The following is a 72,089-nucleotide window of genomic DNA, read 5'->3' as shown; positions in this document are numbered from 1 at the left end:
TCATTTGTATTTCTGTGGTATCGGTTGTTACTTCACCTCTTTCATTTCTGATTTTTGTTTATTTGGGTCTTCTCTCTTTGCTTCTTGGTGAGCCTGGTGTTTTTACATTTTGCCTATTGAGTATCATGTTGGTTGTGGGTTTGTCATATATAGCCTTTTATGTTGAAGTATGTTCCCTCTAGTTCCATTTTGCTATGAGTTTTTATCATAAATAAGTGCTGGATTTTTCAAATGCTTTTTCTGCATCTATTGATATGATCATTTGACTTTTATCCTTTATTTTGTTTATGTGTTGTATCGTGTTTATTGGTTTGCAAATATTGTACCAACCTTGTATCCGCAGAATAAATTTCACTTGATCATGGCATATGATCTTTTTAATGTATTGCTTGGTCCAGTTAGCTAATATTTTGATGAGAAAATAAGCATCTATGTCCATTAGAGATATTGGCTTGTAATTTTCTTTCTTTGTAGTGTCTTTATCTGGTTTTGGAATTAAGATTATGCTGGCCTTGTAAAATGAGCTTAGGAATCTTTCCTCCTCTTAAATTTTTTGGAATAGGTTGAGAAAGATGAGTGTTAGTTCTTCTTTAAATATTTGGTAAAATTGACCTGTGAAGCCATCCAATCCAGTACTTTTGTTTGTTGGGAGGTTTTGTAATTTTTCTTTTGTTTCAATTTCATTAGTTGTAATTGGTCTATTCCAATTTTTCTGATTCTTCCTGATTCAGTCTCTAGGAATTATCCATTTCATCCAGATTGTCAAATATGTTGGCATATAGTTATTCACAATATTTTCTTATAATCCTTTGTATTCCATGGAGTCAGTTACTACTTCTCCTCTTTCATTTCTGATTTTATTTATTTGGGTCCTTTATTTATTTGAGACCTGATGAGTCTGGTTAAAGGTTTATTAATCTTGTTTATTTGTTCAAAGAAGCAGCTCTTGGCTTCATTAAGCTTTTGCATTTTTTTTAGACTCTATTGCATTTACTTCTGCTCTGACCTTTATTATTTCCTTCCTTCTACTTACTCTGGGATTTGTTTATTGTTCTTTTTCTAGTTCTTTTAGATGTAGGGTTAAATTGTTTACTTGAGTTTTGCTTTTTGTTTTTTTGCTTCTTGATGTAGGCCTGCAATACTATGAATTTCTCTGTCAGGACTGTTTTTGCTGTGCCCTATAACTTTGGATTTGTTGTGTGTTCATTTTCACTTGTTTCAAGGTATCTTTTGATTTCATTCTTGATCTCAATGTTAACCCGTTCATTGTTTAATAACATGTTATATAGCTTCCATGTCCTTTTGTGCTTTTCAGGTTTTTTTCTTCTGATTGATTTCTAGTTTCATACCATTATGGTCAGAGAAGATGCTTTATTTGATTTCAATCTTCTTAAATTTATTGAGACTTCTTTTGTGTCCTAACATGTGGTCTATCCTAGAAAATGTCTCATATGCACTGTATATTCTTTTGCTTTGGGATAAAATGCTCTAAAGAATCAATTGAATCCATCTGATATAGTACGTCATTTAAGGCCACTGTTTCCTTGATTTTCTGTCTGGAAGATCTGTCTGTTGATGTCAATGGGGTGTTAACATTCCCTGTTCTGACTATATTACTGTCAATCTCTCCCTTTATGTCTATCAAGATTTGCTTTGTATATTCAGTTGTTCCTATCTTGGGTGTATAAATGTTTGCAAGGGTTATATCCTATTCTTTGATTGGTCCCTTTCACATTATGTAATGTCCTTCTTTGTCTCTTGTTATGGCTTTTCTTTTGAAGTTTCTTTTGTCTAATATAAGTATTGCTACCCCAGCTTCTTTTTAAATTTCCATTTGCATGAAATATCTTTTTCCATCTTTTTACTTTCAGGCTATGTATGTCTTTTGTTCTGAGGTAGGTCTCTTGTAGACAACATATATATGGTTCTTGTTTTCTTATCCATTCAGCTATCCTATGTCTTTTTATTGGTACACTTAAGGCATTTACATTTAAAGTGATTATCAATAAGTGCATATTTACTGCCATTTTATTCTTCATAACTATGTTTCTCTTTTTTTTTAACCCCTTTCCTTCTCTTAAAGATGACCCTTTAACATTTTTTTAAAAAATAATGGTTTGTTAGTGATGAACTCTTACCTTTTTCTTGTCTGGAGAACTCTTTAGTTCTCTTTAAATTTTAAATAATAGGCTTACTGGGGAGAGTGGTCTTAATTGTATGTCCTTGCTTTTCATGACTTTGAATATTTTTTGCCAATCCCTTCTGGCCCAAAATGCTGCTATTTAAAAATCAGCTGACAGTCTTATGGGAGCTCCCTTACTAACTTTCTTTCTCTTGATGCTTTTAAGATTCTCTCTTTGTCTTTAACCTTTACCATTTAGATTATAATGTGTCTTGGTGTGGGCCTCTTTGGGTTTATCTTGTTTGGGACTCTCTGTGCTTCCTGGACTTGTGTGTCTTTTTATTTCACCAGGTTAGGAAAGTTTTTTAATCATTCCTTCTGATACTGCTATGATAGGTATGCCATAATGCTTCATGTTGTCCCAAAGATCCCTTAAACCAAGCATGTCAAACTCAAAGGCTAACACATGCCAAATAAACAAGGTTAAAGTTTATGTGGGCTGCATAAAAACAAAAGCTTCAATTTTCATAGAATTGTAGGTTTATTTCAATAGAGACATGCAGAATACAAAGGGCTGAAATAAATGAATAATCATTAACATAAAATAATAGAACATTTTAATAAAAATTAATATTTTTTCTTGAACATTAACTTACCAGACACTGAATAACTGTACAAATTAATAAGCATAACACAAATAAACCTACTTTTCTTGTTCTCCAAAAGTGAAATATTTCCTGTTGTGCACACCAAACAAGTCAGTACAAGACTAAAGACATGGCAATCAGCTGCTAAAATATTCTTTGCTAGTATTAGTGGAGAGAAATGGTGTGCCTGCACATAAGGCACATAAGGGAAATGAATGCAACACAATTATAGTAATCAGTCATTAGCAAGCATTGTAGTTCATTATTAATCACTAGAGGCCCAGTGCATGGATTCATGCACTGGTGGGGTCCCTTGGCCTGGCCTGCAGGGATAGGGCCAAAACCGGCTCAGTGTACAGATTTGTGCACCGGTGGGGTCCCTCAGCCTCGCTGTGGGGATTGGGCTGAAATTGGCTCTCTGACATCCTCCAAGGGGTCCCAGATTGCAAGAGGGTACAGGTCAGGCTGAGGGACCCCACTGGTGCACAATCGGGGCCCGGGAGGGACTGTGGGAGGGCTCCAGGGCATATCCTGCCCATCTCGCCCAGTCCCGATCAGCCAGACCCCAACAGCAAGCTAAACTACTGGTCAGAGCATCTGCCCCATGGTGGTCAGTGTGCATCATAGCAACTGGTCAAATGGTCAAATGAACAGTCAGATACTTAGCAGATTAGGCTTTTATTATATAGGAAGATATGTATAACAAGATATTGTAAAAATTAAGTTACGAAATTTTATTAAAACTTTTCTTACATACTGTTATATTGTCTGGGCTGCAAAAATATTTGTTGTGGGCCATGTGCAGCCCACAGGCCATGAGTTTGACATGCTTGCCTCCTCATTTTTTTGTTTCTTTTTTTGGGGGGGTTCTGATTGGGTGTTTTCTGCTACCTTATCTTCCAAATTGCTGATTTGATCCTCTGCTTCATCCAATCTACTGTATATTCCTTCTAGTGTATTCTTCATTTAAGATATTATATTCTTTACTTCTAATTGTTTTTTTATGGTTTCTATGGTTTTTATGCTTGCTATCTCCTTGTTGCAGTTCTAAGTTCCTTGAGCATCCTTATAACTATTTTTTTAAACTCTATATCTGGTAAATTGTTTGCCCCCATTTCATTTAGTTCTTTTTTCTGGAGATACCTCCTGTTCTTTCATTTGTGACATATTTGTTTGTCTCCCCATTTTGGCTGTTTCTTTGTGTTTGTTTCTATGTATTAGGTATTAAGTCTCACAGTCTTGGTAGAGTGGACTTATGTAGTAGGTGTCCTGTGGGACCCAGTGGCACAGTCTCCTTGATCACCTGAGCTATGTGCTCCTTAGGTGGATTATGGGGGCCCTTTTGTTGTAAATGAGACTTGATTTCTATTGGCCCATTCATGCATGATTTCCACCCTTAGGCTAGATGACTGTGAGAATCGATCTCAGCCACATTGTATGACCTGATGTGTAGGTGCTAATTATACTAAGGGGAACTCACCTCAATAGGGTCTGGTGCCTGCCACTATCCCCTTTTAGATATCCTGCTTGTGAAGATAATGGGATTTTGCTCTGATGTTGTCTGATGGCTGTGTTGGTTCTGGGGCCTCTGGAGAAGGACTCTGGGTGCAGGCCAGTGTCAGACTCTGCCTGTAACTGAACTTGGATAACCTGTTTGGAGTTACAGAGTGATTCACAGTTTGTGGCTGCCTCTGCTGGGCCTAGATATGCATTGAAAGGAACAAGCTGTGCACCAAGGTCAGCTTCCATAAGCACTGAGTCCAGGGGAAGGTCATCAAAAGGCCCAAGGCACCCTCTGCCTGCCTCTGCCTGCCTCTGCCTGCCTCTGCCTGCCTCTGCCTGCCAGCTGCCTGTGAAACTCAGTCACTGAAACAGCCTCTGGTGGTACTCAAGTTAAATGAGGAAGGTTGTCAGTAAGTCACCAGGTAGAGGTTAGAAGTGTTCACTAGATTGATACAGGCTCAATCTTAGTTCCAGTGTTGGGTCTGAGGCCACTCAGCAGAAGTTCCAGAGTATACCAAGTCTAGCTGACACCCACCAGTTACCCTACATACCTTTGTGGTGAGGTGGGATCTCATGAAGCTGTCAGGGTGAGGCCAGCAGAGTGTATTAGGCCTCAACAGACCAAGATTTGGCCACATGAAGGGAAAGCTCTGCACCAGTTGAGCATGTGAGGCAAAAATGGCCCCCATACTAGAGCCACACAACTCAAACTTTCCCAGATTTTCCTGGGGGCCTGAGTTCAGCATGGTGGGGTCATCACAGTTGGGAGGGTGGGGCAAGTGGATCTCCTATGAGGGAAAGTGCCAGTCAAGCTAGGGGGAAGGAGGGAGAAGTGGCCCCTGACCCAGAGCCACACAACTCACTGACACCTCTACATCGGCCTGGGCCTCTACACCTCTGCCCAGATACTTGACTCCTCAGCAGGGTGTGGGCTACTCAAGGTGAGTCAAAAGGGAGACCAGAGGGTGGGGCTATTGCATTCCCCCAGGCTTATGTGGTAAAGAGGGGAGTGCTCCACCCAGGAAAGATGGTGTCTGTGGTATGGGAGAGGAGCTAAACACAGAGATCCTGGTGGCTGTCCCTTCAGCTCCCCAGAGCCACAGATCCCAATCTCTCCTCACATGCATCTAGTCTGCTCTGCCCTCCCTCCATTGGAACCCAGGGTAAATGGCTGCAAATGAGATTTTGTGCATTGGCCATTTAAGAGGGCCCCTGTGTCTCTAGCAAACTCCTATCTTTCCTTGGCAGACAGAATCCCAACTGATTTTTGCAGCTCTGGTGCTCTGAGCTGTGGAGCCCAGTGTGGGGCTAGACCCCACATTCTTTTGAAAATGAGATATCCCTCTGGAATCTCAGTTCCCATCTGTGGGGAGTGGGGCCAACACTTTTTGCATCTCCACCTTTCCTGCCAGTCTCAATATGGCTTCTTCTATAAGTCTTCAGTTATAGGCATCTGTTTAGCTAGGCTTCTTTGGTTATTCTGGTTGATTGCCCTACATTTTAGTTGTAATTCCAATTTGGTCCTGGGAGGAGGTAAGTGTAGCAGTCACCTACTCTGCCACCATTTTAGATTCTCCTAAAGGTGTCTAATTGACCGAATTTTAGTGGGACCTAATATTATTTAAAGACCCTCACCAAAGTACTTGATAAAGTTTACTAGATTAAGATTTTAAATTAAATTAAAAGCCAGCAGAACTAGACTTTGTTATTTCTAACTTTATTAAATTGAATATTAATTTATGTAATCAGAGTAAAATTGAATTAGCTTTTTCTCTATGCAAAAATCACCTTTAGGGTACCGAATGTTCATTATTAACATCATCTTCTTGTCACTAAAGAGGACCTAGGCTTGCAGCATTTTTCACTTATTAGTATTAGAATAAATCCTTTCAGGTCTACAAAGAGAAGAGCGGGGGAACTCCATTCTAGGGCTTTAAGAGTGAGTCACTGTCTTGTTAGAATCAGTGTTTTAAGACTAGACTGGGGTCATAGAGGTCACTTGATCCAGTCTATAGAGGAAGAAACAAACTGAGATCCAAGGAAGTTGACTTATTCAACATACTCTGTAAACTGGGAGGGGAGCCAGAATTCAATAGAGGTCTCACGACTTCCAACCCAGCATTCTTCCAAATATTAATGAATATTTATTAAGTACTTACTATAAACCAGGCACTGTATGTAGACTCCGAGGATTCAGCAGTGATGAGGACAAAATCCTGGGGATTGGGCCTAAACCAGCAGTCAGACATCCCTCTCACAATCCGGGATTGCTGGCTCCTAACTGCTCACCTGCCTGCCTACCTGATCACCCCTAACTGCCCCCACTGCCAGCCTGATCACCCTTAACCACCTCTGCCTGCCAGCCTGGTTGCCCCCAACTGCCCCCCTCTGCCAGCCTGGTCGCCCCTAATGCCCCCCCCCCCCCCGCTGGCCTGGTTGCCCCTTACTGCCCCCCCTGCTGGTTGCCCCTAACTCCCCCCCCTTGCTGGCCTGGTCGCCCCCAACTGCCCCCCTGCTGACCTGGTTACCCCCAACTGTCCCCCTGCCAGCCTGGTCACCCTTCACTGCCCCTGCCATCCTGGTCACCCCCAACTGCCCCCCCCCACCAGCCTGGTCACCCTTCACTGCCCCCCCTGATGGCCTGGTCACCCCCAACTGCCCCCTTGCTGGTCTGGTCACCACAATGGCCCCCCCACCAGCCTGGTCACTCCCAACTGCCCCCCTGCTGACCTGGTCACCCCCAACTGCCCCCCTCTGCCAGCCTGGTCGCCCCTAATGCCGCCCCCCACTGGCCAGGTTGCCCCTTACTGCCCCCCCCCTGCTGGCCTGGTTGCCCCTAACTCCCCCCCCGCTGGCCTGGTTGCCCCTTACTGCCCCCCCTGCTGGTTGCCCCTAACTCCCCCCCTTGCTGGCCTGGTCGCCCCCAACTGCCCCCCTGCTGACCTGGTCACCCCCAACTGCCCCCCTGCCAGCCTGGTCACCCCCAACTGCCCCCCTCTGCCAGCCTGGTCGCCCCTAATGCCCCCCCCACACTGGCCTGGTTGCCCCTTACTGCCCCCCCCCCCCGCTGGCCTGGTTGCCCCTAACTCCCCCCCTTGCTGGCCTGGTTGTCCCAACTGCCCCCCCCGCCAGTCTGGTCACCGTTCACTGCCCCCCCGATGGCCTGGTCACCCCCAACTGCCCCCTTGCTGGCCTGGTCACCACAATGGCCCCCCCACCAGCCTGGTCACCCCCAACTGCCCCCCTGCCAGCCTGGTCACCCCCAACTGTCCCCCTCTGCCAGCCTGGTCGCCCCTAATGCCCCCCCCCCGCTGGCCTGGTTGCCCCTTACTGCCCCCCCTGCTGGCCTGGTTGCCCCTAACTCCCCCCCTTGCTGGCCTGGTTGTCCCAACTGCCCCCCCCCCCACCAGCCTGGTCACCCTTCACTGCCCCCCCGATGGCCTGGTCACCCCCAACTGCCTCCTTGCTGGCCTGGTCACCACAATGGCCCCCCCACCAGCCTGGTCATCCCCAACTGCCCCCCTACTGACCTGGTCACCCCCAACTGCCCCCCTGCCAGCCTGGTAACCCCCTACTGGCCCCCATGCTGGCCTGGTTGCCCCCCTGCTGGCCTGGTTGCCCCCAACTGCCCCCCCCCGCCAGCCTGGTTGCCCCCAACTGTCCCCCCTGCCAGCCTGGTCACCCCACGCAGCCTGCTGTTCAGTCATTTTGTCGTCTCTCACTAACCCACCTGCCAGCCTGGTTGCCCCAGCCCCACACAGCCTGCTGTTTGGTCATTACTGTTACTGTGATGGTGTCCCGGACAATTTGCATATTCCTCTATTATTGGTATAGACGGCAAGTACAAAGAGCCTGGGCAGAGAAGAGTTTGGAAGGTAGCATGGGTAAACACTGGAACTTGAAGGCAAAGCAACGTTATTTGGATTTTATCCTGAGTGTATTATGGGGTCACTGGAGGATGTTGAACAAAGAGTGACAATTGAATTCACCTTTTTAAAGGATCATTCCAGCTACTTTGAAGACAGTGTTCTGTAGGGATGTAAGAGTAGGGACAGGAAAGCCAGTGGGAAGCTGTTGCAGACCTCTGGACAGTGAGTATGATGGTGACTTAAACAAGGGTAGTAACATAAGAAGATAGAAAGAAATAGACTCTTAATATGTCTTAGAGGTAGAATCTACAGAATCTATGTTGCCATTATTTTTCTGTACTAAGAGTTATTTTTTTGTTTCTCTTTGATGTCTACATTATTGCAAGTGACAAGGCAGTAATGATGATTGATCAAAATTTGGAATCCTACATTTTAAAATATCAGAAGACATAAGTTTTTGGTGAATTTCAAATGAATAGATTCCCCAGCACCAGACGTGGCCTACCTCAAATCCTCTCCTCATTCATGGACTCCTTGAATGCTGGTAGTGCTTGATAGCTATATTTTATGTTCTATTTGCTCGAGAGACAGATAGATAAAGCAGAAAAGGCATTAGGGAGGTACAGACCTGGGTCTAAATCTTAGCACCATCACTTACCAGCTCTCTGTAATCTTGAGCAATCTTTCTGACTTCTTTAAACCTTTGTTTTATTGTCTACAAAATGTACAGAGTGTTATGAATAAATTTTAAATATTAAAATAGCTTGCACGGTGCCTGATTATGCTTATACTAAGTATTCAAAAAAAGAACCTGCTCCTCTTAACTTGTTCTCTGTGTCCTCTTTCACTTTACTGGTAAGAGTATTATACCAGAACAAGGTGAACTTCAGCCTTTTGGACTTACAAGTGAGTATATAACATAAAGGTACATTTTATGGAGCCTTGGAGGATTTTAGTAATACTATAAATATCTTCTGCTAGGTTCACTAGTATTTAAAGTAGATGGCACTTGTCATAGACTGGCTTGAAACTGTGACTTTAAGTTGGCCTCCTGAGGCTTTGTGAAATTGCCTACAGTCCCTAATGTTAAGTGTTTTCTTAATTAAAACTCTCATTCTGAGAAAAATAATCTAGGATGGAGAAAGCCAGAGTGGGTCCCCTGACTGTTGAAATTATTTAGAGCATAAAACAAGGGCCTCAAGATCAAGGACTATTTAACCAAGCTTAGTAGAGGTATTTTCAGACTCTCATGCAAATCAAAACCACTAGATTAAATATAATTCTGGGCATAGCATTCAGGCAGGTCAGTTCAGCCAATTCAGGCCTCTTTTCCCTACTGAATACCTATAATTTGTCATATGTACTTAAATGTTCTTTTTTTGGCATCTTCAACTCTGTAATTACTGGGAGAATAAGTCATATGATAATGTGTTAGCTCTGTCCACAAATATCACCACCTTGAGTTTTCAAGGTCTTTCATCAGACCCTGGCCTTTTTTAATTTTATCTTTGTTATATTAAAGGTCAAGTGCATTTACTTCTTATGGACACCAACAGCCCTGACAGGTGAGTAGTTAATTTTTAATTGTATGTCCATTAGTCTTTCCTTGTAGATCACAGTTCTGTGTCCCTTTGGAAATTCACAAATCCTTTAAGAATTTTGCAAACATGATTACTAGCTATATTCAACACCACCCAAGCATATACCATGTAATAGGGTGTACCATGACATCCATTTTAGTTCAACATCATAGCACTAAATCAGTTGTAGGAAATGAGCAGAGTAATTACAGTATCACACAGCTCATTATCACTTGAGTTCCAATATTTTATGGATCTCATCAAATTAATCAGTCTATATTGATCATTACCTTTTAAGATGGCATTAGTAAAATACACCTCAAAAACATTCTTGTGCAGTGATTCTACTGTTCTGGTGGTTCTTATATATACTTTGTGCTGCTTAACTAATATTAATTACTAGTTATGTACTAGTTAATTAATAATAATTACTAATAACTATTATTTACATGGTATTGACTATATGCTGGGCAGTGTTTTTAAGAAATATATATATATATATGGGACTATCAGGCTGGCAGGCAGAGTGGTTAGGAACCAGCAGTCCCAGATTGTGAGGGGGATGTCCAACTGCGGGGATCAGGCCTAAACCAGCAGTTGGACATCCCCCGAGGGGTCCCAGATTGGAGAGGGTACAGGCTGGGCTGAGTGACACCCCCATCTCCCTCCCTCTGCCCCCCCGCCACCAGTGCACAAATTTCATGCACTGGGCCTCTAGTGTGTGTGTGTGTGTGTGTGTGTGTGTGTGTGTACTCATTTAATCCTCTAAGGAAAGTACTGTTATTATCCTATTTTATAGATGAAGAATTGAGGAACAGAAGTTAAATAAGTTTTCCAAGGCTACCAGTTAAGAGTGAAACTTATTTAACTTATTAAACTTTGCATAGTTCATGGGACTAAAGGTTGATGTGCTTATATGATGTGGCCCAGGCTCTCTCTGGATATTGAAAATTAATCAGTCTAGCTCCCTAAATTAAGCTTTTCACCCCTACACCAGGGTTTGTCAACTCTAACACTATTGACATTTTGTACAGGATAATACTTTACTATGAGGGGTGTCCTGTGCATTGTAGGATGTTTAGCAATAACCATGACCTCACCCACTAAGTATCAATAGCACCCTCCCAACCCTAAGTTGTGACAATCAAAATATCTTCAGACACTGCTAAATGCTCCCTGGGTGGGAGGGCAAAATTGGCCCCCACCACTTATCCACTAAGAATCACTGCCTTACTCTATGCTGTTATTACACAAATGATGAGTAAGTTTACAGTTATAGAAGAAAAGTTAAGAGACTTATCCCTGAACTTCAAGGATTAATATCATCATTAAACAAATGGGTCCTCACCCAAATAGAATTTATATTGTCCCTAATTCCTATGTGCTTTCCTTGTTCCTCCTTTTTTTTCTCTCTCTCTTCCTAAGTTGGAAAATTACTCATCTAAGGCCCACAGCTCACTGAGCTGATGATTTCATTCTTTCCTTCAAGTCTGTGAGTGAGGCATTAAAAGAAGTGTGCAGCTTTTGGGGCAGTAACGGAAGCTGATCTTGGAAAAACACCACAGTACCTCAAAATCCTTTCATGATCTTGGAGGTATGAGGAGAGGCAAGCACAAACAGAACTTCTTTCCTTTTCAGAAAGGAAAGTTTCTTTCCTTTTTGGACCCACCACAGGCTTCTGCTGCCTTATTCCCAAAACAGTGAGTTAAAAAATGCTCTATGGTTCATGGGACTAAAGGTTTAAGTGCTTACATGGTGTGGCTCAGGCTCTCTCTGGACGTTATCTGCGGGACCACATTGAGAACTTGCCACTTGTTCATAGCTCCTTGATATTCCCTGGGACCAAGTAAGTTGGGTTGAAAATAAGAAAGACTCTTTCTGTTTTTCAAATCTCCATAACCAAGAGGATGCCTTTGGTAATCTTAGAAACTGCTGCCAGAGTGAACATGTCTCGTGGCTAATGTCTGGTGAGTGGGTAGGAGACTGCACCTGATCAATAAACAATGGTGGAGTTGTTTTCCTGGTGTGCGTTTTCCATGGACCTGACCCAAACAAATCACACCACACACAAACCACCAGCCAATGTGATATTTTTAAGAAATCCGACTACACTCAACTGGAATAAAAACATTCAACCGTGTGTCATCAGGCTTATGAAAGCTCTTACACTGTTAGAATTTTTCCTTGAGGTAATGGTTTTGTTCAGTACTGATGCAATAAGCATGCACTGAGTATCTGCCATGTGCTGGAACTATCATGTTTCTTCTCCCCCAAGTCACAACTTTTCTGGCAGCTACTACAGTAAAAAATTTATGGGAATTAGAAATAAAGAGATCATGGGTTCCATTGTACCTCCTGCTAACAATAAAGTTGTGACCTTCTGTGAGCTACTTAACTTCACTAAGAATCAAATTTCTCAACCTTAAAATGAGGAGGTTGAATTGTTAGATAAACTATAAGGTCTCCTACAACTATATAGTTCTATGATTTTTTAAATTGATTTTTAGCAAACTTTAGTGAGCTCTGAGTACATGCCCTGCACTAAAGTTCTAATACTTTACATGTCTTATCACCTAAATTTCACAACAACTCTGTAAGGTAGTTCCATGATCTCCCTGTTAAGGCTGAGGAGTAATTCTCTAATACAGTTCAATGAACTGCTTCACTAAGAGCAAGTGTACCCTTCTGCTGGATGAAGAATCACATTAGACAATGACCAGCATAAGGCCAACTCACTGACCTCTGTCAGCACCTATCACAGGCTCTGGCACAAATGGGAAATCAATGAATACCAACCAAATATGTAAATAAAAGAATAAACTTTAGTATCATTCTATCAAGTGTATCAGTAAAGATGAGAAGCTATAATTTGCAAGTTTAGAAGCCACTCAAAAACTCATACCTGAGTTTCAAAACAATTGAGGATTTTGTTGTCACATGAGTTTTTGGTCACGATTACCCTATACCTGCTTTTTAAAGATAAATGTATTCACCTGGTAAAAGAACTTTAAAAATAGTCAAGGAGTATATTTTTGAGAGACTATCTTTAACTGAAATCTTATTTTGATATTTTTCATAGAAAAGATAAACATTTTTGTGGCTATTTCATAAATGATGCTTTTTTCAGATGAAATAAAAATGCTTGCTGATAATTTTGGCAAACATCAAAAAGGAAAAGGTGTTCTAGATGAGGAGAAAAATCAAGTTAATGTAATGGCTTATTTAAGTTCAAATGAAATTCTGCTCTGCCCTTTTAGTATTCCTAAATATTGTATAAAAATAAAATTATAAAAATAAAACTAAAAAGATCAAGTGATAACTCAAAAATCAATCATTTGTTGTTGTTCTTAATTTTCTCCTGTTATTTTCATTTGTGATTCATAACATAAATGAAATGTTTTAGGGTCTATGCCAGCCGTGGGCAAACTATGGCCCGCGGGCCGGATCCGGCTGTTCTATCCAGTTCTCTTGCTCTCCCCTCTGCTCCTTTACTTTGAATTTATATTAGTTCATACAAACACTCCATCCATGCTTTTGTTCCAGCCCTCCGGTCCAGTTTAAGAACCCATTGTGGCCCTCGAGTCAAAAAGTTTGCCCACCCCTGGTCTATGCCAAGGTCAAAATTAACCACTGCAGAATGAGTATTCAAAAATAGTGGGAAGAATAATGAAATGAGTAATATCCAGACCTTATATCTAAAAATACATCTCAAATTAAGTTATTATATACAATTATATATCATGATCAACCTGAAGTGATTTTGTATTGACAGTTCTTTTAAACATTATGTACCTATAAAAATAGGTCTGCTGCATTTAAAAATGTGTATTTCTGATCTATAACTTTTTATGCAGACATACACCCATAAGACACTTATGTATCATTTAGAGGAGTGACTAAGATACTCACAGATTTTTTCATGGCTAAGCTTTCAGTTCCTTTAGTTTTGATAACCATGGATTCTATAACCTAATGATCAAAGACATAAAGGAAAATGAGATTCAGAGTTGAACAAGTTAGCCTTTGGAAAAAAATTCTCTATCTACTATATTCTTCCACAGAATGCTTAAGCTTTATTTGGTTGACTCTCCAAAGATTCAATCCTTAATAAAACATTTTTCCATAGCCAAAATTAATGCTTACATATTTTAAAACCCTAAACAATGTTTCCCACACAGAAAATATTCACTAAAGGATTTGGGTTTCATTTAAGGAAGCTATGAAAAGTAGCCATTTTCTACTTGTCCATTTGTTAATTATCTAATCTTCAACAAATATTCATTGGCTTCTTTCTATAGACCAGAGACTAGATGTTGTAGGCATAGCGATGAATAAGACACCCACAGTCCCTAGTCTGGAGACAATAAAAAAGATAAATAAGAACAGATCCAACTACATTATCAGTGATAAATACTATGTATGACATGAGCAGGGCACCTTATCCAATCTCCTGGGCTCTAAGAAAGCTTCCCAGAGGGAATGACATCTTTGCTGAAATCTAAAGGACCAGTAGAAGGAATTCAGAAAAATTGGGGGAGTCAGCAGTAGGAGAGACCCAGGTAGAGAAGCTGTTTTAGGTAGAGAAGAAACAAAATTGTCACAGGGAGCATGACACATTCCAGAAACTATGAGAGGCTGTTACTGTAGGACAAGAAGGTGCTTGCTCCTTTACTGTATCCTATTTACAACCACTTTTAATGTAGGATAGTTGGGATAACTTCTGTGAACTTACACCATATTTGAACAAAATTTTTTCTTAGCTCTCAAATTTGGTGATACGCTGTTTCCTTTTACCTTTGTTTACCTCATGCCGTGTTCTCCTTCACCCAGTGACCACTGCAGTCTGGGTCCTTCACAATCTCAGCTGCCTTCTGACTACATCATTCTCAACGTTGTAAGAACAATGAGACTGGACATGAGGGCTGGTGCTGGCACACTGGTGCTTGAAGTCCAGACCCCAGCTGCCTGCATTTCTCTGGCCCACAGAATTAATTCCACTCTTCCCCAATTAAGGAAGAAAAAGATTACAAGATTAGTTTTGTGATGCCATTTCCAGCCTACCATATACAGTAAGAGGAAGCAACTAAATGTGACTTCTAGACAATTTTTCAGAATTCAGGCCACTCTCCCTGCTAGTATGTCTACCTAGAGAGGGAGGAGGGGTTTCAACTCTGTTAAGTCAGATCAAGGAGTATGTGATTATAGCTGAAAGCTACAGAGATTAATATCCCTATTAGCCACAGTGTGGGAATAAGGCTCAGAACCGTTGCCCAACTTAGAAAGCCATCACCATGAGGACTCTGCAAGTCTAGCTTCCATGGGGAGCACAGTGTCCTTGAAATAAAGAGAGTCAAACAGCTTTAGGAAACACTCCCAACTGTGTCCACAGTAGCTTTGATTTTATCTGGAAAAAGAAAAAAGAAAAGAAACACATCACAGAATCTTCTTTCTTCAAGAGTCAGTTGCTCCAAGATGTTTTCCCAACTGTATGCAATATTAAATCACAGAGATTTCCTGGACATCAGAAGAAAAACAAATGCTATTTCAAACCATTGCTTTCTTAAGGAAGGTGGGTAGACCTGCTAAAGGAAAATTCAAGGTCTCCACAGATCTTTGAGCTCATAAATGGGTAATAAGTATTTTTATATAGGTGAATAATTTGAGCTTGGGGTTTATAAAAGAGGGCTTTTAGTAGAGTTTGGAGGGAGTTGATTTGTGTGTACAATTGAGAGAGAATTTTGAATTCCTAGGAATTATGCTTTGGGAGGCAGAACTGACTAGAAGTTGAGACAAAGTCTCCAGCTTCGGGAAACCATTAGAGCTGGAGACATGCTTTCACCCAGTCTTTTGGGTTCCTGTCTCTCTTTTAAGGGAAGTCTGTTGGCCTTGGAGAGGATAAGAGACATAAACCTGGGGCCAACAACCCCACATCCCATTAGTGCCAAATGGTTCTAGTTGGTACAGCACAGAGCCACAGCTAACGGGGAGTTAGGAAGGGCCAGGGTGGAAAGTGAGAGAAAGGAAGGGAAAAGAGGAGCTAATAAAATGGTGAGTGAGGCTGTATAGTTGGTGAAACAGAGGGGAAAACCAATGCAATGAGGCAGGATGGCCCAAAAACCTTTGGGAATGGAGTGCCACTATTCCATTTAAACCTCTCCTCAAAACTTCAGTGAAATCTGCTGCCTATAAAGAGCTATGAGTTAACGGCTGTTCCTGTGAAAACTGAGGAAAGAGAATTCCATGTCTGTGTTCATGGGGAATGAAACAAGAAAAAAACACACACACAAAAAAAACACATAACAAGCAGAACCTAGGAGCCAGAGATGAGGTTATGAGACATAAGCCCTCCAGAAATTGGCATAATCCTACTTCACAAATCAGACTTTTCTCAGTTCTAGAATGAGATATGGAGAAGGTAATATTAACTAGATTTTAGGAACGGGTGAGCTAACTGTCATTCAGGTGATATAATGACTCTGCTGAGGTCTATGTCATGTGATTTAAAGGATACAACAAGAACATCCTAACCAAAACTTTTAATAACTCCCCATGGCCTATGCCAGAGCATGAAGTCAACACCATTCTTATTCTTTTAGGCCCAAGTATTACAATCCTCTGTTAAAATTTAACAGTAGTCTCTCACCAATTAGGATGGCTACTAATAACAACAACACCCAGAAAGTGATGTGTTGATGGAGGTGTGGAGAACTTGGAACCTTTTTACACTGTCGGTGGGATTATAAAATGGTGCAACTACTGTTTAAAACAATATGTCAGTTCCTCAAAAAATTAAAAATACAACTATAATGTGATTCAGCCATTTTATTTTTGGGTATATATTCAAAACAACTGAAAGCAGGGTCTGAAAAAAATATCCACACAGCCATATTTACAGCAGCAATAGTCATCATAATAGCCACCAGTAGAAGCAGCCCAAGTGTCCATCAATGGATGAATGGATAAACAAAATTTGCTATACAGTATACATACTAGTATAGTGAAATACTACACAGCCTTAAAAAAGGAAATCCTGTCATGTGCTACCACATGGATGAATGAACCCTGAGCCTGTCACATAAGGACAAAAACGGTATGATTCCATTTACATGAAGTATCTAAAGTCGTCAAATTCACAGACACAGAAAATAGAACAGTGGTTACCAGAGGCTGGGAGGAGAGAGAAGTGGGGAGTTGTTTAATGGATACAGAGTTTCGATTCTGGGAGGTGAACAAGTTGTGGAAATCTGTTTCACAGCAATGTGAATATACTCAGCAGTACTGGACTGTAAAATGGTTGGGTTGGTAAATTTTATATGTGGTTGTTTTTTTTTTACTACAATTTAAAACAATGTATAACAGGTCATTTAAAACCACCCTCATTTATACTTTATCAGATTAACTTCACTCCCTGAAGGACAGCTATGTTAGTTTTGATAAAGAAGGAAGAGTGACCTACAGGACGTGGGGCGATGAAGAGAGGCAGCTTGGGGAACCACGTTGTCTGGGCATCCGGGGAGGGCACAGGCGCTACCGGCTCAGGTGGGAGTGGAAGGGGCGTCTGGGAGGCTGAGGCAGGATGCCAGAAAGCAGAGGGGCAACAACAGGCATGAGCAAGTGCACTGGAAATCATTTTCTTTTCTTCTTACTTTCCCTCAAGCTGCTGTCCTTGGGTGACCTCAGTGACTTGCAGGCAGGGAGAAGTTGCCTCTGCAAAGGCTTCCCTGAGAGACACTAAAAATAACACAACTTGAAGGGCCCTCTTGGCAAGCGCACACAGCGAAGCTTCCAGAACCACAGAGGCCGACTTCAAACTCCCTCCACTCCTGCAGACGCAGCCCTGAACCCCGCGGCCCAGCTGGCGGTTGTCCTCAGGCACGCTCCTCTTTCCATGACTGACTGGGAGCTGTGAAGTGTGGAGCAGGAACTGGGTCTGGGTGCCAAGGCAAAGTCTCCACTTTCAGGAAACCATTCGGCCGGAAAGACGCCCTGGCCCAGAAGTCTTCTATCCCTGTCTCTCCAAGGCCTCAGGGAGGAAGTCAGCCCTGGACTTGCAGCTGAGGAAGCCCTGAGAACCTATCATTCCAAATGGCTCCGGCTGGTGCACCAGGAACCCGGCTGATGAAGTGTGGCTGAGAGTCACCCCAGGGCTCTGGTGGGGTGACTCCTCAGTGGTGGCCGTCTGGAGTCCTGCCCGTGGCAGGAAGCCAAGCCGTGAGCTGCTCACCTTGCTTTTGCTCCAGGCCTGCCCACTGCGTCAAGGAACTCTGTTGTCTTCAGAAAGCGCCTGGCAGAGCAGCTCAGTGTGGGCAGAAAGAAAATGCAGAGTTTTCTGAGAGATCTGACTCAATAAGTACAAGGCACATATGTAGAGCATGACTCTCCGTCCATTCACTCACATAGGTAAAAAATGATGCATTACTAGCTATGTTTATCTTTTAAAACAATTTAATTTTGACTCCAAGTCCCATGACTATTAGATTGTGAAGGAGTTAAACCTTAGGCTTTTCATGGGGCTCCCTCCTGCACCGGGGCAAGCCCTGAGATCTTACCTAGTTCCAAGGTGGGGAGTCCCCTCAGGTCATCAGACACACATCTATACTGACCATGACTAGACACCTGTTGTCCCAGGTTCTGCTGTTTCTTTGCCAAGGCTGGAAATCTCAGGTGAATAGGGAAACACGAGTGGTAGAACCCAAACCTCCTAAAGATGTCCTCACTGTCAACGCTTCCCTCCTGAAGTCTTGTCACCTCCTGAGTAGAGTACAAGTTCTGAGGGCAAGATCTCTCTCTCCCCCACTCCCTCCCACTCACCGGAAATCTCTTCTTCAGACTTATTGCCTCTCTCCCACTCCTTACCCCCTCCAGGACACCCTTCAACCATTCAGGATTTTAAGACAGAGCCTTGGATTTCATTGAAGTGTTTTCTGCTTTCCACCTTGATAAATCCCTGAGATAAAGAACCACAGAGCTTAGCCAACACTAGGGGTTAGGATCTCCATCTGAAAAAGGCACAAGGAGGTTAAGTGACATGCACACTATGTTGGAAACAAAACCCAGACAAGAAGCCAGGTCTGCTGACTGTAGGCAAATGTTTTTTCCATGACACCACAAAATGGCAAGTCAGAGAGCTTGCAGTAAACGCTGGGTTTGGAACCAGCAGGCAAGAAACTGAAGGCTCGCTTGTGTTTTATCATCAACAATGGGGAAGCTGAATAAAACCAGTTAGTGGTGGGCAGAGAGCCAGCCTTCACTTGATTAGACTTTCATTCTTGTGCTTACCAGCCAGTGTCATCCAGGGAGAGCTGAATCTGAAGGAGAGGCCGCGCTGCCAATGTAGACAGCACCTGTGTTTGCCTATTTCTACCGCCCATTTAAAGCAAACAAGCAGTGGCTTGATGCAGGCAGGAAAGAGGACTGTGAACCTGGCATCCAGTGAGGTCATGTTTTCCTGGGCATGCACATTTCTCTCCTTCCATCTGGGGATAAAACACTTGCCCCTCATCAGAAGCTCTCTTAACTAGTTGTCCAAATTAGGAGACAAAAGTTCAGAACGCATTGACTTCTCAGTGTTTATTGTCTTGAAGTCAGCTTTATGGACAAGGGGACAGGACTGGTCCAAAGCTGTATCAGGAAGGAGGCCCTGTTTGCTTTGATGCCGTTACTTCCTTTCAGAGCATTTCTCAGCACCCTGGTGCCTCGACCTTCCTGTGTCCAGTCTCACTGTATTGCCTGGCACCCTTTCTCAGCACCCCACCGTACCTGAACTTTCAGGCATAGCTTAAGCACAATGAGTATTTCTATGTATTCCAGTAGAGTATAAATTCTATGAGCTTGATAATTTTTTTCAGCTTTGTTCACTACTGTGATTGAAAATAAATAAAACAAAAATAGGCCAGTAGTAATAATATGGTTTAAAATGTGCCACAGAGAAATATTTAATAATGTTTGTCTGGTTTGCAATGTAATACATTACTTTGGTATTGTTGAAAGTCTCAGCAATAATAACAATGATGAAAAACTCTTTCTCAGAAGAGTAGTAAGTTTAACTCTATGTGCATTCAGAAAACAGATAATATATCAAGCTTCAAAAGGAACATTACACATAGGGCAAAAGAGATGCCATCAGGAGAAGGTCAGGTCATTGACAGACAAAAGGCCCATCAAAGTACAGTCTTTTGGTGAAATAAACATGGTCTGATTTTTTCAAACCTTACATCATGTGTATTGTGCAATCAACTCAGTAAGTTTTAACAAAAGATTTCTTTCTACTGGTGTAAAATGGAAATAAATTGAATGGCATGGAAAGGAGAGGAACAGAATGGGAGTGGAGTTGAATGAAATGGATGGAGTGGAGTGGAGTGGAGTGGAATGGAATGGAGTAGAACAGAATGGAATGGAATGGAGTGGAGTGGAGTGCAATGGAATGGCATAGAGATAGTACACACATCTCCATGTACATATATACACAAGTATATAATATATATGAGTATCTATAATATAAAATGTAATTATTACTGTGGGTCATGGCTTAAAATGTTTAAAAGCTGTAAGTCTAAGGCACTGGTTTTTAAACTCCTTTTAGACTCAGAAGATTTATGTGAAAGGCTCATGCCATATAAAATAGACTCAAACCCGTGCTCACTGAAGGTATTAGGAAGAAAGTAGGATTCAGCTGGGCCAGCTTGCTACAATCCTTCTTCCTTTGAGAAGCAGAATTTGAAAACAGCTGGTACTGAAATTGGACTTTATCAGTCCTTCCTATATAAGCATCAAATTTGATGCCTAGTGTTGAGGGGCAAATGAACTAATAATAGCATCTTCTCTTGCACCTAAATTCTGAATTAATTTAAAGAGACAATGGAGTCAAGCAAATGAGGATCAAGTATCAACATAATTCTAATGGAAGCTACATTGCAGGTTAGGTACGTGATGTCAGTGAGTTTCCTAACCTCAACTAAAGAATTAGACAGATGCAATCACAGCTGTGCTGGAAACCTGCAAAGTGCCAGCCCTACTCCACCTCTCACTCAGCAGTGCAGGCTCAGAGCAGACAGGCCCATCCCCAAAGCTAGCCCAGCCCAGGTCAGAGAAGCCAGGCATGCGACACTAATATCCCTCTCTATAAGGAAGTATGAACAGGTAGAAAGAAGGTTTGTCTCCATAACACTTAATAAATGAAATATACTTTTCCTTCATGGCACTTACTGAGTTAGAATGAATGTCTGCCTCACTACATAGACTATAAACTTCTTGCAGGCAGAGAGTATACCTGTTCCATCCACTGCCATGCTCCCAACACCTAGTACATATTAGGTGCTCATGAAGGGCTACATGAATAAAACTAATGAAAAATAAATAAAACTAATGTATAACTGCTGTCAGTATAATAACCAGAACACTCCACCTCCAGTATCAAGGTATTGGGAAAGGAGATAATAGTCAATCATTGGCAAACAAATCTGGCAAGCCCACTTTTGAGACTATTCAAAATATTACCTTTGCTCACCCTTGATGAGTAAAGAAAAAGTTGGCCTTCTTAGAGAAAGAGAGTAGTGAAAAAGTAGGAAATACAGCCTCACCTGAATGAAAAACAAGAGCAAATCTTCCTTCTTCTGGAAAGTCCCCAAAGAAACCAGGTTCTTAAAAGAGACGCCTTTTCTCTTGTGGTCTCACACAAGTGCTTCACGGTAAGTAAAATGTAAGCCACTTTTTCCCTCTTCTTCTGTGGGGAAACAGCATTGTTTTATCAAGTCTGGCTTTTAACATGGCTCACGCCGTCCAAATTGGTGAAGCTGTGGTCACAATCAACCCACAAGGAGTGGATATTTAAATAGCAGGAAGTATGGCTGTGTTTCTCCACCCCACAGGTTCATGCTTCTGGGAGGCAACACGTCGCCAGCCACTGAAGAGTCTCATTAACAACATGTGAGGTCCAGTGGGGACATATGGGGACATGAAAAACAGCCCCCCAACAAAAATCTCCTTTATTCATCCTACTAAGAAACCTAAAATTTCCATATTACTTTCTCCTTTGAGGGAAAGCTATGAAAACTCCTACTATGATGTGAATACATTTTGCTGGGATGAACCTGTTTGATCTTGGCATCATACCCCTTATGGACTTTTAGCCCATCAATAAGGATAATTGCTGCTTTAAACAGAAATTAATCTTACCCTATCTATAAAAAAGAGCAATCTTTTAAGAGAGATAACAGGCAAACTTATTTATAATATAAACACCAGAATGAATAATACAATTTAAGACAATATTTACCTCTGGGGTATACATTGAAGAAAATAAGAGTTTGGATACTCCAGAAACTTGGAAATTAATTATAACATTCTTTTTCTTAAATTAGGTGGGTACATGGATTTTTGTTTTATTGTTATTATTTGCCCTCATACTTACTGAATCATTTTCTGTATTTTTAAAATTTATTTTCAAACAAAGCAATAGTTTGAGAACAGATGGGACAAACATAATTTACTAATCTGCATCCATTTTTTACTCTAACTGTTCATTCATTCCTCAAACATCCTGAGTACCTACTGTATACAAGGCACTGTAGTAGGTTTTGATAATACAAGGCTGAATGAGAAATGTACTGAGTCAAGTTATCTAAGGATTGGCATCTACTAAAAAATAAATGGCCATACATGAACCAATCTCATAAAATTCAGAACACAACATTAATTCAGCACAGCTGGATTTCTCGAGTCCTCTATGCTATATAATTGACCTGAGGAATTCTGCACAGACACAGAAAAAGGGAGGTCAAAATCATAAGCTGACAGCCCTGGCCAAGTGGCTCAGTTGATTGGAGCATCATCCTGAAGCATCCATCTTATTTAAAAACTGCTGTTTGAAATTTTAACCCTGCTATTTTAGCTTCTGTTAATGCTTGCTTGCTTCTACCCAGAAAGCAATCCAGAAGTATGTCCAAGGTACTCTGCCTATACCAACTTCTGATCCAGTCCATCCTTCCACCCTGGTGACTCTGTTTGGGTAAAGAAATTTGCCACACAAGGACTGACTCCTACTTGGAAAGGACCACCTCCACAGCAGTTAAGGTCGATGGGATCCTGACGTGGCTTCATCACACCAGGCTTAAGACAGCCCAGGCAAAATAGAGAGTCCAGGACTCTTCGGACCCTCTAAAGATTAGTCCTGGCCCTCATTCTGGGCCCTTATCTTATAAACAGGCCTAGTGACTTTATTCAGCAGAGAATTAATTCTATCAAGCTTATAGTCCTCAGGGGTTAATATAACTCCCTCGCTAACAATGACCCAAAAGAGTCAATGATTTGACTCATGTACATAAAACCAGTGGGGAATGAAGCATCCATCTTATATAAAAGCTGCTGCTTGAAATTTTAATCCTGCTATTTTGGCTTCTGTAAAAGCTTGCTTGCTTAAATAATAAGGAAAAAAAGACTACTCCCATTCCAGAGAGGCCATGGACTATGCCCCAGATAGAGTTGTCAGTGCTGACACCAAGCCAGGCCTTGAGATATGGTCTTATGGCCCCTTCCCAGCACATAGGCCTTCTTTCCCAGAAGGTCCGGAAGTCTCATTCCAAATTTGGGAGACAAAAGAGCTAGGAAAAGTGTAAATAGAAAAGGTTTTCTCCATGTTGGGGAGTGGGGGGGCAGAATTTGAAAGGAACATTTTTCTCTGGCCCTGCCCTTAATAAAATGTAACTCCCTTTCTCTAAGCATGGCTTGGTTTTTTTTTTGTTTGTTTTTTTTTTTCCGTCTTCTATAACAATCCCATACACCAAAATGTTTAGGGTTCAATTCCAGGGCATATACTTAGGTTGTGGGTTCGATCCCCGGTCTGGGCATATGGGAGGCAACCAAATGATGTTTCTCATATCCATGTTTCTCTCACATTGATGTTTTGGGTTTGTTTGTTTTTCCCTCCCTCTCTCTCCCCATTTCTCTCTTTCTAAAAAACCAATAAACATATCCTTGGGTGAGGATTAAGGAAAATAAAAAACTGATAGCTCTAAATGCCAGGTCAGCCAATTTTCTAGGTCACATCTGGAGCTACAAGGCCCCCCTCTGAGCCATATTCCCTCTTTTTGACATGTAATGAACCAAACTCAGAATCCTACGAAACAGACCCATAACATCAGGAAATGCTGGCCAGCTCATTGAGAAAACTTGTTCTTTTGAAATAATATTTTAAAAAAGACACCCATTGCCCATAACCTTGAGAAAAATGACATATAGACATTTAAAACCATGAGGGTGTTTAGCACATGTATGCCAGCTCATCTCTATTAATCATTTCCTTTTCTCTGAACTAATTTGATTGGTTTGCTTAAGGGCCTCAGTTCTTTTCTTTCACCTGCATTTTAGAGCTACTGTGAAATTCAGCCTCAGCCCACACCATAGTTCCAAATCAACTTACTGCCTTGCTTATGAAAACCACATTTCATGCCTATGCCATACAAGTCACTTTATTTGCCAATTATTCTTCAACTTTCAGACAAAGAGATGTTGGATTACATTACAAAGAGATAAGAAAGACATCTAACGTCCTGAAGCTTTTTAAAAGAATTAAAATGAATGTGTTGTGACTCTGTTGGCAAAATGATTCTTATGTTCAAATGAGAAATGACTAATAAAGACGGAGCTTTAGAGAACCAGGAAAGTGAGACAGAAAATCATGGAATTTAGGGTCAGAGATAGTTCTTTAAATCCCAATTCTTCTTTGTTAGTCATAAAACCCCAGACAGATTCTTCATCTTTAAAAAAGGAATAAAAAGCCCAGCTGGTGTGGCTCAGTGGTTGAGAGTTGACCTATGAACTAAGAGATCATAGTTCCATTCCTGGTTGCGGCACATCCCCGCATTGTGGGCTCGATTCCCAGTGTGGGGCATACAGGAAGCAGCCAATCAATGATTCTCATCATTGATGTTTCTATTGCTCTCCCTCCCCCTTCCTCTCTAAAATCAATAAAAAAATATTTTTAAAAAAGAGAAAAAGAATACTTAAATTATATCATTTAATTCTCACACCTTTGAGAATTAAATGATATAATCAAAGCCCATGGATCTCTAGCAGATAAGTAGGTGCTTAATAACACAACTCTTAGATATTTTTGTGATATGATACTTACATAGAGGCAATGTTGAAATATCATTGATAAATGTAAATATGAAGGGAAGTGATTATTAGCTGCCAAAAGTCCTGTTGCTGAATTTTAAAATTCTCAAAATCAGTTTTACAACCCAAAATCTAGTACATAAGCATTGAATGATATCAATTAGAAAATCCCATATGGCAGTGATTTTTCAGCTTTAGTTTGTACATATACATCAGTTACCTGGGAGTTTGTGAAAAATATAAGGCTTAGTGTTCTTTCTCTAGAGAAGCTGGTTTAACAAGATTGAGGTAGTTCAGTAATTTGCATCTTTAATAAATTTCCAGGTGATTCTGATGAGATGGTGGTCCTCGACCATATGTTGCTCAATTCAGCTTTATTAAAAATGTATTTGTGTATTTATTATGTATTTATGAAAGATTTAAAAAAAGAAATGGCTCCAATTATCTATTACCTCCCAGGCAAAAAATGATCACACCCAAGACATCAGTGGGAATGGTGGAGTAAGGACCCTGAAAAATCTGCTCCAGTGAGAATGTGGGGAAATGTATCAAAACTAACTTTTTTGAACTCTGGAAATTAGCTTAAGGCTTATGACAATCTGAAGAACATTTATTCAACAACAACAAAGGCTAAATCCCGATTAAAGACAGCAAGCCTTGTGTAGTTTTTAACTTGCCCTATTCCCATCCCACCTTCCACAGCTCTGCCTCCAACAATGATGGCCATGAAGACCAGCTACAACTAGAACAATGGGACAGAAATCCAACAAAAAAAATTGAAATCCCAGCTTCCTCATCTATGAAATATGGTCAATATGTTACCTACCTTAAAGAATTGTTGTGGCCCTAGCTGGTTTGGCTCAGTGGCTAGAATGTCAGCCTGAGGACTGAAGGGTCCCAGGTTTGATTCCAGTCAAGGGCACATATCCCAGTTGTGGGCTCGATCCCTAATAGGCGGGATGGTGCAGGAGGCAACTGATCAATGATTCTCTCTCATCATTGATGTTTCTATCTCTGGCTCCCTCTCCCTTCCTCTCTGAATCAATACACAATAAAATAAAAATAAAGAATTGTTGTGAAGGATAGGTGAGACAATACATGTCATTCTCTTAGCACAGTGCCTGGAAAACGGTAAGTAAATAAAAAAGATACTAGGAAATTTCTGTGTATTTAGTAATGCTCCATAACAAATGCATAGAATTTTGCAAAGTAGCTTACATATTGCCATATATCCTTTTGGAGTTAAAAACTAAGTTATATTTTAATTTAAATTATTTTTATTTTTCAATTACAATTGACATACAATATTATATTAGTTTCAGGTGTACACCTCAGTGATTAGACATTATATAACTTACTAAGGTGATCAATCTGATAAATCTAGTACTTATCTGACACCATACATAGTTATTACAATATTATTTTTTTAAATATATTTTATTGGTATTTTACATAGAGGAAAGGAGAGGGATAGAAAGCTAGAAACATCGATGAGAGAGAAACATCGATCAGCTGCCTCCTGCACACCTCCCACTGGGGATGTGCCTGCAACCAAGGTACATGCCCTTGACCGGAATCGAACCGGGGACCCTTCAGTCCGCAGGCCGACGCTCTATCTACTGAGCCAAACCGGTTTCGGCTACAATATTATTGACTATATTTCCTATGCTGTACTTTACATCCACATGACTATTCTGTAATTGCCAATTTGTTCTTCTTAATCCCTTCATATTTTCACCCATGCCCCCAACATCCCTCCCATCTGACAACTATCAAATGTTCTCTGTATCTCTGAGTCTGTTTCTGTTCTGGTTCTTTGTTTAGTTTGTTTTTTAGATTCAATTGTTGATAGATATGTGTTTATTGATAATAAGATTCTTCTGTGCTCCTGGAGACATTTATTGCAAAAGAGTGAATGAAGAAAGAAACTGCCATGATCTCCACTGTTGAGAGGGGGTGAGGGGAAGGGAGCATGCTCAAGCATCATACAGGACTGTGTCTAACACAAGGAACAGGTAATTCAAAAAGAATGTAGTGGCCAGTACATTTGTAGTAACATTTGAAATGAAAAACACCAACCTGGGAGAGAGGCAGGATTGAGTTATTTATCTTTACCAGAGAACACCGTTGTCACAAATAGTTAGATCACTTGGCTAATATGTAGATTCCACATCCCATGCTTAATCTAGTGTTCTTACCATTTTGTTTATTCTTGATCCTTTATGTCATGATAGAAAGGACAGACCTGACTTCCCTTTTATCTCAATAACTTGACATTAACACTCTTCAAAATATCAATGTTTTCCTTGTCGTGGTCCTAATAAGCACTGAGGAAAATACTATTCAAGGATCCAAGATAAAATTTTCAGGAATATTCAACATTGATTTTTATTTTTCTAAGGCTAAGAAGTTTGGGCAAGCAATATATTTTATTTATTTTATTTTATTTTTTATTGCTTAAAGTATTACATATGTTTCCTTTTCTCCCAATTGACCCCCCCCACCCCGCCTGCCCCCCAGAACAAGCCCCCATGACCCCAGTGTCCTTGTCCATTGCTTATGCTAATATGCATGCATACAAGTCCTTTGGTTGATCTCCAAGCAATATACTTTAAATTCTCCTTTTTAACACACAAATAAGAAAATATTCACACCATGTTAGCTGAAATGTGAAATTTTATGTGAAAAGCACTGTGCCCATTGTCCCACTGAACACAATTTATGCTGAATATATCAGCCTTTCTCAGGTTTCATGGGACAATATTCAGATGCTAACTCCTAGTTATCACAGAAACAAAAATAATAATTTCATTTCCACTAGAAATGGTGCTTAAATATTCCAATTCTCCTAGAAAACTACTCCACCAAAATATCTGAAGATAAAACACGACCTGGTATTAAAATCTATGATTACCATTAAAGCATAATTAACACATTATCCAGGCACTCAGCAAGTATTTGTGGATAAAGATGTTTAGGTTTTTTTTTTTCAATTAATCCATTTGAAGATATGCTTTCAGGTCTGTATTCCTTTTTATACATTCAACAAATAGTTATTAAGAATCCACTCTATTCTCAGTAATGAAAAGAAATAAACTTCTAATACACAACACAGCATGGATGGATTTCAAAAGTATTATGCTGAATGAAAGAAGCCAGAATCAAAAAACTACACACTGTATGAGACCATTTATATGATACTAGAGGCCCAGTGCACAAAATTCGTGCACAGAGTAGGGGGGGAGGGGGGGCTTGTCCCTCAGCCCAGCCTGCACCCTCTCCAATCTGAGATCCCTCTCACAATCCAGGACTGCTGGCTCCTAACCACCCTCCTGACTGCCTGCTTGATTGTCCCGAACCACTCTGCCTGCCTGTCTGATAGCCCCCTAACCACACCCCTGCCTGATTGATGCCTAACTGCTCCCCTACCAGCATGATTGTCTTCAACTCCCCTCCCCTGCTGGCCAGATCACCTCCAACTGCCCTCCCCTTTCAGCCCGATCTTCCCCTGCAGGGCTTGAGGGGACTGGGGGACTGAAGCTGGATGAGGCAGGGCTGAGGGGACTGGGGGATTGAGGCTGGATGGGGCAGGGCTGAGGGGACTGGGGGACTCTGGCTGGATGAGGCATGCAGAGCCTGCTGCCCCCCAGCAGGGCTGAGGGGACTGGAGACGCTGGCTGGATGAGGCACCACCATCTTGTGGCTGTGGGTGCCACCATCTTATGAGGGTGTGGCAGTCAATTAGCATATTCCCTCTTTATTGGCTATGGGAACCACCATCTTGTGAGGGTGTGGTGGTCAATTAGCATACTCCCTCTTTATTAGATAGGACTAGAGGCCCGATGCACAGATTCATGCATCGATGGGGGTTGCTCAGCCTGGCCTGCACCCTCTAGCAATCCGGGACCCCTTGGGGATGTCAGACTGCCGGTTTTGGCCTGATCCCCGCAGGCCTGGCAGAAACCAGCAGTCTGACATCCCCTGAGGGATGTAATAGTGCCCGAAGCAGCAGGCCAGGGAGGAGCCCAAGCCCAGGCCGTGGCACCCGTGCATGCCGGTCCCGCTCATTCTGGTCCCACTGCGCCTGCCAGTAAACTCGCGGAGCGGCACTCCTGCTGTGGGAGCGCACTGACCACCAGGGGGCAGTTCCTGCGGTGGACTGGTCGCTTAGGGTTTTGTATATATAGATTCTAGAAAGAGCAACACTGTAGGAATGGAGGACAAATTGGTGGTTGCCAGGAGCTGGGAATAAAAGCAAAGTAAGAAATTGACTGCCAAGGGGCATGAGGGAACTTTGGGAGTGATATAACTATTCGTCATCTTGATTATGGTAAAAACTACATGATTCTATACATTTCTGCAAACATATGAAAGTATACGCTTCAAAATGTAAGCTGTATTGTGTGCAAGTTATTTTTCAATTTAAAGAAGCAGCAGCCATAAAATCCTTGGTTTTAGCCTCCCCCTAACAAACACACACACACACCCCAAATCACAAAGAACCTACCCTAGGTCAGAGGTGTGCTTGGCACTGGAAATAGAACGTGAACACAATAGATAGAGCTCCTGATTTCAGGAGTTTGTATCTAGAAAGGGAGACAGACTTTAAAATAATAATCACCGGGGAAATATATAATCCCAAATTTGAGTAAGTACAATGAGGGAGGCAATGAAAATAGGTGATACACAAAAACCTAATTTAGACCTTTGTGGATTTTATGGGTTTTGATTTAAAATCTTTTTTAAATGACAAGGTTTGTCTATAGGAACACAGGCTCATCTAGAGCCCAGAGGAAATGTGGGTCTTTCATTTAGTCACTCGGGTCCTAGAAAGTGGGAAAAGCTACAGTGAGAGGCTGCAAAAAAGAGAAAAGGGAGTCTGTTAAGTCAAGAGGGAGTCTCTTTATATCAAAATTCCAGGACATTCCCAGCCCCTCTGGAGCTCCTGGACAAGGGAACAAACCTGTGTGAGATTGTTACTTATGGAAAATGCAGATTTAATTAAGATCATTTGTATGTTGTTAATAAAAATGTGTGATATTTATGAGCTTGATTCTTGCCTGCTGCTTGCCTCTTGTTCTGTTTAATTAGCTGTGTGTAGGAGGTGCTGAATTGCAAAGGCCCCTTTATTTTACAGTGATAGTCCCAGTACAGCTTGACATGCATTTGAAACCTAACAAAGAGAAAATTACACTGTTCCTTTGGCCCTAATATAAAGGGAACTCTGTGGGCTCATACCTTCACTGAAATTGCTCCCTCATTTGGATTACATTCTAACCCTGATGGCTAATATGAGAAAAAACTTGTCCCATGAGTATAATATTTTCAGCATTACTGAAAAATTAAATTCATTATTGAGTAATATAGAAATTAACAAGAATACTTTTAAATTGCCAGATAAATTTGCGTGCACATGCACACACACACACACACACACTTCAGAAGAAGAAAAAAAAATCACTTTTTAATATTTATAAAATTGAATAACAATGAAATCTTCACTTTCAAGCACCTTAAACATGAATTCACTGCAAAAGTAAACCATAGGAGTATAATCATAGTAATAACTAACACTTATTTGGCAGTGTGTCAGGCATTCTTCTACAAGCTTTACCTATATTAACTCATTTTAAACTTTCAACACCCCTATAAGATGAAATATCATTATCTCCAGTCTCATTTAACAGATGGAGAAACAGAGGCTAAGGAATTTGCTCAGATCAAAAAGTTAGTTTAAAATAGAAGTGGGGTTGGAACCTAAGCTGTTTGGCTCCAACTGAATCCACTCTGTATCCCATTAGCCAGATATCAGGTGCTTCAAATATGTACAGCCATGTACATGATCTGACACTCAAAGACATTAAGTGGTTTTATTTAATATTATAGGTGTGTAGGGTCTGGATTTCTACCAGAGATTACTGTTGTATATTCCTAGTGATAGATAACTTTCTTCTTCATAAGGAAAAATGTAATTTTAATAAGCAAATAACCAAAAACTTCAAAGATATCAAATAGTATTTTTTAGCATATTTATAATTTTAAAGAGGGAAAAATCAATGTTCTCTGAATTTTCACATGGTATTACACATTAAAAGAAGGATGGGGTAAGGCTAGACACGGAGGTGGGTAATGAAAACAGATGTTACCATTTTATTTTATTTATTCATTAAATTTAAATAACAGACACTGAGTTCAGCTCCTTGTACAATACAGCATGGACCTCCAAAATTGAGTCCTCGTTCCTTGATCTCATCTCTCCGCCTCCTTCTCCCATGTTATGTTTTCAGGCCACAGTTGAGCTTGATGGTGTAGTGAGTGGTTCAGGTTCCTCAGCTTCTCTTAGCTCATCTTCCTGATCTCAATAAGACCTATCAGTAGGTCCATACACTCCCCTCCACTGGCTTTCCAGGCGCTGATTAGTTCCGCTGCCCCGCCGAGATCACCAGCACCCCTCTGCCACTCCACAAAAGGCCATCCAGTCTCCGGGATAGAGCAGTGCCAATGTGACACCCTGGCTTCATTTCCATCTCTGGCATTTCAGCATACTAATTTTCCCATTGGGTTATACCATAGAAAATCATAGTATGAGATTTAAAGGTTACATGTTCTCATGTCCAATGAGATTAAACAATGCTCTTGAATGGGAATTTCACTTGGATGTCATGCCCAAATCCATATGACAGGCAGAGGCTACAGAACTTGGGACACACTCAGTAGGAAGGTAAAATGAAAGTCATCAAAATAAAAATAGCAATGCAGTAAGCCTAAGGCCTTGGCAATGTTTGGGGGTAAACAATAGATTTCAGTCCGACAGGAAATATATTTGTTGAGTTCTAAACAGGCACTGTTGTCAAACACAGTGTGTGGGGGGTCTTAAAATAAAGTAATTAACTTTAAAGTGTTTGTGTTCTAATTGGGAGGATAAAACACATGTTCAAGTAACAAATACAGCAAAATGGCATTATACAAACTGAATACATAAGTGCTAAGAATAAAGTGTTGATTAGAAAAACATAAGGCTAATCAAGCCTCCAGAATAGTTTGGGATTTGAACCAAATTTTGAAGATGGTAATGGAAGGCAACTACCAGAGAAGTAGTGGGGGAAATTATACAGATTATGTAAGGTGTTCAGAAATTTGACCCAATGAGATCGAAATTTTGCTAGGTGTGTGAGATGGTTATTTCAAAGATGCCAACATTTAAAAAAAAAAAAGTTTCTTTTTTTAATTTAGCTGGAAGTAGAGGCATCATTCATAATGGGTAGTGGGGAGGTACTCTTTTGTTTTGGAAAACCATCTTACTTGGAGCATTTTTTTTATTGTTTAAAGTATTACATATGTCTCCTTTTTCCCCCATCGACCCCTCCCCAGCCACTACCACCCCCCAGGACAAGCCCCCACCTCCCCAGTGTCCATGTCCATTGGTTTTGCTAATATGCAAGCATACAAGTCCTTTGGTTGATCTCTTAGCACCCCCGCATCCCGCCGCCTTCCCTCTGAGGTTTGACGGTCTGTTCGGTATTTCTCTGTCTCTGGATCTATTTTTGTTCATCAGTTTATGTTGTTCATTATATTCCACAAATGAGTGAGATCATGTGATATTTATCTTTCTCTGACTGGTTTATTTCGCTTAGCATAATGCTCTCCAGGTCCATCCATGCTGTTGCAAATAGTAAAAGTTCCTTCTTTTTTATAGCAGCATAGTATTTCATTGTGTAGATGTACCACAGTTTTCTAATCCACTCACCTGCTGATGGGCACTTAGGCATACAACTTAACAAAAGGAAGAGAAACAATCCAATCAAAAAATGGGCAAAGGACCTAAATAGGCACTTTCCTAAAGCGGACATACAGAAGGCCAAGAGACATATGAAAACATGCTCAAAGTCACTAATCATCCAAGAGATGCAAGTCAAAACAACAATGAGGTACCATCTCACACCTGTCAGAATGGCTATCATCCACAAATCAACAAACGACAAGTGCTGGTGAGGATATGGAGAAAAAGGAACCCTCATGCACTGCTGGTGGGAATGCAGACTGGTGCAGCCACTGTGGAGAACAGTCTGGAGTTTCTTAAAAAAACTAAAAATGAAACTCCCATTTGACCCAGTAATCCCACTTCTAAGACTATATCCCAAGAAATCAGAAACACTAGTCAGAAAGGATATATGCACCCCTCTGTTCACAGCAGCACAATTTACAATAGCTAAGATTTGGGGCATTTTGATGAGGTAAAAATAAAGCCCAAATTCAAATCTGGAATGGAACATGTGGGACTATGTAAAGTGTTATGTATGATTGTCAAAGGCTGTCATCAATGTGGACTGAAGTGCCTTGCTGGGAGAAGGAAGCCTTTTCTTGACTCTCTAGAGCTGTGGTTCTCAACCTTTCTAATGCCGCGACCCTTTAATACAGTTCCTCATGTTGTGGTGACCCCCAACCATAAAATTATTTTCATTGCTACTTCATAACTGTAATTTTGCTACTGTTATGAGTCGTAATGTAAATATCTGTGTTTTCCGATGGTCTTAGGCGACCCTGCTAGCGGTTCTCACAGGTTGAGAACCACTGCTGTAGAGCCTAAGACCATCAGAAAACACAGATATTTACATTACGATTCCTGACAGTAGCAAAATTACAGTTATGAAGTAGCAACGAAAATAATTTTATGGTTGGGGGTCACCACAACATATTAAAGGGTCGTAGCATTAGAAAGGTTGAGAACCACTGCTCTAGAGCCAATGAAGACCTAACAGCCTAGGCTCCAGGTAGGAGGGGCCTGGTCAAGGCCATGCTGTGTGTTAATTAAATTGATTTCTGCAATATGATGGTAGGGTGGACTTAGAAGAGCTTTGAAACATTCAGATGACAAGAAGGGGCCCCTTCTTGAAGGCTCGACCTCTGGTGATAGCTAACATCCAGGTTATTTTTTTTCCCATCCAGCAGAATAATTCTATTCTGTTATCTCCAAACTGTTGATCAAGTTTTGTAAACTATATAGCCTAGCTCTAGAAGTGCTTGGAGAATGAACTGTGTTCATACTGAGACTTAAGGAAAGCGAGGAGATCTTCAATAGCCTAGGGAAGCGATAGTGAAACTACCAGAGTCCACCCACAGAGAAGCCTAGAACAGTAAGCCAGACAGAGGAGTTACGTGAGAGCCCATTAAAGGTTAACTTCTTTCTAATTTAGGGGTGCAAAAATGGCTTGTAAATTGTTAGTTATTAAATAGAAGGTAACCCTTGAAGCCTGGAGAACTTTGGATACCTCAGGGTTAGTCACATGTGAGACCATGAAAGTCCAGATTTGGGGTTTTATAAAATAAAAACCTAGAAGTGCAGCACTCATTCGAGCCCGAAGGGATGAACACTAGCTCTTTGTAATTAGCTGTTCTAACTAGTCTCAATACCCAGAGCAAATCAGGTAACTTCTCTAAGCCTCAATTTCATCACCTACAAAATGATCTCTAAGATAATGATTAGATCAGAAGTTCTGCAATTCTATCTTCCCATCCCTTACCTTGATACCCTATAACATAGAAAACCTACAGGACATAAAAAATAGAAATTAAAAGTTAAAAGGAAAAGAAGGTCATTGTAGTTAATATCAAGTATCCAGATGGTCAATAGCTATATGATATACTACTGTGCCTTGTTTTACTATGGTTATTAGAGATATATTATCTACCCACCTTTTGAGGAATTCAGTTTTTAGTGACTAGTCCCTCTCATCCACAGTATTTTCTTCTTTATCTTAATAGTACTTACTTCTTGCTTTATTTAATTACTGTCTATCTTCCCAAGTAAAATTTAAGTGCCATGAATTTGTCTGTTTTTATTGATGTATTTCCAGCACCTAACACAGTATCTGGCACATGGTGGATACTCAAGAGATATATGTTGACTGAAGAAATAAATAAAAGAAAGAAGAAATGAATGATACTCTCTGTGTCTTTATTCTTTTAGAAGTTAAGACATTAAAGTGGTTAAATTTTACATGTTACAGTAGATAATAACCCACAAGCCAGGTACTAAGATTGCCTAGTACTTCTTTCGGTTACCTACCACACAAATACTAATTGTATCCAACAGAATTGTTTCCAATGAAAGTGTCTGATCAGATTTCGTATGGTGCCCCGTAACAAAAATCATTACTTTATGAATTAAGTATACAATTATGAATTGTAATATACCTTACAATTTCTGGTGAGAAAATTTTCATTTCTCTTCTAAAGGTCCCAGACCTCCTGGCCCCATGCACCAAAGGGCACATACTCACATTGAGGATACGATCCCTGATTGGGGTACGCAGCCAATCAATGTTTCGCACATCAGTGTTTCCTTTTCTCTCTCTCCCTCTAAAAATTAATAAAAAACATATATTTTAAAAAAAGATCCAAGACCCTAATAATATGGAAAATAGCAGGAGAAAGTCAGGCTGGGTTGAATAGGAATGAAGAATCCAGCTTAAAAACTATCAGGGCCACCTGGTCTCATGAAATTACATCACCATCATCACCTTTATCAATAATTAACTGCAATAAAACTCTCGCTGTAATCAAAGCACAATAGCATGAATTTAAAAGACCAAAGAACAACTTTTGCCCAAATAAAAAAAAAGTGAATCCTGCATCCACAGAGAAAAAGGCCAGTATTCTGCTCTCAAAATCTATTCCCAGGACCTCAGAGATTTTCAAGGCCCAGCTAAAACTCGCAAGCTAGAGACTTCTAATGGAACTTAAATTCTTCTGAGGTCTATAACATGATTTCATCTGATCAATAATATTGGTACCATTTACCTACCAAGGCACCAGTTTTAGCAGTTAAAACTAAACTCAGTTTCTTCCACACTTATTTTTGAAGAAAAAAATGGGCCAGAGTTAGTGATGAAAGAAACCCAAAGGGAGAGAGAAAAGTTGTAGGAATGTCAGTAAATTTTCCTACTATTCATAACATCTAGTGAGGTAAAACCTAGAGGGTGGAGACTTTGTTATTTACAGAGATAACCTCAAAAATTTTTCAACATCACCTCTGAAAGTTGTAGAACGCTCCTGGGGTAATTCTGAAACACTGACTGAGCAGGTGCTGGAGACAGCTGAACAGTGAGAGAGAGCTACTGTATTTTTCCGTGTATAAGACACCCCATGTATAAGACACCCCCCACTTTTCCAACCCAAAATTAAGAAATCGATATTTTAAACATAAAACAGACCACACTTTTATTTAGTAATTACCGCAGGTAATGTTTATTACATACCAGTACTATGATATTATGCAGCATGTCATTTTATTCAGCCTCTGTTGCATCACTGCTCTCTTCTTCATCACTATTAGTTCCAGACATATCAATTTCAACTTCTATTGTATCACTGCTCTCTTCTGAGTCACTGTCTATATATGTGAGACCATCCTCATAAACTGGTGGCATTTTCTGAGCTAAATTTGTTTGTGTTCTCATGGCCAACCCTTCTCCTCATGAAATTGAAGCACAATTTTGCCTTTCCTGTAAAATCGACAATGTTCATTTTGCTTGCAAACATTCTTGCTTGACACTGAATAAGCTTGGTTGACACATGTAAGCCACTCTGGCACTGCTCCATAATCCAAGCCTTAAGCCTCTGCTCCAAGTTTTCCCATTTTCTGGTTTTCCTCTTAAGGCCTTCTTCTTTTTTGGCATCTTAAGGAGTTGTTCTTCCTGTTTTCTCCACTGTCTGATACCTTCAGTGGGAGGAAGTCTAGATTGTATCTCTACAGCTCTATTTCCATGCTCTTTTGCACAGCTGATTACATTCAGTTTGAATTTTGCAGAGTAAGACAATCACTGGTATTTATCTTTTTATTTATTGACATCTTTATGGGCTCAGAAAGCTCCGCTCTGCTCCCTGTTGCATCTGCACACTCTCCACCTCCATCTCCAATTACAGCATCAGTTGACGTCAGTGATAATAAAAAAATAGCGTCTTATACACAGAAAAATATGGTATGTTGCTGGTGTATACATTTTCATGAATTGAGCCCATTGCTAGTTTTACCAAAGACTTTTGCCCTCTTTACACCTAAAATAGCTTTTCATATCAAAAGATTTCTTCTCCTAACCCCCAAGTTTATAAAGACTAATTTGTTTAGATAAATGCAGTAAAACTCACGATAAGAAGAAGGAATCAACATGTATCTGTATACAAATTATTTTCTCATTCAAAAACGTCTTCCCACTCTGCTCCATCTTATATGGACATCTTTCCATGAATTGTCTATCTTTCACTCAACACACACACACACACACACACACACACACACACACACAGTACTTTGGTACCAGTTAATACATGTTTAGGCCTTTAATTTCTTAAGGACAGGACTATTACACTTTATGTCAAGACAGAATACTCACCCCATAAATATAGGGTGTCACAAAAAATGTATACATACACTTTGAATAATTACAAAGGCAATGTTTATTAAAATACATTTCATTTTCAAAATTGAGCTATCAGCTGTTAAATTGTGTATGCATTTTTTTTGTACAGCCTATATATATCAAGCACCAATTTGCCATTCACAGCCTTAATTCTGTGCTATTTTTAGTTATTGACCTTGGTACTTCTTTTTCCAATTTCACTTTACTCTTTCAACTTTAGCATCTGGTATAATTTTGACTCCTTATAAAAAATTATTCTAGTTCTAATCTTAGTCTTGTGTCACTAATGACTCAACCTCTATTGCTTCAACTCTGTCCCCATAATGTCCTCCTATCAACAAAAAAGGATCTGGGTTTTTCATAAGTCCTGTATTTTCCTTGCATCTAATAAACACTTTAAAACCTTTTTTGAAACTTAAAAATGAAGTAAAAAAAATTTAGGGGGTTGTTGGGAAAAATAAAATATAATAATTGAATTCATTTATTTGAAGACAGTGAAAATTGGTAAGAATGGCTGATACTAAAAAATGATATAGCTGTGCTAGCATTGCATGTTGGAAATGGGTCTGGTTATTGTACTTCCTGAAGCTATAACACTTTAAATAAAACATTGATAGATCAAAATGCCATAAATACTCTGCTCACTAAGGTGGTAGTTAGAGCTTATGGTTTTCCTTGGTGGCAATGTTTCTGATTATGAGATTTTTTTTTTTTAAAGAAAAGTCATTAAATGTCTTTGATATAATCCACATACCCAAAAAAGTTTATCCATCCATGGAAACTGTTACCTTACTACCACGTTGAGAATGGCTTCATATCCCATTTTCATTCAAGTGTTGGCTGAGTACTCACTGTATATCAAGCACTGAGGTATGCGCTGAAGTTTCAACAATTACCAGGACACACTGTTCTCTTTAATGACTTATCACCCAATAGAAAAAGTAATAATAATAACCAGTCAAAGATAATACAATGTTACATTGTCAGGTGTTAAGACAGCACATAAGTGGGACACCGCATAAGTGGACCCACATCATGCTAGGTTTTAATTTACATATCTGGTCAGAACAAGTAGACTAGGCAGTCAGATCAGAGGTAAAAATGCCTTAGGGTTGTGACATAGTTTCCTTTGATTTAATTAAGAAGGAATCAGAAAGAAAAGTTGACTTAAATAGGTAGTATCAGAGAGTAGAAGTGAGTTATCAAAGACCTGGTCGGTGAGGGGCAGAAATGGTGACAACAAAGATAAGCAACAGCATTCTGCCAGAAGTTTTATTTAAAAGCATAATATGATGGGAGATTCCCTGTATTGTGCAACCCCTTGACATGAAAGAGATGCTGAGTCTAGGATGCATACAAAAAGGCAAGGGGATATCAGCTGGAAAATGAAGATTCTAGGAAACATGGATAGGGCCTCATATTGATTATCTGTTACTCTTAAATAAAAGACCACAAATTTGACAACTTAAAACAATACCCACTACTACCTTATAGTTCTGCAGGTTAGAAATCCAAGTGGGTTTTACTTGGGTTCTCTATTTAGAGTCTCATAAGAATGAAATCAAGGTATTGTCATGTTGGGAAGTTATCTGGTGGCTCTAGGGGAGAATTTACTTCCTTATTCAGGCTTCTGGCCAAATTCAAATTCATTTCCTTGTACATGTGGGACTGAGGTTCCCAGGGGCTTCTCTCTGCTCCTAAAGGCTGCCCACATTCTTTGGCACAAGTATCCCCTCCCCCCTATCTTAAAAGTCAACAATGGTGTTTTGAATGCCCTTGTGCTTTAAATTTCTCCAACTACCCTTTCTCTTACTTTGGCTCCACCTGCCACGAGCCAAATAAAACTCTTTGTTTTTTAAGGTTTTATGTGATCACTGTGGGACAACCAGATAATCCAGGACAATCTCCTTAAGGTCAACTGTGTCATCTACACTAATAAAAGAGAAACATGCAAATTGACCATACCTCTGCTACACCCACCAGCCAATCAGAGCGAGTATGCAAATTAACCCAATAAAGATGGCGGCAGCCACGGAGCTGGAGTGAGCAGGAGGCTAGGGTTGCCCCCGGCGATGGAGGAAGCCAAGCTTCCCGCCCGCCCTGGCCAGCCCTGGCCTCTGCTCAAGGCTACAAAGTTTCAATTATAGAAGATAAATAAATCCCAGATACCTGCTTCTAGCCAGCCCTGGCCTCCAATCAAGGAGACGCTAAAAAAAAAAGAGAGAGAGAGAGAGAGAAAAGGTGGGGCTGGGAGCTTGGGTCGCCAGGGTATATGGCCAGCCTGCAAACAGCCATCAGCCCCTCACCCAGGCTGGCCAGGCACCCCAGTGGGGACCCCCACCTTGAAGGGGCTGTGATCAGCCTGAAAACAGCCCTCAGTTCCTCACCCAGGTTGGCCAGGCACCCAGTGGGGACCCCCCACCCTGAAGGGGCTGTGGCCAGCCTGCAAACAGCCATCAGCCCCTCACCCAGGCTAGCCACACCCCCATGGCCCGATCCCTGTAAACGGGCAGTCAAACATCCCTCGAGGGGTCCCAGATTGGAGAGGGTGCAGGCTGGGCTGAGGGAGATCCCTCCCGCCCCGTGCACGAATTTCGTGCATCAGGCCTCTAGTATAATATAATCAGAGGTATTTCATCACATTCATAGATTCTTAGAATTAAGAAAGGGCATTTTTGAGAAGCTATTTCTTTCAGAGTTCTATTTACCATAGGACACTAGCCAAATTCATTCTTGAGTTATATCAATTTATACGTACTAAGTACGTGGTATAAATTTTTCTATAATGAGGCCTTGATTTTGCTTAAGGATAATGTAGCTTGAGAAATCAGGAATATATGGATAGTCAGAGTGTCAGAACTAGAAAAGTGTTCCAAAGATTATCTTTGAAGCAAATAAGAACCAATTATCCCCATTTTGTACTTCAGGTGCCTATACCCAGAGGGTTTAGTGAGACTTACTCAATACCACGTGAGTCCAAGTGACAGAAAAACAGCAGAACATTTTCTGCTGCTCTTCACAGCATCAGTACATTTAAACAAGGCCCAATTCTCTCATATTTTTCTAATAGCTGTTGGAAATCTTTACAGGTATTTCACTTCGTTTAGCTGCTGGACTACTCTACTTGAGCACAAAGCAGCATCTCTTGGAGCAAGCACAAAGAGTCAGACTTACCTTGTCTGAGAGTCTTCCCTACTGATAGTCATTAAGGGTCCAGTTAGAAATCAAATATGTGTTTAGACTTAAGTAAAACATAATGCTTAAGAGCATAGGCTCTGTCCCTGGCCGGTTTGGCTCAGTGGATAGAGCATCGGCCAGCAGACTGAGGGGTCCCAGGTTCGATTCCGGTCAAGGGCATGTACCTTGGTTGCAGGCACATTCCCAGTGCGGGGTGTGCAGGAGGCAGCTGATCGATGTTTCTCTCTCATCGATGTTTCTAACTCTCTATCATTCTCCCTTCCTCTCTGTAAAAAATCAATAAAATATATTTTTGAAAAAAAAGAGAGCATAGGCTCTGTTGGCAGACAGCTTGAGATTCAATGAACCGTGCTTTGGGCACGTTTCTTAACCTCTCCTCTGTAAAATGGATGTGATATTAATTCCTGTCTCATCAGGCTACTCTGAGGAGTAACTGACATAACACATGAAAATTCTTCAGTCACTGTAGTGACAATTGTTTTTTTACAAGACCCCCACATGGGTTTCTCCTGAGTAGTTGCCCTCTCCTTATGGCCATTTCTGATGCCACGTGATTGAGGGAATGGCCCCACTCTCCTTTCCCTGTTTCCTTGGCATCTGGCTGATTGAATAAAAACAGGAATCTGCAAATTAAATCTCATACATGGTGCAACCCCATCTCCTCTTTCCTCTGATTATAAGCACACAGACCTTTGGTCTTAAGAGGAATTTAATAGTGATAAATAAGCAAAGATTCTGGGGCCAAACTAGAGTGACCAGGATTGAGGAATTTCTAGGGACATGAGACTTTCAATAAAATTGAGATAGTCCTAGAAAAAATGGAACCATTGCTCACCCTAGAACAAATGGCCTGTGTGACCTTGGGCAAGTCACAAAACTTTCTGTGCCTCAGTTTTCACATCTTAATGTAGAGATTGCAACAACCCTCCTTCACAAAGGTGTGTTTTTTTTTTCTTTTTTAAGAGTAAATGAATTAATCTATAGAGTACTTTGAATCATACATGGACTATAGTAAGCACTCAATAAATGTTGGTTATTATTACAATTATTAATCACTATAAGGAAACACAGAGTAATAAAACTAACACAGGAGGACATGGTAAAAAGCCCAGAATCTTCTGAAGTCCCTAACAGCCTAGGAGTTGAGCACCTGGAAAGGACTGTTTTCCTGTATCATCACATTGTCATCCTCTGAGAGATCATGAAAACAAAGAAAAATAAGAATACTGTATTACCTGAAGAAAAAACGATAAGATAAATACAAGTTAAAACTACCCCGGGTACCATTTCATTAACTATAAGACTAATAAAAACAAATCAAAACAAACAAACAGACCCCAGAAGTGTGATAACACTCAGTTACTAAAGCTGCAAGGAATAGACATTCTCATGCTGTACTACAGGGAATGCAAAATGGTCAGCATCCCTGGAAAAATACCTTGCAATCTCTACCAGAATTACAGATGTATTTGAACCACAATGCTGGCTCTGGTGACCTATCCTACAATTACTCTAGCATGTATATTACAGGATACATATACAAGACTATCCCCTAGAGAACTGTTGGTTACAGCAAAACACTGGAACCAATCCAAGTGTCCAAAAATAGAGGACTGGTCAAAGGAACCATGGCACATCCATGCAGTGAATATGATGTAGAAGTAAAAAAAAAAAAAAAAAAAAAAAAAAAAAAAAAAAAACAGAATAAAGAAGCTCTCTATATATTAATATGGAAAGACCTCCTTATATACTGTTCAGTGACAAATGCCAAGGCACAATATCCTAATATATAAAAACCCAAGGTCCGTAACATCCAAAATGACCGAAGGCTCAACCAACCGGAAGTCAGTGCTGGGTTGCCGTGGTGACCCAGCATTGACTGACACTTCTGCGGGTGCCAACCCAGCACTGACTGCCGAGGAGGCTGCAGATCAGGCCTGAAGAAAGGCCTGGAGAGAGAACCAGGGTCTGATCCGTAGCCTCCGTGACAGCTGTTAGTCAGCACTTGCCTCTGTCTTTCTCTCTGGGCCTGGCCAGCAGCCACACCTCTCTTTCTCTCGGGCCTCTGCTGGGGCTGCTGATCAGTCCTGCCTCTCTGATCAGACCCATTGATAAGCCCGGAGATGCTAACTGGAATAGAAACTAACCAATCAGAACCAAATCTGGATGAAGTGCAAGGAGCCAATGGCTGCCTAGGAGGCAGAGCTTTTGATGCTGACTGGCATAGAAACCAACCAATCAGAACCAAATCTGGGTGAAGTGCGAGGAGCCAATGGCTGCCTAGGAGGCAGAGCTTTTGAGGCTGACTGGCATAGAAACTGACCAATCAGAACCTAATCTGGGTGAACTGCAAAGGCAGAACCTAAGGTGGGAGCTGAGGAGGGGTTTTAAGGGCAACAGCTGTTTGGTGTAAGATGTAAGAAAGTGGTTCAATATTTTAATAACTGGTTTGGCAGTATAGTGCATGTGGCTGGCTATCAGTCCAGATATAGGGATTATGTATTTTTATCTGCCAAGATCATCTCCTCCTGATGAAAAAGGCTTCCCCCCCACCATTTAAGCAATCCTATCCTATATAACCTATCTATACTACTAAAAGGTAATATGCTAATTAGACCAGGTTGACTGGTCATCTTCCAGACGTCTGACTTCCTTCTGAACAAAGACATGGTGTTGGGGGCTGAGGCAGAAGCCCTTAGGGGCAATCAGGCCGGCAGGGGAGGGCAGTTGGGGCCGAGATCAGGCCAGCAGGGGAGGGCAGTTGGGGGAGATCAGGCAGGCAGGCAGAGAGGTTAGAGGCAATCAGGCAGGCAGGCAGAGGCAGTTAGGGGTGATCAGGCAGGCAGGTGAGCGGTTAGGAGTCAGCGGTCCCAGATTGCAAGAGGGATATCCGACCGTTGGTTTAGGGATCGGGCCTAAACCAGCAGTCAGACATCCCCCAAGGGGTCCCCGATTGGAGAGGGTGCAGGCTGGTCTGAGGGAACCCCGACCCCCGTGCATGAATTTCATGCACCGGGCCACTAGTAGTATATATAATATGCCATCTTTTATGAGAAAAAGGGGGAACTGAGAATATATATGTGTACACATATATAAATATATATAATGTATATTTGTATATTCATAAAGAACTATGGGAAGAATAAGCAATAGAATAAATAAAATGATTACTTAGTAACAGAAAGAAGTAGGATAGATGGAAACAGGGGTAGGAACAAAATGTCTCAACTTGGATTTTTTATTTCATTTTTATTTTGACCTTTCTAAATGTATTACCTATCAAAAAGATAAATTTAAAAAAATAAAATGTAAAAAAATCAAGAGCTCTTTATATCATTCACTGAAATCTCATTTGAGAAGACAGGAAGTTGTGCTGAAAACAATAATGGTGTGCTCCATCGACCAAGCAAATAAACTAAAAGATTTCTGACCTGTGACTGTGAGAAACACTCTCTTCCAGCTAAGCCGAAAGGAAGCAAGGGTGTTGTTCTGGGGATACTGATTTATATTCCCCTCTCACTGGTACATATAGTTCCCTCTCGACCCAACAGTGTGGCCAGCATCTGCGAGGAGAAAGGATGCAGTGTGTTTTCCTTTTCCAGCCGTAATGAGGTTTCATCATCCCATCATTTTACACTTGCACGTTAGGAGATCTGTTCTTCTTTCCATGTTAATTGAAATCGGCTGCTTTGGGCTCTGACACAGGCATTTAGCACTAACAGTCAATTGCTCTTTCCTCAGCCATCTGGCAAAAGAGTTGAAACCAGCAATTTTCTGAGTCAGAATTAGACATCTGAAAAAGAATGTGCACATAGGCAAACCCCTTAGAAGTGCAGAAGGAAAAAAGGGGGCAGGTAACAGGATGATATAAACCCGGGTCCGCAATGATGTGATTTCAAAGAGGGGAACCCAAAATGGCACTTCAGTGTCCTGTCACCAACCCCATGCTTCCCCATGTGCAGCAAGAAGCATTCAGGATTAGGCAGTCTCTCTTTACATTCCTCCTGAATGACAGGAGCTACCCTAGCTTAGGCCCCTCCCTCTGCCTTCTAGATGGGTGCACTCACATAAACTTTCTCATCTTTAGTTCATGAGCAGCCCCTTGCATTTCAGCAGGATGCTTGAAGTACCTGGCTTCTGTGACAGCATCTTCTGATCCTTCGAGCTCTTTGTTCTTGTTCCATCACCTTTGCATGTTCCCCTTGCTCCATCTCCCCTTTAAGTGTTGGTCTTCTCTGGACTTCTGTCCCCCGCTCATCTTACTTCGTACATTTACTCTCCCTTTTGCAGGTTCGAAGTATTCATAGGCCGTGGGACCCCGTGAAAATAGTGCTGTTTAATTCTGAAGGGAGCATGCATATTAGACCCTCTCTGACCTGGTTACTTGTTTATACGGGCCCATTCCAGGTTTCATTGGGAAGCATCACACTCTATTCACACAAATGCAGTGATAAATATATTTCTGTTTGTCATTCCCAGCCTGCCAACTAAAATATTTCCTGGTAAAGGGTTTGAGGTCCCCCTACCACCAATGTCAATAGTTAGAAAGCTACACAAGTGTACTTCAAGTTTTAATAAGGCACAAGTCATGTCACTTCCAGACTGATGGCTATGTTTTCTCTGAAATTGTCCACCCAAATGTGACTCCACTTTGGCCCCACATATCCGCTACCTAGAAAATGCACAGAAAATATGCAGGTGCTCATCAAGTTAATTGGGGAGTGGCAGCTGTGCTTGGTCACCTGTCCTTGCATCTCTCCCAAAGAGGAACCAGGCAGCGGCTCCAAGCATCTTCCATCTGCTCAACCACCTTAATCCCCCTCGACCCTGGTTCTCATCTCCACCTGGAAGGTTAGTGTGGCAGGGAGTCGGGACATAGGAGCACATAGGAACAAGAGTCCATCAGTGTGGTCCTTCTGCCCACATGTGGCCTGCCCTAAGTGTTCCTCTGTCCCTTGTTTTTCGCGTTGTATTTTATTCATTTTTAAGTTATATTATGATAATTTAAAAATGCTGGCCATGGGCTCACCCAGGCCTCTGAAAGAAACTGTTTATTGCAAGCTCTTCTAACATTTTTCAGACTGCTTTGTAGTCTTGGGTCCAGGGATGGAACCAGGATGGGAATCTCTTGTGACTGTGGGGGAAGGGATATGGGTCTCCCCACACCTGGGCTCAGTTGAGGACATTCCTGCCAGCAGCAGATGTGGTCCTCATGGAATAGGCCTTGTGGATTCTGCTCGAGAATCTCAGGGCATTGCTGCCCATGGTTCCCTGGAGGACAAGCCCGCTGCCACCACTAGTTCCCCCATAGGTCTGCCCATTGCCACCACCCGGGTGGATTCACCACAGAGATATTCAGGGCTCCCACTTCATCTCTGCTCAACCGGCACTCCTTGCCTTCCAGGCACTTGCAGTAGGTGGCAATCTCAATGTCCAGGGCCAGCTTGCCATTCATGAGTTCCTAGTACTCCTGGAGCTGCTGGGCCATGTCCTGCCTAGCTTACTGATTGGCGCATGCATCCTTGAGTGCCAGCTCCCCATGGTCCTCAGCCTCAGCGATGGAGACCTCCAACTCGGCACACTGGTTCTTGTTGTTGATCTCGGCCTGCAGCCTCTGGATGGCCCCGCTCATCTCCACAATCCCATTTCGGGTCTTCCAGAGGCCGTTCCCATGCTTCCTTGCCTGGGCCTGGAGGGTCTCAAACTTGGTCTGGTGCCAGATCTCATCATCAGCCATGCTGCTGTTGGCCATCTCCTCGTACTAGGCCTTGACCTCAGCGATGATGCTGTCCAGGTCCAGGGAGCGGTTGTCGTCCATGGACAGCACTATGAAGGTATATGGAGATCTGGGACTGCAGCTCTGCCAGCTCTGTCTCATAGAAGGTCCTGAAGAGGTCGATGTCCTCATTCAGGGCATTCACTTTGGCCTCCAACTCCATCTTGTTCCTGTAGGCAACATCCACATCTTTTCCAGCACCACAACTCATTCTCAGCAGCTGCGCGCCAGTTAGTTTCTTACTTCATAGTTACTCTTGAAGTCTTCCACCACGTCCTGTGTGCTCTGAAGCTCCATCTCCCATGCATCTGCAGGGCCTCAAGCTGCTTCTGCAGGCCAGCACTATGGGCGTCAAAGATGCCGAGGAGTTGGCTGCTCTTGACCGATTTCAGCTCCTGCAGTAGAGCCCACTTGATCTTCAACAGCTTGTCCTGCTGCTCCAGAAAACGCACCTCGTCGATGAAAGAGGCGAACTTGTTGTTGAGGGTCTTGATCTGCTCATGCTACTCCTGGTGCACCTGCTGAATGAAGGGGTCAATGTCCACCTGCCGGGGCCAGCAGGCTCTGATTGATGGTGACCTGGTGGGTGCCAGCGCCCACTGTCCCCTGTAGGCGGAGTGCTTGGTTTAGGCCCAGGCCAAAGAGGCTGCTGCTGTGAAAGCCTCAGGTGTGCACTCTGGGAAGGTGGTGGAGTGGGGTTTAAAGACCTGGGAACTGAAGTGGGTAGACAGGCTGGCTGCACTGAGCTGAACTTAGCACTGGGCGAGAGGGAGCTGAACTCGCTGGCCTTCGGGGAAACCTGGCCGCTTTTTTCATCGCTTTGTATTTTAAATTGATTCAATGAACCACGTGATTCCAGCATTAGTAATTCGATCTGTGAGCCTTTCTGTTCCATGACCTCTGTTATAACTTGTCTGGTATGGCACTTGGGAGCTACCATTGCATCAAAGTAATTTCCCATAAAAGACAACATTTTACTGGCTGGTTTCTCTTTTTTTATGAAATGTCTCTTCATGTCTATTTCTCCTTATGAATACAAGTTATTCTTTTTTCCCCAGTTTTCAGATTTTTCTATAAAAAATTTATAATCTGGAAAGTAATTGAGCTTCTTAAAGGACATAATGATCACTGCTCTCTTTGAAGCCCAGGCACTGAGTTTTATTAGGAAAAACCCAGACTAGTGCCCAGCGAGCTAACATCGTGGGTAGGATAGTGGTCATTTCTGCATGTGTTGGCTCTTTTCCTGCCAGAGACGGCCCACTTGCTCATCCTGTTTTCTCACTCCTGACTCTCGTCAGGTGTTTATGACTTATCTCCAGACCCCAGACTAGTCTAAAACATAGACCCGGCTCAGCGTTGCCTCTTGGTGCTTGTGTCTATTGCAATTCAGGTGGAAATAGCGCGGGGAGGGAGGCTGGGGGAGATGGCTGTAGGAAGACTGAGGAGCCACTTGGGAAGGTGTTCACAGCCTCTGGTGCTGGAGACAGGCTGAAATACGTGTCATTTTGGACCCCTTTTAAACCTGCCATGGAGACCATCTTTCATCCATCAACATATTCTTCCTCTAAACCAGCCTCAAGTAATTACTTAAATGTAAACTATCCCACACAGCTGTGCTTTGCTGACATTTCAGGCCAAGATCAAGTTGATTGAATTTGTTGTGTTCATGGTTTCATGGATATTGTATAGGTCAATATATAGAATTCAATTTCTCTGGCATTGCCTATTTTCATTCTCTAAAGGTAAATATAAGCCCTGGCTGGTTTGGCTCAGTGGATAGAGCGTCGGCCTGCAGACTGAGAGGTTCCAGGTTCAATTCTGGTCAAGGGCACATGTCCAGTTGCGGGCTCGATCCCCAGTGTGGGTCGTGCAAGAGGCAACCAATCAATGATGCTCTCTCATCATTGATGTCCCTATCTCTCGGTCTCCCTCTCCTTTCCTCTCTGAAATTAATAAAGATATTTTTAAAAGGTAAGTATAATATCAAAGCATGCAAAATGGAAGCACACTATGTCAACATTAAATTATTTAAAAATTTTATATTTAAAAAAATCCTGGTGTTTAGCCTCTGTTGGGATCTCCCATGGCAACAACTGGCTGCCCCTCCTCAGATAGGCCACGTGCTCTCTAGTTGCTCACCGACACCACGTAACTCTTGGATAATTCTCTCATTTACATTTCCTGGGTGGCTATCCTGGACTGTATCACCAATTTTAGTTTTCCTGATGATTGGCCCATGTTTTACCCACGGTGCCATCTACCCGTCATCCAGTCTTATACAATTGCTAGGCTTCCTGTGGCCCAGTTCCCTTGCCCATGTTCCTGCTCTCTGAGTGTGATCTGACCTTGGTCCATCTTCTAGTCACTCTGACCTTAAACCAGTAAGACAACCTGACATTAAGAACCAGAACCCTGGGGGATATTCTTTCAGTGTACTAATGTTCACTTTCAACATTGCAACATATGGGTCATCGCACCGACCTAGCAAATATTGTCAGAACCCCAGAAGCTTCTTTAAAAAGTAGCCAAGTACTTCAGAATTCTAATGCTAAATCCCTTAGGCCTGGGACCTATCCATTCAATTGGCACCAAATGCCTCCTGAGGTTAAACAAAGCCTGAAAGATAATGAGATGAAATGGCTCGACCTTCAGATGTGAGATCTTTCCTTCCAAGCCTGTCACTGGTTCAGATTATTTTTATCATTTTTCAAAACAGCAACATTTATTTCCTCTGCTTCAGTGATCTGTGCAGATGCAAGGTCTAGAAGGAATATTTAGTGGTCGCTATGGTTACCATTAGTCATATGAAGTTATAGCTAGTGCTGATTCCTCTCTTCACAGCTGTAAAAAGAAAGAACTCTCCAAAAAGCAGGCTTACTGGGGCTCTGAAGTCTTAAATTCCATAATGCAACCCGTTCCTCTGGTAATTTATCTTGATCTGCAAGTTTAATTCACACTTTACAGATTTTAGGCAGGGAAGGCATCCTAGGACCTGAAAACTAGAGGAACTTAGAGAGAATTTAGCCTCAGCCTCTCATCTTACAAATAAGGAAACTGAAGCGCAGGAAGGAGAAGGAACTTGGGTCTACACAGTGTCAATTATCCATCAAAAGATGTCTTCACTATGTTTCTTGTCTTAAATAATCAAAGAGGCTAAGTAATATAAAGATCCAGGGTGGACAAAGACTGAGTTCCAGGCAAATCTAATCCTACAGAGAGGGGTTGAATCCTTGAAATGGAGCTTGAGCCGAAAATCACAAATAGTCTTAGAGACCGTATTAGCCTCGGAATATCAACCAAGCTTGATGGTTGGTTGAGTGGAGATGGTACAAACAGACACAATGAAGCTGTCCTGACCTCCTACTATTTTGCAATGTTTCCACCCCTCCTGGCTCAGTATTTAATGGATCCTTGCTTTCATTAGGGCCAGGCATATGGCTATTATACTATTGCTTTGCAATTGATTGAATGTAAAAATAATACTGTATACAGAACAGTTTAGGCAAAGTTCAGGAAGTGCCCTAAATATCTTTACACTTCCTAATTCAAGAATTTTAAACTGTTTCACGTATTATTTGTTCAACTAGTTTTTGCTTAAGTAGACTCAACATTGGATGACCTGCACTAACCCTTCCTTGTTGATTTTGTTTCTAAGTACCAAAGCTCACTGAAAGGAGAGAGCTCTTTAGAGGGAGGAAATCTGGGGACAAGAAATACAAGAAGAGCTTGGGCTATCTTGTTATACCAAAACTAAGTGAGTGCTCAAAAATAATGGGAGATGTTATGGACTAAATTGTCTGTGTTCCCTTAAAATTCATATATTGAAGCCCTAAAGCCAATGTGACTATCTCTGGAGACAGGGCCTGTGAGGAGGAGATAACAGTTAAATGAACTCATAAAGATGGGGCCCGCATCCAATAGAGCTGGTGTATGAAGAGGAAGAGACACCAGAGCTCTCTCTGCTTGATGTGAGAATGCTGAGAGAAGGTGGCCATCTGTTAGCCAGGAACCAAATTGGCCCGCACTTTGATCTTGGATTTCTGTTAAGCCACCTTATCTGTGTTATTTTGTTCTGGTAGCCTGCACAGACTAATATAAGATGTGTATCAAAAGAACTCAAGAACCAGCTTTTAGGGCACACATTGGACAAATCTGAGATAATTTGAGTTTCAAAAAAATTAATTAATAGCATTGGATTATAATTCATTTAACAAAAATAAGAACCCATTAATTCAACCCATGGCCAGTGTGGCTGAGTTTGTTGGCCATCCTCCTGTGAAGCCAAAGGTCACAGGTTCGATTTTCAGTCAGGGCACATACCTAGGTTATGAGTTAGATCCCTAGTCTGGGCATGTGTGAGAATCAACCAATCAATATGTCTCTCTCAAATAGCTGTTTCTCTCTCCCCCTTCCTCCCTCTCTAAAATCAATAATCTATCTATATAAAAGTCTAAGTGACCGTCGCAACCAAACGGACAACTGAACAGGCTGCGTGGTGCAACCAGGCCGGCAGGGGGGTTAGTGAGGGACGACCAAATGACTGAGCAGCAGGCTGCATGGGGTGACCAGGCTGTCAGGGTGCCAGTTAGGGCCAACCAGGCTGGTGTGTGTGTGTGGGGGGGGGGTCTGTTGGGGGCAAACAGGCCAGCAAGCAGTGGCAGTTAGGGGTGATCAGGCCAGCAGGCAGGTGAGTGGTTAGGAGCCAGCGGTCCAGGATTGTGAGAGGGATGTCCGACTTCCGGTGTAGGCCCAATCCCCAGGATCAGGCTTATACAGGCAGTCAGACATCCCTTGAGGGGTCCTGGATTAGAGAGGGTGCAGGCTGGGTTGAAGGGAACCTCCCCCCATGCATGAATTTTGTGCACCGGGCCTCTAGTCTATATTTATAAAAGCCTAAGCAACCGTCTGACCATTCGACCGTTTGACCAGTAGCTATGACACACACTCACCACCAGGGGGCAGATGCTCGATGCACAGGCATGGAAACATGGAACAGACTGATGAATCTCAGAGGGAAGGGGAATGAGAGAGGGCGGGAGGAGACTAACCAAAGATTTTATATGCATACTAGAAGTCTGGTGCACGGATTCATGCACCAGTGGGGTCCCTAGGCATGGCCTGTGGGGATCTGGCCGAAACCGGCAGTCCAACATCCCCCGAGGGGTCCCAGATTGCAAGATGGCACAGATCAGGCAAGGGACTGGGCTTCTAGTAATAAAAAAGAATCCATTAATTCAAATCAATAAGGTGAAAAGTTGAACATTTTCTTACAATAAAATGCCAGCTAATAAAAATAGAAGAAAACAATCAACAAAATAAAAAGGCAACCTACAAAATTAGAGAAAATATTTGCACACCATATATTTGATGTTAATATCCAATATATATAAGGAACTCATATATCTTGATAGCAAAAAGCATACAAAACAACTAATCTAATTTTTTAAATAGGGAAAGGAACTGAATAAACATTTTCCCAACACACAAATGGCAAATAAGTACATGAAAATATACTGAGCATCACTTATCATCAGGGAAATGCAAACTAAAACCACAATGAGATATTACCTCACATCTGTTAGATTGGCTATTATAAAAAAGACAAATGATAATAAGTGTTGGTGAAGATGTAGAGAAAAGGGAACCTTTGTGCACTGTTGGTAGAAATGTAAGTTGGTACAGCCACTATGCAAAGCAGTATGGAGGTTTCTCAAAAAAATTAAAAATAGAACCACAAATACAAAAAGGTAACTATGTGAGATGATAAATAGGTTAATTAATCTGATTGTGGGATTCATTTCACAATGCATAAATATATCAAATCAGCATGCTCTTTAAATATATATAATTTTACTTGTCAATTATACCTCAATAAAGCTACAGAAAAAATAAAGGTAGGGGAAATAATAAAAGTTAGAAAAATTACCTTTTTTGAAACCATCATAGTAATAATTGACTCCATTAAGATTAATCTTGCTAAAACTATTAGGTGAAGGTTTGAAGAGAACAGAATATTAAATTGTCTCAAAATATCTCAGTGGATAGAGCGTGGGCCTGCGGACCAAAGGGTCCTGGTCTGAATCCAGTCAAGGGCATGTGCATGGGTTGCAGGATCCTCTCTGGCCTGGGCCCTGGTCAGGGCGTGTGCAGGAGGCAACTAATCAATGTGTTTCTCTCACATCAATGTTTCTCTCTGTCTTTTCCTCTCTCTTCCACTCTCCCTAAAAATCAATGGGAAAATATCCTCAGGTGAGGATTAACAAAAAAAGAAGAAGAAGAAGAAGAAGAAGAAGAAGAAGAAGAAGAAGAAGAAGAAGAAGAAGAAGAAGAAGAAGAAGAAGAAGAAGAAGAAGAAGAAGAAGGAAGTCTTATAGTGGATAAACCCATCAGTCACCACCTTATACACATAATATACACATAATCAAACTTAATGAAATCAACAATGAGATAAACAGATAACATGTGCCTCCTGAGGTGATACACTGGTAAAAACACACACCACTTTTATGATAATGTATGATCTTAATTAATCATTAAAGAGACACAACAACTAAATGCAATTTGTGATCCTGCATTGGATACTGGTCCAAAGAAAATATAAAGTATATAAGAACATTATTAGGACAATTGTTGAAATTTGAATACGGTCTATAAATTAAATAATAGCATGGTATTAATGTTTGATTTCCCAAATTTGATGATGGGGCTATGATTTTATCCTATATAATAAAGCCTAGGTGGCATCGCACAATGCCCTTGCACGAAGTCGTAACAAGATGACCGCCACAAGATGGCCGTCACAAGATGGTCACACATGATGGCCAGCAGGGGAGGGCAGTTGGGGACGAACAGGCCAGCAGGGGAGGGCAGTTGGGGGCAACCAGGCCTGTAGGGGAGGGCAGTTGGGGGTGACCAGGCCAGCAGGGCAGGGCAGTTGGGGGCGAGATCAGGCCTGCAGGGTAAGGCAGTTGGGGGTGAGATCAGGCCAACAGGGGAGGGCAGTTGGGGGCAACCAGGCCTGCAGAGGAGGGCAGTTGGGGGCAACCAGGCCTGCAGGGCAGGGCAGTTGGGGGCGATCATGCTGGCAGGGGAGCAGTTAGGGGGCAATCAAGCTGGCAGGCAGAAGCGGTTAGGGGCAATCAGGCAGGCAGGCAGGCGAGTGGTTAGGAGCCAGCAGTCCCTGAGTGTGAGAGGAATGTCCAACTGCCGGCTTAGGCCCAATCCCTGTGATATCGTGCCTAAACCGGCAGTTGGACATCCACCAAGGGGTCCCAGATTGGAGAGGGTGCAGGCTGGGCTGAGGGACAACCCCCTAACCCCCGTGCATGAATTTCATGCACCGGGCCTCTAGTAAGGGATAAAAGACTAACATGTCTCACTCTAAAATGGAAGAGAAAGAGACAGAGAGAGAGATAGAATCAAAATAAATGAGGCAAAATGTTAAATCAGGTAAATCCAGATGGGTTTAGAGAGTTAGCTCTTTATACTACTGTTTAAACTTCTGCTAAGTTTGAGATGGTTTTTTAAATAAAATGTAAAATTTTAAAACTCTTCCATTTCAGGGATCCCTGTAGGTAGCAGGTAAGGCACAGACAAAACAAGCTCAAACCGCCAATTCACAAGTAAATAATTATTTTACTACAATTTGAAGCTCTAGCCAAAGGAAGATACATTAATTCATTCTTAAATAAAACATTTATTTAGTAATATTAATAGTTAAACTCCGTGAACACTTTAAATGGTTACATGCTTTCCACATTGTGGCAGATAGCATTTTCTAAGTATGGCCACATGAACATGTAGTCTATCTTACATGCTATTCTTAAAATGTGATGCTAACATCCATCAAGAGGTGAGGTGTATTTTCCCTTCTTGTGAACCTGTGCAAAGCCTTGACCAATATAGTACCTACGGTGGAAGAGATCCTTTAAGGGATGATCAGAATAGCTGTGCATAAAATGCCAAAGGAGAACACAGATGAAAAATGAATGAATCTGTTTGAGTTAAGCTTCACAAGAGATTCCCTGGACCCCTTATCTGTCACCTGGACCCCTGGGGGAGCCACCGCATATTTATGTGACCCTGCTGAAAGAGCAGAGATGGCAGTCTGACTTTTCCCCAGGTAGAGCTATAATCTATGATTGTGTTTTGTTCAAGAAAACTTAATTATGTGCCTTGATAATGATGATATTCTAGCTAATAAAAGAGTAATATGCAAATTAACCATCACTCCGATACAACTACAACCCACGCCCACCAGCCATGCCCACCAGCCAATTAGGAGCAAATATGCAAATAAACCCAACCAAGATGGTTACCGCCACAGAGAGCAGGAGGGAGGCTTGGGTTTCCCCGGCAATGCAGGAAGCCAAGCTTTCCGCCTGCCCTTGCCGGCCTAGTCCTCCACTCAAGGCTACAAAGTTTCAATGATAGAAGATACATAAACCCAAACAGAAATGGTGGCAGCCACGGAGCTGGAAAGAGCAGGAGGCTAGGGTTGCCCCTGGTGATGGAGGAAGCCAAGCTTTCTGCACACCCCGGCCGGCCCAGGCCTCCACTTAAGGCTACAAAGTTTCAATTATAGAAGATAAATAAATCCCCAACAGAAATGGCTGCCGCCACAGAGCAAGCAGAAGGCTTGGCTCTGCTCCAGGCTACAAAGTTTCAATTGTAGAAGATAAATAAACCCCAGATACCAGGGCCTCTGCTTGGGTCACCAGGGGGCGTGGCCAGCCTGCAAACCACCACAGGCCCCTTGCCCAGGCCGCCCCACACCCCAAGGGAACCCCCACCCTGATCCGGGACACCCTTCAGGGCAAACCAGCTGGCCCCACCTGTGCACCAGGCCTCTATCCTATCTAATAAAAGAGTAATATGCAGATTGACCATCACTCCAACACACAAGATGGCTTCCTCCATGTGGTCAAAGATGCCTGCCCCCATGTGGACACAAGATGGCCACCACAAGATGGCCAGCAGGGGAGGGCAGTTGGGAGGGTCCAGGCCTGCAAGGGAGGGCAGTTGGGGGTGATCCAGCCTGCAGGGGAGGGCAGTTAGGGGTGACCAGGCCTGCAGTGGAGGGTAGTTAGGGGTGACCAGACCTGCAGAGGAGGGCAGTTAGGGGCAAACAGGCCGGCAGGGGAGCAGTTAGGCATCAATCAGGCTGGCAGGGGATGGCAGTTAGGGGTGACCAGGCCTGCAGGGGAGGGCAGTTAGGGGTGACCAGGCCTGCAGGGGAGGGCAGTTAGGGGCAAACAGGCCGGCAGGGGAGCAGTTAGGCATCAATCAGGCTGGCAGGGGAGTGGTTAAGGGGTGATCAGGCTGGCAGGCAGAAGCGGTTAGGGGCAATCAGGAAGGCAGGCAGGCGAGCAGCTGGGAGCCAGCAGTCCTGGATTGTGAGAGGGATGTCTGACTGCCCACTGGGATCTGTCCTAAATGGGCAGTCGGACATCCCTCGAGGGGTCCCAGATTGGAGAGGGTGCAGGCTGGGCTGAGGGACACACACACCCCCAGTGCACAAATTTCGTGCGCCGGGCCTCTAGTTGTTATATAATAAGAAATAAATACTTGGTCTTTTTCCTAGATCCTTACACAGAGTTCTTAAAACCCTTGGAATTCCCCTAGCGATATGAACAACTTTGCTGTACTAATGAGACAATATCTCCTAGAAAGTTTTGGGGACAGGACTGGCTACCATGAAGACCAAGCTTTGCTTAGAAGCTTGGAACTTTCAGCCCCACCTCCAGACCTCCAAAGGGAGAAGAGGAGTGGAGATTGAGTTAAATCACCAATGGCCAATAACTTAACCACCGTGCTACATAATGGGGCCTCCATTAAAATACCTAAATGACAGAATTTAGGAGCTTCTGGGTTGGTGGACATTTTCATGTGGGTGGTGCACTCCATCTCCACAGGAACAGAATGAAGGATCCTCCTGGCTCACGATCCTTCCATCCCTTGACCTAGGAACCTCTTCATCTGGATCTCCATTTGTCTCCTTTATAATAAACTGGTAATGGTACGTAAAGTGCTCCCCTGAGTTCTGTGAGAGATGATAGCAAGTTATCAACCTGAGGAAGGGGTCATAGGAACCTCCAATGTAGAGACAGTCGGTCACAAGTACAGGAGGTCTGGGACTTTCACTGAGCATCTGAAATGGGAGCAATCTTGTGGGACTCGGCCCTTCACCTCTGGGGTCTGTGTTAAGCCTTGGTAGCTAGTATCAGAATTGAATTGATACTGACACATTTTGTATCAGAAGTGTCAGATAGCAAAGTCAGCTGGGAATAATGCAATGGGCTAATACACTAGACATTACTATCTAAGAATCTAAACTCCTAATAATATTTAGCAAACAATACATAGAACTGATGCACTGCATCCATCATCCTGATATTGACACAGAAGATGATGAGCTGACTCAGCCCACGTTTTTATAGGTGTAAAAGCCATTCCACTGTTTCCAGCAGTCCCCTCCTTTTCTAGCTTGTTCACCAATGGAGACGTAATTGGCACATAATAAATAACAATGGTTTTTCTCATCATTGCCTCGTTTACTTCTGGTTTCTAAATTCTTTCTGTTGTCTAGGTCATGGTAGTACTGCACTCTTCAAATCCTATATAATAAAAGCCTAATATGCAAATTGACCGAACAATAGAACAACTGGTCTCTATGAGGCACACTGACCACCAGGGCGCAGACACTCAACTCAGGAGCTGCCCCCAGCCCAAAGGTCCCAGCCATCCAAGGCGGGGCCCCCCCACAGTTGCCCCGCCTATTGCCCTGCAGAGGGAGGCAACTGGCAATGGTGGCAGGGCCAGCAATGGCAGCAGGGCAGGCCAGTCAAGGCAGGTACCAGCAGGTGCCACCCAATTGCCCCGCTGGTCACCACTGAAGAGCAGCCCTGATCACTGGCCAGGCCTAGGGACCCTACCCATGCATGAATTTCATGCACCAGGCCTCTAGTAGCACAATAAAGAGCCACACAAACTCTTCCCTTCCATGAGTCCTTAACACTCACAATCATGGCACTTAGCACTTAAATATCTGCCTCATGGTCCTATTAGTTTTGTGTCACATTGTGGAGATTAAAAGTTCTTTATCAAGGGCCACATGTGCCATTGAAACACCATCCCAAGCCCATGCACCTGTACTACTTTAAGGACATAGTGTGATATTAATAGATACTTGCTGATTAACAGACTGATACTAAAATGCTCTCTTGCATAATCTTATTTATGTTGATAACTTTATTCTTTAATACTGTACAAATAACATTTGAAGAAAAATGTAAGTTTCCTATGCTCTAGGAAAAGGGGCCTGGCCTGGTAAGTGGGAATGCAGACTGGTGCAGCCACTATATGGCGTTTCCTCAAAAAATTAAAAATGGAACTGCCATTTGACCCAGGAATACCACTTTTAGGAATGTATCCCAAGAAAACAGAAACACCAATCAGAAAGGATATATGCACCCCCATGTTCATAGCAGCACAATTTACAATAGCTAAGATTTGGAAACAGCCTAGGTGCCCGTCAGCAAATAAGTGGATTAGAAAACTGTGGTACATCTACACAATGGAATACTACGCTGCTGTAAAAAAGAAGGAGTTCTTACCATTTGCAACAGCATGGATGGAACTGGAGAGCATTATGCTAAGTGAAATAAGCCAGTCAGAGAAAGATAAATACCACATGATCTCACTCATTTATGGACTATAAAGAACATTATAAACTGTTGAACAAAAATAGATAGAGGCAAAGAAGCATGGAACAGACTGTCAAATTACAGCGGGAAGGTAGGGGAGGGTTGGGGGGTAAGAGATCAACAGAAGGACTTGTATGCATGCGTATAAGCACAACCAACAGACACAAGACACTGTGGGGGGCGGGAAGGGGGAGGTTGTGGACAAGTGCGGGAGGGAGGGGGCAGTAGTGGAGTAGTGGAGGCCAGGGGGAGGTCAATGGGGGAAAAAAAAAGGAGACATATGTACTACTATTTGTAATACCTTAAACAATAAAATTAAATTTAAAAAAAGAGAGAGAGAGACATCATAAAACTGAAAGTAACATGCCTATCTTGTAGGAAAAAAAATAGATGCTCGATCTTTAATGGCTTGTGTTGGGATACAACTTAGAGTTCATGGTCTGAGAATGACTCATGTATCCACTTGCACAAGTCACTCAACTTCTGGACTAATCAGCTCAATTTCCTTGTTGAGAGGAGAGAAGCAGAAAAGCCAAGCAGACCTTTGGAGAGTAAAGATGGCAGTTTAAACCCTGAGTAAAAATGTGGCCCTGTGTTCAGTGCTCAGCTAATGGCTTTGAATCTTACCCCCAACTCATCTTTGGAATAACAAGGAAGGGTACCTAGCGGAAGAGACTTTACAAAAGAACTGAGAAGAGAGAACGAGGCTACCTAATTTTGCTCACTTTCAAATGACAAGCTCATGTGTCAGTCAGGTCATGGGCTTTAATTCTATGCAAAATCCAAAGTTCTGACACTGGATATCTTCAGATAATTAGTTGGCCAGTCATCCACACCAAATCCCCACACTCTAATGAGTCATTTGAAAAGCTCCTAAACAAGCACCAACTCGGGGATCTTCCATCCTGCTTCTCTTGGACTGAGAAGAGATGATGCTTTAGAGTTGCTGGGCAGAACTTGAGGTGAGATCATGCTTGGAAACAGGAGATGAACCAATAGCAAAGATTAATAGGGCTTTGAAAAGCTAGTTTCAACAATGTGCTCATGAATCTGGAGTAATTGTAAAACAATCAAAAAGAGGAAAAGATGTGGCTATCTTTCACCCTTGTTTTTGGCCACCCTGTCGTGCAGCTGCACTCTACTGCCTTACTGGCTACCCCAGGGCAATGATAGTTTACAAGCTGGAGTCCCAGTCTCGTACTTCCTGTAACTGGAGAAGTAGGAGGAGAAGGAGAAGGAGGGGGAGGGGGAGAGAGGAAGGAAGGCACTAAGGGAGGACTGAATTGCAGTGTTTTTCTTAAAATCCTATAACTCTGCCCTCTTAATAATCAGCATTTTAATAGTGTCTTATATATATCTGGCATGATCATGTCTATAAGATATTGCCTCATTGGAATTTCAGTAAAGCAGTGCCAGTCTTCTCCACAATCCTGGCAAAAGAGAGTAAGGTGAGGAAAGACAAGAGTCTCCAGCAGGGATAAGCAACCTAACCTTTGTGATCCAAGTGATTCAGCCTGAGACCTAGAGGCGAGATGAAATAAGAAAGCTGTTCCATGTTGCTACTTTTCATATATGCTTGGAGATTAACATTAGTAGTTGAAAAGCAACATAAGTTTTCTTAATTGACTTTCTTCTGTTCAACAAAATAGGTATTGTCAGCTGCCAATAACCTCCCACTATGGGACTCATTAAAACTATTGCCATTGAATAAAGGAAAAATGTTAATCTATAAAAAATGTGTGTTGCTGCCCTAACCAGTTTGTCTCAGTGGATAGAGCATTGGCCTGCGGACTCAAGGGTCCCAGGTTCGATTCTGGTCAAGGGCACGTACCTTGGTTGCTGGCACACCCCCAGTAGGGAGTGTGCAGGAGGCAGCTGATCAATGTTTCTCTCTCATTGATGTTTCTAATTCTCTATCCCTCTCCCTTCCTCTCTGTAAAAAAATCAATAAAATATATTTTTTAAAATGCGCATTGTTGGTTTTTTGACACAAGCAAAGTAAGGTAGTTTTGTAATGGTTTATAGAGTTTACTGTCTTATAAAAATATTGAGCAAAAATCATGCAAGTTCTATGTATTTGAATGTTTGGTGTTCTGTAGAACTTTTGTCAAATCTTGAGGGCCAGCTATATGAAAATAATATTTTTACCTCATCAGCTGACTGTCTAGAACCAAATTCAAAGGAGTGAAAAGGCACAGAAGCAGTTTATTCCTCTAAGTTCAAGGCACATGTGGGATTAAGAGGTGACCTCATTTGGGGAATCAAGCAAGTTGCAGCCCCATAAACACCCCATAAGACTCCAGTGGGTACCAAAGACCAAATAGGTGAGGTCTGGATTCTGTTAAAGCCAGCTACTAGAAACGAGGCAAAATTCTACGCTAATCCTCACTCCATGTCTAGAACTTGGGAAAGCCCGGCTGGTGTGGCTCAGGAGATGAGTGTCGACCCATGAACCAAGAGATCACCAGTTAGATTCCGGGTCAGGGTACATGCCTGGATTGTGGGCTCAATCCCAGTATGGGGCACATAGGAGGCAGCCAATTGATGTTTCTATCTCTCTATCGCTCTCCCTACCTCTCTCTCTCTAAAAATCAATAAAACCATATTTAAAAATGAACTGGGAAAGACAGGAATGGCAGCAGACCCCACCTAGATTGTATGAAATTATTTAAAGAGATTCCCACTGGACATCAACCCCTGCATTATAAGAGAGAAATGTCAGGTACTCAGATGATTCTGGTAGAAAAGAACTGAAACCCTTCACATTCTTACATGGAACAGAGCAACTTATTGTGGCAGGCCATGGGGCAAATATGATCACGAAATTCCATATCACTCTAGCAATCAATATTTCCAGGTACCTACTTCTACCTGGGCCTGGGAGAAATGCAGAGAAACTTATGGGCACCTGAGGGTACATTTGGGACTACTAAGTAAGCATCCATTCCAGCTACACTCCACTGGGACTGAGATAAAGACTAACTTCAACTTGGTCAAGGTTACGGCTCCAGCCAAAGATGCTGAGGTAAGAGTTGAACAGGAATAGCAGTAGGATCAGGAATGCTTAGAGGAGAATGAAACAAATAGCTGGATGTATCCATTTCTCAAGCATGACAGCCTGGCATCATGGTATGGAGTATGGCAGGCATAAGTAAGGGGCAGCCTAAAGAACGGAACAAAGGTGAGGCAGATATGAGGATGAGAGCAAGACTTTCTAAATCTATTGCAGTGAGAGCCTGTGAGTGCTAATGGCCATAATCCAGATTGGTTCCAAAACTGGTTTGGGTTGAATTGGTTAGTAAGGGCAATGAGTTCAGTTGAAAGTACAAAGAAAGTGGAGCAAATGTCTCTTTCATTTTAAATGTGATGATATAGAATTCAAAGGCAGATTTGTAAAATCTATCATTCATTTAGCACACCCCACATGCCAGAGATTCTGCGAAGTATATGGCTTTATTCAATTATCCAACCATCCCACAAGGCAGATATTAAGAAACTTTACAAAGAAGGCAGTGAAACTCAAGGTTAAATAATTCCTCCTCCTTCACATGTCCCACCCCCAAAATTTGCCATATCCCTCTCTAAAATTTACCCTATCTCGTGACACTGGTTCACCTCATTAAGACAATCTTTCCAGTTTTATCCTTTCTATTATCTGGCCATGCAATGTCAGAAAAGTCATTAAACCTCCTGAGGCCCTGTTTATTCATCCTATCTAATAAAAGAGTAATATGCAAATTGACCATACCTCTGCTACACCCACAAGCCACGCCCACCAGCCAATTAGGAGCGACTATGCAAATTAACCCAACCAAGATGGCTGCGGCCACAGAGAGAGCAAAAGGCTTGAGTTTCCCTGGCAATGGAGGAAGCCAAGCTTTCCATCTGCCCTGGCCTGCCTTGGCCTCTGCTTAAGGCTACAAAGTTTCAATTATAGAAGATAAATAAATCCCAACAAAAATGGCGGGAGCCACGGAGCTGGAGAGAGCAGGAGGCTTGAGTTGCCTCTGGCAATAGAGGAAGCCAAGCTTCTGCAGCCCCGGCCTGCCTTGGCCTCCGCTTAAGGCTACAAAGTTTCAATTATAGAAGATAAATAAATCCCAACAAAAATGGCTGCGGCCATGCCGAAACCGGTTTGGCTCAGTGGATAGAGCGTCAGCCTGCGGACTGAAGGGTCCCAGGTTCGATTCCGGTCAAGGGCATGTACCTTGGTTGCGGGCACATCCCCAGTGGGAGGTGTGCAGGAGGCAGCTGATCGATGTTTCTCTCTCATCGATGTTTCTAGCTCTCTATCCCTCTCCCTTCCTCTCTGTAAAATATCAATAAAATATATATCTTTAAAAAAAAAAAAAAATGGCTGCGGCCACGCCACGAAGCGAGCAGGAGGCTTGGCTCTGCTCAAGGCTACAAAGTTTCAATTTTTGAAGATAAATAAATTCCAGATACCAGAGCCTCCACTTGGGTTGCCGGGGGGTATGGCCGGCCTGCAAACCACCACAGGCCCCTCACCCAGGCCACCCCATGCCCCAAGGGAACCCCCACCCTGATCTGGGACACCTTTCAGGGCAAACCAGGTGGCTCCCACCCATGCACCAGGTCTCTATCCTATCTAATCCTCCTATCTAATAAAAGAATAATATGCAAATTGACAGTCACACCAACACACAAGATGTCTGCCTCCATGTGGTCAAAGATGCCTGCCCCCATGTGGACACAAGATGGCCACCACAAGATGGCCAGCAGGGGAGGGCAGTTGGGAGGGACCAGGTCTGCAAGGGAGGGAAGTTCTGGGCAATCAGGCCAGCAGGGGAGGGCAGTTGGGAGGGACCAGGCCTGCAAGGGAGGGCAGTTAGGGGTGACCAGGCCAGCAGAGGAGGGAAGTTGGGGGTGACCAGGCTTGCAGGGAAGGGCAGTTGGGGGGGAACCAGGACTGCAGGGGAGGGAAGTTGGGGGGACCAGGCCTGCAGGGGAGGGCAGTTAGGGGTGACGAGGCCTGCAGGGGAGGGTAGTTAGGGGCAAACAGGTTGGCAGGGGAGCAGTTAGGCATTAATCAGGCTGGCACGGGAGTGGATAGGGGGTGATCAGGCTGGCAGGCAGAAGCGGTTAGGGGCAATCAGGAAGGCAGGCAGGCGAGCAGCTGGGAGCCAGCAGTCCTGGATTGTGAGAGGGATGTCCGACTGCCCATTTAGTCGGACATCCCTCGAGGGGTCCCAGATTGGAGAGGGTGCAGGCTGGGCTGAGGGACACCCCACTCTGTGCACGAATTTCATGCACTGGGCCTGTAGTTTATACCATAAAGGAATAGAACTCCATGTCCTCCATGATCCCCTCTGAAGCTTGGGGAGCCAGTTTAAAGCTGTATCTCCACAGGTCATATTAGAAACACAGCAATACTGCAGGGTTGGGATGGGAAAGAGTGTCAACTAATGAAGGTCTGTGGATTATTAAAAATCACCCCTGGGGCATTATGGAGCTTGTCATATTTGATGATTAAATGAATGGAAGGAGTTTGCATGTCCAGCAAAATCCCTACCCTAGTCTGTAATAAATTGTCCACCCAAGAAAGGAAGTGAAATCACATGATTTATGAATTGCCAGAAATGGCATTCCTCTCATGTTTTTTATAGAGTGCCTGAGTGTTATAATTAAGGAGCTCAGTGGGGGAGCCTCTGCTCACTGCTAACTAAGTGAATTCTGATGTGCTTGCATCAGGAAAAGTGTAATTGTATGATATTTCTGATTTTTAGTGTTCCTAGTCTTTGCTCTTGCTATTTCAAATCAGTTATGGCTTCCCTCAGCTTAACTTTAATTATCTATTTTGAGCCTAATTGCTGAGCTCTCTAAGCGTAACCAATCAACTGCTCTGGGTATGATTCTCCTTTGTGCCCCTGAAAATTTAATAAGATGAAAAGGACTTAAGGTTCTGTATAAGGGGCTTTGTGCCCCCTTGAAATAAACCTGATAGTAAGGATTACAATAAGCCGCTGCAACAACAAAATATTTTGAAAGTTTCTTCTTTAAATTCTAAATAATTTTTCTAGGATGATCTAACTGTATTCAGAGGATCATTGGGTGTAAAATCAAACAGACCTGAAGCCAAGTCTGAGATAGGTTCTGACCTTTGACCTTGGGAATCACACTGAACTTCAATTTCCTTATTTATCAAGTGTCATTAATAGCCATTTCACAGAATTATTGTGAAGATGTGGTGAGTTCACTTGTGTTAAACCTCTGCATGGTTTTGGCATGATGCTCTGAATAAAAGTAACTACTATTTATTAAATACCTGTTGTTTGCCAGGGTGTAGACTCAGATCATCACATACAACAACTGTAAAAGTAACATCAACCCTGCAAGGTGAGTCCTATGTTATTAACTGTGTCTCACTGAAGAGGAGACTAAGTATACACAGGCAAAGCAATTGGACCAAGGTGCTGATGTTAGGTAAACAATGCTGGGATGGCTACTATATCCAGTTATTTTCACATGATGAACAATTTTAAAACTTTACTCTTCTGGAAAACAGTGAACCCAATTCAGAGAAAAATATCTTAGTAAAGAAAGAAATATAACATTTCTAATGATGTACCTGAGGGAAGGAAAGTAAACTGCCCCTCATCCACCCAGTATTGTGACCTCCTATTCAAGGGTTACTTTAGCAGAGAGATAGTTAAAGGGATAGAAATATGGACAATCACATGACACAGGAATTCCACAGGGAATTGCCACAGTGATTCACCTTGAGCCCTGTCATTGCCCACATTTCCCTGGATCCATACTCTTTATACAGGCCTTATCATAGGGCCGGTAAACTGCCCTTGCTTTTGTGGGAAGCTTACAAGACAATTTCTGGAGACAACTTAGTCATCAGGAAGAAAAAATACTTTAGTCATTGATATTTGAAATGGAATGTTGCTACACTCCCCTGAGCTGAAAGAGGTCTTAAAGTCGGCAAGTTCACAGACTGCTTCCAGTATCAGTTAGAACATTAGTTTCAACACTAAAGAAAAATCACATCAACATTCCTTTTGGAAACTTGAGGTCTATGAACAATACCACATCTCACATCTCTGACACCTTCAATCTTTGCCCATATCTATGACCTCCAGTCAGAACACCAAATAAATACTTGAATTGGAGGAGAGCAGATGCTTACACCTCATGTTCACTTCTTTCTGCTGTCTCCTCTAGAACCTCATTTCCTGATCACCAAAGTCCAATGCATTTTCATTATTTGAAGGGTGATCTTCCACAATTTCTTTGATGAACTTAATCCTCAACCTCTACTTCTCTTCCAAAGCCCTCACTAGTGGTGACTTTTGGTCTCCCAAACCTGTCTTGACATGAAGCTTGGAGGTGAGCCAGCATTCTCTGCTGGTTTGTGCCTTCTAGGATTGTATAATCTTAAATGCCCTTTTTTTATTGTCATCAACCAACCCCTTGGCATTCATCCCCAAACACTGAATGGCAGTTGACTCACACTCTTCTCTCCATTCCTAGCCTTACCATCATCCTGGCTGGTTTCAGAGTCTAAGTGCATGCCCCATAAAATGCCTTTTCCCACAATTCTTAGGTCTTCTCACTCCAATAACCTTCAGTTCTACTCCAGTTCTGTCACCTGTATACATACCCACACCCTGAAACTAGTTGTCCACAGAATTACTTCACTGATTAAAATTTAATCTCCAATATTCATAGCCTGACCACAGAATGTAAACTTCCTGTTCTCTCTGTCAATTCCTTTAAACTTGTTTTTCAACTTCATAAAAAAAAAAAATGCTAGTCCCTTGACCTACTTTCTCATGCACCCATTTTCCTTCATAAAGCAATTCACTTCCCTTCCCTTTTCAGCTGAAAACAGCTCGTCAATTATGATTTTATCAGTAAGTTTAATTTTCTCACTTCACTCTTTTTCCTCCAAAGGAGTCCATTGAAATCCTAAACTTGAATCCATTTCTACATCTGTCTGCTCCCTCTAAAACTATACTTATGGATCCAAGCAAAGTAGTGGAAAACTGTGCAATATGCTTCTACAAATCCATGATCTTCATCCTTAGTTACTTCTTCAATGATTTTTGTATGTGTTCATAGTTCTCTTTTGCTATCATTCCCCAGAAATATTGCTCAACTCTTTACCACCTTCAAGTTACCTATCCTCTTACTCATGGTAGATGTCCTTGCCTCATTCTCTACAAAGAACACAGAGGGATCAGGTAGAAATTCCCTCAACTTCCAGTTCCTCTCCATCCCAGTTCCTGTCTTCCATCTACTCACACAACCATATCTTCATCAGTATCTTTCCTTATTCCTTCCTACCCATCCCAGAGACTTAAAGTAATCCTCTAGCTCTCATCCTCTTACTCTAGTTCTACTATTTTTATTACAACCCATGGATCAAAGAAAAAACTTAAAAACGTTATGAAGTATTTTGAATGAAGTGAAAACGAAAACACAACATATCAAAATTTGTAAAATTCTACTAAACATTGGTTAGAGGGAAATCTATACCATTAATCTTCTTTATTAGAAAATGAGATCTCAAATTACTCACCTTAATTTCCACCTTGAAAAACTAGATTTCAAAAAGTGCAAATTATATCCAAAGTAAGTAGTAAAAAGGAAATAATAAAGACCAGAGAAGAAATCAATGAAATAGAAAACAAAAAAGAATAGACAAAAATAAGTGTAATAAAAAGTTGGCTCTTGAAAAAAAGTGATGAAACTGATACACGTCTACACTTCTAAGATATAAATTATCAGTCTCAGGAATGACAGGTGACATCATTACAGATTCTACTGATTTGTAAAAAGATCTAAAATAATTTTATCAAGAACTTTATACTAATAATTTTGACAATATAAATGAAATGAAAAAATTTCTTCATGATATAACCTACCAAAGCTCACTTAAAGAAACAGATAAGTTGTATAGCCATATATCTACTAAAGAAATTTAATTTATTTTTTATAATTTATTTATTATATTATTATTTTGTTTGTTTGTTTAAAGTATTACATGTCTCCTTTTTTCTCCAATTAACTCCCACCCCCAAGGGCAAGCTCCCACGGCCCCAGTGTCTGTGTCCATTGATCATGCTAATATGCATGCATACAAGTCCTTTGGTTGATCTCTAACCACCCCCCTCCCCTGCCTTCTCCCCAAAGTTGGATGGTCTGCTCAGTGCCACCTTGTCTCTGGATCCGTTTTTGTTCATCGGATTATGTTGATCATTATATCCCACATATGAGTGAGATCATGTGATATTTATCTTTCTCCAACTGGCTTATTTCACTTAGCATAATGCTCTCCAGTTCCATCTATGCTGTTGCAAATGGTAAAAGTTCCTTCTTTTTATAGCAGCATAGTATTCCATTGTGTAGATGTACCACCATTTTTTAATCCACTCATCTGCTGATGGGCACTTAGCCTGTTTCCAAATCTTAGCTATTGTAAATTGTGTTGTTATGAACATAGGAGTACATATATCCTTTCTGATTGGTGTTTCTGGTTTCTTGAGATATAGTCCTAGAAGTGGGATTACTGGGTCAAATGGGAGTTCCATTTTTAATTTTTTGAGGAAACTCCATACTGTTCTCCACAGTGGCTGCACCAGTCTGCATTCCCACCAGCAGTGCAGGAGGGTTCCTTTTTCTCCACATCCTCACCAGCATTGGTCATTTGTTGATTTGTTGATGATAGCCATTCTGACAGTGTGAGATGGTATCTCATTGTTGTTTTGATTTGCATCTCTCAGATGACTAGTGACTTTGAGCATGTTTTCATATGTCTCTCGGCCTTCTGTATGCCCTCTTTCAAAAATGTCTACTTAGGTTTGCCCATTTTTTGATTGGATCATTTATCTTCCTTTTGTTAAGTTGTATGAGTTCCCTGTAAATTTTAGGTTTAAACCCTTATCTGAAATAGTATTGGCAAAAATGTTCTCCCATGCAGTGGGCTTCCTTGTTGTTTTGTTGATGGTTTCTTTTGCTGTGCAAAAGCTTTTTATTTGATGTAGTTCCATTTGTTTATTTTCTCCTTAGTTTCCATTGCCCTAGGAGCTGTATCAATAAAGATATTGCTATGACATATGTCTGATATTTTGCTGCCTATGGAGTCTTCTAAAATTTTTATGGTTTCCCGTCTTACATTTAAGTCCTTTAACCATTTTGAGTTTGTTTTTGTGTATGGTGTAAGTTGGTGATCTAGTTCCATTTTTTTGCATGTATTTGGCCAAATTTCCCAGCACCATTTATTGAGGACACCATTGTATGCTCTTGCCTCCTTTGTCAAATATTAATTGAGCATAATAACTTGGGTGAACTTATTTTTCATATCTTTCCCACAAAGAAAACTCCAGGCCCAGGTGACTTTACTGCTGAATTCTTTCAAGTATTTATGTAAGAAAGAATACCAATTCTATACAAGCTCTTCCACAAATGAAAAAGAAAGGAATACTTCCCAACTTATTCTATGTGGCCAGCATTATCACAATAACAAAATCAGACAAAGATTTTTAAAAAATGAAAACTATAATGCAATATTTCTCATGGATATAGATACTAATATTCTCAACAAAATTTTATCAAATAAATTTAACAATATATAAAAGAGGTAATGCATCAAAACTAAGTAGGAACGCAACATTGATTTAACATTAAAAAATTATCCATGTAATTTATCTTACTAACAAACTAAAAAACAAAAACAAAAGGCATATGATCATCTCAAAAGATACAGAAAAAGCACTTGACAAAACTCAACATAAATTCCTAATAAAGTTCTCAGCAAACTAAGAATGGAATTAATTTCCTCAACCTGACTAAAGGTATCTTTTAAAAACCTACAGCTATCATACTTAGTGGTGAATGACTGAATGCTCTCTCCCTAAGGTTAGGAACAAGATTAGGATGTCTGCTCTCACCACTATTATTTTATTATGTTGGAGGTTCTAGCCAGGGCAATAAGGCAAAAGAAAGAAATAAGGCATCCAGACTAGAAAAAAGGGAGTAAAACTGTCTTTATTCATAGGCAACATGATTATCTATTCACGAAAATCTGCTGGAACCCCCAAAATATTGGACCAAATAAGTGATTCTTACCAATGATGCAGAGGTCAAGTTCAATACAGAAAAATTAATTGTAGTTCTATATGCTAGCAATGAACAATCAAAAATGAAAGTTAAAAAAATGATAACATTTTCCCAGCCAGTGTGGCTCAGTGGTTGAGTGTTGACCCATGAACCAGGAGGTCAAGATTCAATTCCAGGTCAGTACAGATGCCCAGGTTATGGGCTTGATCCCCAGTCAGGGGCGTGCAGGAGGCAGCCAATCAATGATTCTCTCTCATCATTGATGTTTCTATCTCCTCTCTCTCCTTCTCCTTTCCTCTCTGAAATCAATAAAAATATATATTTAAAAAAATAACATAATAGCATCAAAAAAATAAAAATGTTTAAAGAACAAATATGATAAAAACTGAAAACTACTCAATATACAAAAACTACTGAAGCATTAAAGTAGACCTAAGTAAATGAAGAGACATATCACATTTATGGGTCAAAGGTTGAATATTTTTAAGATGTATCCTATAGACAATGTTTCTATGTCTTCCTCCCCCCACCAAGTCATATGTGATGGTATTTAGAGGTGGGACCTTTGGGAGGTGATTAAGTCATTATGATAAATCCTTCATGAATGGGATTATTGCCTTATAAAGGAGATCAGAGAGAATTCCCCTGTCCCTTCTGCTACATAGAAAATAGTAATCTATGAACCAGAAAACAGGCTCTCACAAAACACCAAACACCAAATCTGCCAATGTCCTGAACTTGGACTCCCTAGCCTCCAGAAACTAATACATTTCTTTGGTGGTTTTTTATAAGCCACCCAGTCTATGGTATACCAGCTTGAACAGATGGCAACAATGCCAATTATCCACCATTTATAAAAATGAACTTTGATCTATACCCTCATATCATATATAAAAACTAATTAAAATAGGATCTTAAACTGAAATATAAAACCTAAAACTATAAAATTATTAGAAGAAAACAGTGGATAAAAACTTCATGAGTTTTGCCCTAACTGGTTTGACTCAGTGGATAGAGCATCAGCCTAGGGACTGAAGGGTCCCAGGGTCGATTCTGGTCAAAGGCACTTACCTTGGTTGCAGGCTCCTCCCTGGCCCTGTTTGGGGTACATGTAGGAGGCAACCAATTGATGTGTTTCTCTCATACCAATGTTTCTCTCTGTCTCTCCCTCTCTCTTCCACTCTCTCTAAAAATCAATGGAAAAATATCCTCTGGTGAGGATTAAAAAAAAACACCATGATTTTCAAATAGGCAAAGATTTTTAGTATAAAAAATACATGATACATTGATAAATTGGACTTCATTAAACTTTAAAATATCTCTCCAGAGGACACTGTTAAGAGAATAAGAAGACAAGCCATAGACTGAGAGAAAATATTTGATAAAGGATGTATATCCAGAATACATAAAAAACTCTCAAAACTCAATAATAATACAACAATCCAATAGAAAGTGGGCAAAAGATCTAAAGAGAAACTTCATCATAAAATATATACAGATGGCAAATGAGCCATGAAAAGATGGTCAACAATATTAGTCATTAAGACAATGCTAATCAAAAATGCAATGTAATACTATTACACACCTACTAAAATGGCTGCTAAAATTAAAGACTAATCAGAGCATGTGTTGGCAAGGATATGAAGTAGTTCTCATACAACACTGATGAAAACATAAAGTAGAACAAATAATTTAGAAAACAGTTAGGCTGTTCCTTAAAAAGTGTAATGTATATATACCATGTGATCCAGCCATTGTACTTCAGGTGTTTTCCCAAGACAAATGTAAGCTTATGTCTGTATAAAGAATTGTACACAAACATTCATAGCAGCTTTATCTGTAAAATCCAAAAAACCTGGAGACAACCCAAATGTTCATCAACAAGTTAACAAGTAAATGATAATAAATGTACATACATTATATATATATATATACACATATATATATACATATATATGCCTCAACAATAAGTGAACTATCAATACACAAAAATATAAAGCTCAAAGTAATTATGCTAAGTGAAAGGAGTAAAAAACTATGCATACTGAATGATTTTATTTATATGAAGTTTTAGAAAATGAAAATTAATCTATGTCACAGAAAGTAGATCAGTGGTTGCCTGGGAAGTGAGGAGGAATGAAGGACGAGCAACGGGGATTACAAAGCAGTACAAACAAATTTTTAGGGGTGATGGGTATATTTATTATCTCGATTGTGCTGATGGTTGTACAAATATAAACATACTAGAGGCCTGGTGCTCAAAATTCGTGCACGGGCGGGGGTGGTTGGAGTGTTCCTCAGACCAGCCTGCACCCTCTCCAATCTGGGACCCCTCGAGGGATGTACGACTGCCCATTTAGGCCTGATCCTGGTAGGACATCCCTCTCACAATCCAGGACTGCTGGCTCCCAACTGCTTGCCTGCCTGCCTTCCTGATTGCCCCTAACCGCTTCTGCCTGCCAACCTGATTACCCCTTAACCACTCCCCTGCCAGCCTGATTGATGCCTAACTGCTCCCCTGCCAGCCTGATTGCCCCTAAGTGCCCTCTCCTGCAGGCCTGGTCACCCCTAAGTGCCCTCCCCTGCAGGCCTGGTCACCCCTAAGTGCCCTCCTCTGCAGGCCTGGTCCCCCCCAACTGCCCTCCCCTGCAGGCCTGGTCCCCCCCAACTGCTCTCCCCTGCAGGTCTGGTTGCCCCCAACTGCCCTTCCCTGCAGGCCTGGTTGCCCCCAACTTCCCTCCCCTGCTGGCCATCTTGTAGTGGCCATCTTGTGTCCACATGGGGGCAGCCATCTTTGACCACATGGGGGCAGCCATCTTGTGTGTTGGAGTCATGGTCAATTTGCATATTACTCTTTTATTAAATGGGATATGAAAACTTACTGTATTGTACACTTTAAATGTGTAGCTCTCTGTATGTCAATTATACTTCAATAAAACTGCCTTTTTAAAAAACACTTGTGAAAATGCTTTAATTTGTGTTTTAAAGTGAGTCCATTTGTGTACTTCATTATTTAAATCCTATTCCAAACAAATTTCTTGTAACGTGGTTCATAAATGATAATG

General features: G+C 41.7%; 1 pseudogene across 1 annotated transcript; it reads right to left on the bottom strand.

The window, feature by feature from the left end:
- Positions 1-45,624: 45,624 nt before the first annotated feature.
- LOC308244206 (keratin, type II cytoskeletal 7-like) lies at positions 45,625-48,485 on the bottom strand (annotated as a pseudogene). The gene is made up of 2 exons: positions 48,474-48,485; positions 45,625-46,834 (listed from the first exon to the last, which is right to left on the bottom strand). The product of its transcript is annotated as a keratin, type II cytoskeletal 7-like (transcript).
- Positions 48,486-72,089: the final 23,604 nt, after the last annotated feature.

This window comes from Plecotus auritus (assembly GCF_963455305.1).
Source record: "Plecotus auritus genome assembly, chromosome: 3".
NCBI lineage: Eukaryota > Metazoa > Chordata > Mammalia > Chiroptera > Vespertilionidae > Plecotus > Plecotus auritus.
The sequence above is the reverse complement of the archived record's forward strand: the minus strand, read 5'-3'. Positions and strand labels throughout refer to the sequence as shown.